This window comes from Rhododendron vialii, chromosome 8a, assembly GCF_030253575.1.
Source record: "Rhododendron vialii isolate Sample 1 chromosome 8a, ASM3025357v1".
Taxonomy (NCBI): Eukaryota; Viridiplantae; Streptophyta; class Magnoliopsida; order Ericales; family Ericaceae; genus Rhododendron; species Rhododendron vialii.
This window is the reverse complement of record NC_080564.1, coordinates 34207603-34277840: the sequence shown is the minus strand read 5'-3', so window position 1 is coordinate 34277840 and position 70238 is coordinate 34207603. Positions and strand designations below refer to the sequence as shown.

General features: G+C 37.8%; 8 protein-coding genes across 11 annotated transcripts; 3 read left to right on the top strand and 5 right to left on the bottom strand.

Annotated features, from left to right (window-relative positions):
• Positions 1 to 2232: 2232 nt before the first annotated feature.
• LOC131298057 (beta-fructofuranosidase, insoluble isoenzyme CWINV1-like) lies at positions 2233 to 6085 on the bottom strand. Its single transcript, XM_058323335.1, has 6 exons — positions 5854 to 6085; positions 4523 to 5388; positions 4234 to 4395; positions 3483 to 3724; positions 3053 to 3143; positions 2233 to 2482 (listed from the first exon to the last, which is right to left on the bottom strand). The coding sequence occupies exons 1-6, from the start codon at positions 5990 to 5992 to the stop codon at positions 2303 to 2305; spliced, it is 1680 nt and encodes a 559-aa protein (XP_058179318.1). The 5' UTR covers positions 5993 to 6085; the 3' UTR covers positions 2233 to 2302.
• A 4550-nt stretch (positions 6086 to 10635) lies between these two features.
• On the top strand, positions 10636 to 17637 carry LOC131298014 (putative hydrolase C777.06c). 2 transcript variants are annotated; one of them, XM_058323275.1, is made up of 12 exons: positions 10636 to 10870; positions 12320 to 12378; positions 12521 to 12633; positions 12913 to 12954; positions 13771 to 13826; positions 13935 to 14011; positions 14466 to 14585; positions 15273 to 15349; positions 15432 to 15495; positions 15586 to 15636; positions 15767 to 15815; positions 17319 to 17637. In XM_058323275.1, exons 1-12 carry the CDS (start codon positions 10708 to 10710, stop codon positions 17435 to 17437), a joined length of 990 nt encoding a protein of 329 aa, XP_058179258.1. In that variant the 5' UTR covers positions 10636 to 10707; the 3' UTR covers positions 17438 to 17637. The 2 variants fall into 2 exon arrangements, with proteins under 2 accessions (XP_058179258.1, XP_058179257.1); XM_058323274.1 differs by having other exon boundaries at positions 10639 to 10870; positions 12251 to 12378.
• Positions 17638 to 22853: 5216 nt separating this feature from the next.
• On the top strand, positions 22854 to 26692 carry LOC131336432 (protein indeterminate-domain 7-like). 3 transcript variants are annotated; one of them, XM_058372276.1, is made up of 4 exons: positions 22854 to 23205; positions 23310 to 23540; positions 24143 to 24539; positions 25519 to 26692. In XM_058372276.1, the coding sequence occupies exons 2-4, from the start codon at positions 23339 to 23341 to the stop codon at positions 26486 to 26488; spliced, it is 1569 nt and encodes a 522-aa protein (XP_058228259.1). In that variant the 5' UTR covers positions 22854 to 23205; positions 23310 to 23338; the 3' UTR covers positions 26489 to 26692. The 3 variants fall into 3 exon arrangements, with proteins under 3 accessions (XP_058228259.1, XP_058228258.1, XP_058228260.1); XM_058372275.1 differs by having other exon boundaries at positions 23289 to 23540; XM_058372277.1 differs by having other exon boundaries at positions 22890 to 23045; positions 23289 to 23540.
• An 8665-nt stretch (positions 26693 to 35357) lies between these two features.
• LOC131335685 (LOB domain-containing protein 22-like) lies at positions 35358 to 36955 on the top strand. The gene is made up of 2 exons (XM_058371156.1): positions 35358 to 36254; positions 36368 to 36955. The coding sequence occupies exons 1-2, from the start codon at positions 35530 to 35532 to the stop codon at positions 36450 to 36452; spliced, it is 810 nt and encodes a 269-aa protein (XP_058227139.1). The 5' UTR covers positions 35358 to 35529; the 3' UTR covers positions 36453 to 36955.
• A 148-nt stretch (positions 36956 to 37103) lies between these two features.
• Positions 37104 to 40341, bottom strand: LOC131335684 (alpha-amylase-like). The gene is made up of 4 exons (XM_058371155.1): positions 39078 to 40341; positions 38804 to 38942; positions 37813 to 38597; positions 37104 to 37509 (listed from the first exon to the last, which is right to left on the bottom strand). Exons 1-4 carry the CDS (start codon positions 39159 to 39161, stop codon positions 37255 to 37257), a joined length of 1263 nt encoding a protein of 420 aa, XP_058227138.1. The 5' UTR covers positions 39162 to 40341; the 3' UTR covers positions 37104 to 37254.
• Positions 40342 to 46185: 5844 nt separating this feature from the next.
• Positions 46186 to 48743, bottom strand: LOC131298799 (putative pentatricopeptide repeat-containing protein At1g17630; the record flags this gene model as incomplete). The annotated part of the gene is given in 3 exon segments (XM_058324267.1): positions 46186 to 47832; positions 47835 to 47985; positions 47988 to 48743. Coding segments are annotated over 3 exon segments (2247 nt in total), but the record flags the coding sequence as incomplete, so codon positions are not given.
• A 778-nt stretch (positions 48744 to 49521) lies between these two features.
• LOC131335682 (chaperonin CPN60-like 2, mitochondrial) lies at positions 49522 to 59440 on the bottom strand. The gene is made up of 18 exons (XM_058371154.1): positions 59213 to 59440; positions 59083 to 59104; positions 58792 to 58923; positions 57657 to 57816; positions 55453 to 55628; positions 53905 to 54000; positions 53717 to 53821; positions 52305 to 52391; positions 52115 to 52204; positions 51902 to 51982; positions 51758 to 51826; positions 51571 to 51648; positions 50866 to 50961; positions 50686 to 50785; positions 50501 to 50604; positions 50309 to 50414; positions 50036 to 50114; positions 49522 to 49953 (listed from the first exon to the last, which is right to left on the bottom strand). The coding sequence occupies exons 1-18, from the start codon at positions 59248 to 59250 to the stop codon at positions 49848 to 49850; spliced, it is 1725 nt and encodes a 574-aa protein (XP_058227137.1). The 5' UTR covers positions 59251 to 59440; the 3' UTR covers positions 49522 to 49847.
• A 4540-nt stretch (positions 59441 to 63980) lies between these two features.
• Positions 63981 to 64808, bottom strand: LOC131298798 (NDR1/HIN1-like protein 13). Its single transcript, XM_058324266.1, has one exon. It carries the CDS (start codon positions 64806 to 64808, stop codon positions 63981 to 63983), a length of 828 nt encoding a protein of 275 aa, XP_058180249.1.
• Positions 64809 to 70238: the final 5430 nt, after the last annotated feature.

Sequence of the window (70238 nt, the reverse complement as noted above, 5' to 3'; positions counted from 1 at the left end):
ATAGTTACGTATGAAAACTCGAGTATAAATACTATCAGACCTACCCATCCTAATTAATGTTAGGCTGCCCAATTAAATTCGGGGAATTAAACATTTGAAAACTGAGGTGTGGGGTGCTATCCTCGAGTGCGAATTTGTTCACTCTCAGTTTCTCCCTCCGAATCTCTGGCTTGAATATGGGTGAGGAGCTCCTTCTTTGCTTTAGATCTATATAGCCGGTCGTTGTTGATCGGTAGGCACTCGGACGGCTAAGTATGTCTCTCGGTTAAAGAAGAGACAAGTATAGAGATCGAGAGTGAATGAGAATGGCGTGCCTCAGGAGTTTGAAGATTTACGTACTATCTGTAGGAAGTGACTTGGCTTAGCCTCCAAATTAGCTTGTGTCTTCGATGCCGTTATGAATAACTGTTTTTTGGTGTAACGTCATGCATGAGAGAACTCTCCGAATGCCATACTGGCAAGCGGCATGTGGCAGGACCACTTGGTTGAACCATGACCGCTGCCACATGGTCGTATCGTGCCATTCGATAGTGGTGGCTCCACTTCTGGTACCTTGCCCTGCCCATGATATCATGGGCCGAAGATACACTTGATTATTTGGGGCCTTGGCTGTCGGACCTCTCAGGCTCCTCCAAGATTGGGCCTGCTCGGACGGACCAGGTGATAGGCCCGGCGCCATCCGGCCCACTACATGAGGTAATATTCTTGTCTTTGCTGTTTGGTCCTGGGATCGACGATGACTTTTCACTCAGAGGTATGGTTCCAGGAAAATCCTTTGAGTGGCTAATAATAATACTCAATAGTCAATAGGAGTACAATAACTTGTTGTCCAATAGCTCATATTTTCACCAGCCAAACAAAAGTGATAATACTCCTATATATATATGGACCACTTTTTCTTTGTGGAAGAATAATAGTGTACGACTTATGAGACTCTGGATGCACATTTTTTCTTTTTCAGTCCTAACATAGCAATTTGAACTTTGAAGATATATGTTTTCTCATATTCCTCTTATCTTTTTCATTAAGATTCTTTTTGTGTCTGAGAGATATTTGTGATCTCAAATGGTTTCGAAACTCCGGCTTCGAGAGATAAGTTTTTGAGTCTTACTAACTATGTAAGGGGATTATTTTTGATACTGTACAATTTGTTATGTGCTCGCACCAGCACTAGCTATGTGACAATCCATATTGTTTGTTAAAAGAATAATGTATCTTTTTTTTATGTAGTTTTTCAGGGGAGAAAAAAAGAAAAGTCAATAAAGTTTTTGGATATTTCAGAAAAGGAAAAAAAAAAAAAAAAAGAGGAGACAAAAAAAGAGTTAAAAAAGGAAGAAAGGAAAAAAAAAGGTGCAAATCTGTGGTTTTTGTTTTATAAGTGAAAGATGAATGAATATCTGGGCCCAAGCTGTGGAGTTCTCCATCTTACACGTTCCGAATCTTATCATTTTGTCCTCGGTTTTAATATATTATTGTTACGTCATTATCAAAGGAAAAACAAGTCAAGATGATGGGCAAATATTTATTAATTCGACCACTCTCATTGATCATGGTTTCCCCACGTGAGTGGGCATGGTTTTCTATGCTAATCAAGGTGCATCTGAGGACAATAGTTCTGCTATCATTGATGGAGTCTGGTTATAAACAAAAATGGAGTGCCAAAATCATTTACCTTTTGTAACGGACTGAAATTATGAGACGCTGAAATAAAGAAGCTTTATGAAACAGTCAGCTTTAGGTAAGGGCGCCCTTATTTTAATTATTTGCGGATGTTGATCTCAGCCGTTGGATTGTGTTTTGAATGGTCAGACTTCGCGGCGCGAATAGATTGTCCGCGAATCCGGACCATTCAAAACACAATCCAACAGCTAAGATCAAAAGTCTGCATTTTCCCACTGAAAGGGCGTCCTTAGGAGAAGGGCGGTGTGTATGTGTGTGTGTATATAACAGATTGAAATTACGAGACGGCGGGAGTAAAACAGCTGATATGCAGCTCAATGAATTGCACTCATGCTGGAAGATAGCAGCTTGTTTTTTAAAATCAATCAAGCAACAAATATAGTTTTCCAATACAAGTTTTTTTTTTTTTCAAAATGGTAGGAGATTTCATTGATACGAGATAAACATACAACCAAAGAGGATTAACATAGTTTTTTCCATATAAGTTACAACACTTCCTTTGGTAACAAAAATTGAATGCGCCATCAGGATTAAATTACTCTACATTAACAATGTTTTCTTGATTTATTGTTCTCCATGAATAACTTCAATTCCATGATCAGTAGGCATGCATTTGTTTGATCTAGTTGATATAAGCTTTCTTCATACTCCAAGCAGTCAATTTTGAAATCTTTACACTCTCTGTTCCATTATTGAACGCATATGTGTGAGCCCCTTCAGTGAGAGTCAATGTGGGATAAACCCTAGAAGTGATACAGGCCGTGCCTCCCCCACCAAAGCTCTCCACTATAGAGTGATCAATCTGCACATATATAGTAATTAATTGTGCTTTAGAGATGAATTAATTAAAGATATGCTAAAAATGATGGGAAAAAAATGTAATGGGGAGCCATGTAGATATGATTAGGAAATTCGTTAATTACATGCCAAAACTATGGTGATGGAGATCCTGATTCTGCAAGCTATACTGACACTGTTGGGAATAATTGAGTTGTTATGAACCTTGCACATTTATTCATGGTGGGACATCCTTGCCATTTCACGTTTAAGTAAGAGGTGGAGCCAAGACTTTCGCTCAGGAGAATGCAAAATTTTAGCATAAAAAGAAAATAATTGATACATATACTTTGTATCTGTCTTACAATGGCCGTGAATTCTTTCGCTCGGATTATCTAAGATCATCTACCTTTTTCAAAGTAAGATATGTTTGTCGGACTCTACATTGTCAAGTCTAGCCCTTAAAAAGTCCAGTTCTAGTAATTTTTTCTTTGTGTTGAATAAGAGTACGAAACATTTTTGTAGAAAAATTGTTGATAATTATTGAGGAATACATTATTTGATTATGCTTGTGATTGTTAAATAGTTGTCTTACCAAGGTCCTTAATGGGAGTTTGTCATGAATAGGGGCAATATCCACAAAAGCTCCGAAACTCGCCTTGTCATAATCTAGATGTAATGAAGATCTGTTTATTAAACAAAGAGATAAATATTGTTAGTATTCCACAGCTAGGCAAGACAAGAAATTATGTGAGAGAGAGAAAGAGGGAGACAGAGAAAAATTATATGAGAGGGAGAGGGAGAGGGAGAGGAAAATTACTACTCGCTCCTAAAACACCGTCACGTGGTGTTTTAGGGGCCTTTTTTACCACACATTTGTTTGGGCGCTCCATGCTCCACCACCGGAGATCAAGTGTGTGGCTTCCACAAGAATGCGTAATGAACAAGATCTTTGGAGCGCCTCGTGATGGTGCTCTAATGAGAGAGAGAGAGAGAGAGAGAGAGAGAGAGAGAGAGAGAGAGACCTGCTGAGGTCATTACACATGAGCACCACAATTTTCTTCTCATGTTTGAATATTCTGAAGTAGACTGCAGTGTACTCTTCCAAGCTCTTTGAAGCGAAAACCAGTAACCCAAACGGTCCAAACGCACCCCGGACTGATGCACCATTTTGGCTACAAAGCTCTTGTGGGTTAGTAATCAAGCTTGCATCCAACGTATCCACTTTGTCCAAGTTTGATATTTCAAATTCAATCTCAACATCCGCCTGTTAAGAATAAACCCACAAAATTCAAAATATACACCAAACACTAAATAATTTTAATTTCCTCCATATTTTATTTGTCAATTCTTGAAGACTTTGGAATTCTAAAATTGTTTATTCATTTTGAACTAGTCAACTTAAATAATCTTATCAAATTGTCACTCTACGTACCTATCTCCCTTGAATTGATGCGACAACTAATTTAATTAAATTGACAGTTCTTGAAAAGTTATTTAAAAAATTCATGTTTTCCTAAAAAAAAAATTTTGAATGGCGAATTTTTTTTATTAATCTTAAAAAGATTAACAGGAACAAAGAGAGAACAACAATAGCATTCAATCCAAAACCCAAACCATAGATAGGCAAGAATTTTTTTTGGTAAGGAAACAACTGGAGTAAATGTTTTCCTAAAAGATTGTGAAAAATTAATCTGATAAAAATTATAAAATGGAACGTACGGAGTATTATTTTTAAGAAAAATACAGCTATTCAGTGATAAGGAAATAATGGACCTGTATGGATGTGACACTAGGAATTTCCACGACTGAGCCTCCCTTTAGCACCGTGTTTGGCTGCACGTCAACTTTGTTCATCCGTAGCTTTTTTAACTCTGCAACCGGCCATTGCATCAATTGTTTTTTAAATGGACGGAGCCAAATTTGCCTCGGAATTGCCTACCAAACAAGTAAAAAATAACACAAAATTACCAGGAAAGAATCAGAAGCTGTTCAAGGAATCAACTGATTTAAACATAATTAACACAATTAGAAGCTATCCAAACAAAGGATAAATTAGTCATACCTGAACTCCAGACCATCCCTTCATTATATCAATGGTTGCATTTGTGGACTCATTGATCCAACCCCACAAGACCCTCCGGTTCTTCTCGCTATCGAAAAAAGTTTTCGAGGCATAAAACTTCCCGTAGTCGTATCTCAACCCCGAATCACCCTCCACGGATCCCTCATCCGGGATATAAATATCCTTGTCATGGTCATACATCCCGATGGTGTAGAACTCGTGCTTGGTGTCGTCCAAACTAGCCTTCAGCACATACTTTATCCCGTGCCCAATCTTCGAAGTCTCGACACCTTTTGTGGAATCGATAGCAACGGGATAAAAATCAGGACACTCCCACATTCCTGTGTCCGCGGCTGAATGCAAAGGCTGTTTGGCTTCGGTCCACGTAGTAAAATTCTTACTCCGGTATAGAATAGCCTTACCCTCGCGATTTAGTTTGCTTCCAACTATCACACTCCATTTCCCATTAAGGCCACGCCAAGCAGTGGTTGGGTCTCTGAATGAGCTTGAGTTGATCTCGTTTATGGAATTTGGTGCCATTACTGGATTATATTTGGGTGATTTGATCCATTCTCTGAGAAATGGGTCTGAAAGGTTTTTGGGCATGGCTAGATTCTGGACTTGTTGCCCCTGTTCGTTTATCCCCGTGTACAGAATGACCGGTTTGCCCCCGGGGAGGATTGTGGCCGACCCGGACCAGCATCCGTTGATATCAGACGGGATCGATGGATAGATGGCTGGATCATGGGGGATCCAATTGATGAGATCCGTCGATGTCGAATGGGCCCACACTATGTTACCCCAAACTGCACCTTTAGGGTTCCACTGGTAGAATAGGTGATAAATTCCCTTGTGAACCATAGGCCCTGCAACATAAAAATGTTCTTACATACTTTTATGGCCTCAGTACAAAAAAATTAAAAAATTAAAAAAATTGCCTGTAAAAACAAATACAAACTTGCCTTGTGTTTGGTGAAAAGTAGATTAATGAACTTACCATTAGGATCTGAGAATCAAAGCGTTTGTCCAATCCAATCCGCAGGTACGAACAATGCCAAGGAAAAAGTGCAAGAAGAGCCAAAAGTTAGAGACATGAAAGAAACAATTACATATGAACTTGCAAAAACAATAGAGTTCTGAATAAGCCATGGGGTTGCCTGGTGATCAAGCCTGACTCAGTGGTTCCTTCCTTTCTAGGTCTCATGCTTTAATTTTGGGGTCCTCGCTAGTGGCCAGCGAGATTGGGCCCAAAACTTAGCAGAGGCGCGTGTAGGCTGATTCGAACAACGCGAGTTATCAAAAAGAAAAATGATTTGTGAAGAAAAGAGTACCATTCATCCAGTTCTTGGGAGGTTGGAAATGGAAAGCGGTTCTGTAAGGCTGATTGGCTGGAGAAGCTTCAATTTCTACAAAGCCATGGCCAAAGAAGAGGGCAAGTAAGCAGAACAGCCAAACAGAAGAACTGGCCATTGCTTCTTTGTGGAAGGAAAAGATCGAGTTAGGATTTTGGCTTATTTCCGGAGGGTATTTATAAATTGTGGGATGTGGTGCAGCATCAGTACTGGGAGATGGGAGGAAGAGAAGAATTTCCAATGAATAGATGAAGTCAACAGTCAACTTGTCTGTTTAGTTGCTTGGTTGTATTATTATTATTATTATTATTAGTCATTTTCATGAAAAATACTCCAGGATTTTGTCTAGCTAGTTGCCTGAAATTTTGTGCCACAATCTTTCCCCATGTGAAACATAAATTTCCCTTTCAATGTCTATGGAAACACTTGCATCAAGTCATAAAGATTAGCTCTACTGGACACTTGTAATTATACATATCATTGTCTTAGTCGTTATATCTCTATCCCAGTTGTTATATTTTCGTCGTCATACATCTGGATGAATATATACTCTACGACAAAAGCGCATGTTTCGCCGACGGGAACAATCATGTAGCCAGAAGTACTCCCATTGTCACGGTGAAAGTTTTTGACGGCATACAGAAGGACGTACGTACAGGTGTGGTAGATGGAGATTTTGGGACAGGAGGACATAAAAATTTGTATTCGAGGATATCGAATCAGGTCTCGACCTTGCGTTGCGTAAGCATATATACTGATATGACACTAGCTTGATTTTAAATTGAGATGATTTATGTGGTGACTTATAATTGATACAACTGCTTGATTCAATCTTCTTGATTTATTTTAACTTGTCCAGCGCATGCACACGCACAGAGAGAGTTTTTTAGCTGTTAATTAGCACTTGTGATCAAGGGGAATGTCTTCTTTTTCTACCTTTTTTTTTTTATCACAAAGGGAAAAAAATTACTCCAGCAAAACGTAAGATTACAATGAGATTTAAGAGAGAGAGAGAGAGAGAGAGAGAGAGAGAGAGAGAGAGAGAGAGAGTGAGAGTCCGTTGGCAAGTTTCCAACAGAAAATCACAAGAAAGTTACATTTCCATTAATCAAATGGCCACCCTTTTTCCCCCGGCCGTGACACTTCCATATCCTTCAACCGCAAGAAATTAATTAAAGGGCCGGCCCTGGGAATTTTTATTTGATAAGTTGGCCCGCGATTACGTATAAGTTTAAAATTCACAAAAAATTTGCTTTCAAAATGTGCATTATGTTGATTAAAAAATGTGCATTTTGGTGCGTTACAGACACATCACGTCTTAAGTAAAAGTTATGATTGATGGTTGGAACCTCGTGGATTTCTTCCTTTTTTTTATTTTAAAATGAAGTAACTCACATAAGATACAAATTCGTTTGTGCATTCCCAATTTCTTTGCCTTTATCTTAATAGAATTATATTTACTTGTGGTGATCTTCCATTTTAAGTCATTTTCATTTTTCTAATTGTCTCGAATTTGAAAAGTACGTAAAAATAAGACACTAGTTATATTTGACGAAAAAACTCGATCCGCACCATAGGCATAAGCAAGGACAAAATTGCAAAGAGAAATTGGGCTTATTTTCCAAATATTCATTATGTAAAATGTTTTCCAACATATGAACACCTTATCAAGCCGTAAAATGTAAAGAAAAGTATGCAAAATCTCTTTTACTCCACAGAGTCAACAACTTGAACAGAAATGGTGGCACAAAAGTCCTCTTGCTTCTTGTGAGATCAAGTGGTGCAAATTAACTTATCTCCTCTACACAATTTTCCAATTAAACTTATCTAGCTATTTAGGTCTTGCCAGATCATGAGTCAACAATTGCATGTGCATCTACAAAATGAGAAGAAAGAAAGGGAAAAAAAAAAGAAAAGAATGCATGCCAATGTTCAACTTGTTGATAATAAGTTTGCAAATGTTTATAATGAGCTGGTGGTTTCTAACTCCACTAGCAAGCCTTTGTCCCCTTCCCCTTAGGTTAGAGCAGATTACGGATTTTTTTATCCAAAAAAATAAAGTCAATTTTTTTTTTTCTCGACAAACGAAACTTTTATAACAATTTCGAAGGGGTACATCGAGGGGGCTCAACCACAATAAGCACTAAACACTTACGTGATCAAGCAAAAGATTGAAAAAAATATAAAACACCTTACAACGCCCTTCAACAGAACATTGGAAGAAAACACACCTCACGTATAAAATAATAAGTCAATATTACCAACCTATCGTCTGCCAGATCTGAAATCTCCATGAGCTAGCCCTTCCCCCTCCCCTTAGGTTAGAGTAGGTTACTTATTTTCTAGTACCCAAAAATAATACTAATAATAACAATAACCAAAGTCAATGATCAAAGATCCAATGCCCATGCGGATAAAAAAAAAAAATGATCCAATGCCCATTGCTATGCATAAATCTAGGCCAAGTGGTGCATTTTTTTTAGATAAAACTAGCTGTGTTTTGCATTGTTATTCGAGTTGCCTATAGTACTTTTTTAGTTCATCTGAATTAATACATGTGAAAATGTTAGTCAATTTTGGAGGATGGCCTTGGATTCTCACCCCTTCCGTCCCGTAATGTTAGACTGAGCCTATTCCGCTAAAAAAATAAATACTTATTTGAATTAATTTTATCATCCCTCAAAGATCAACGTGTGAGAGGATCAAACATATCTAGATAGATTGGACCGTTGGGATTAAATTTATGGTGACCCACAGAACCTCAATTACTCCGTTCATAGTACTTTAGGTTTGAATCTCTGGGTTGCTATCAAGTATGGATTCTGTTCCGACTTTAAATGGACACATCGCACGATAAAATTAGTCTTTCAATGATTAATTGAGGTGTGCATGAATTCATGATCAGCACACCGTGAATTATAATTAAAAAAATGACTTCCGACCGTTAAAATGGCAGCTACTATTTTGAACCTTCAATTTCCTATGCCTATTCTTTTGCCACGCAGAAAGTCAACGGTTCATCGCAGAATGCTAACCTTTTCCAATTTGGTAGGCCAAACATCTATTCATCGCAGAAATCGTCGAAAGTTAGAAGCTTAGGTCATCCACAGTGGTATAATCAAAAGTCAATTGTTTTTAAAGTTAACAATGTTGGTGCAAAAGATGACTCATAATAGTATAATCAAACTTAGCAATATCCTTATAAATAATCAAATTTTGGGCTTTGGATAACCAAAACTAACAACTTTTTTCAATAATCAAAATTTGTGGACTCCACGCGTGTTTCAATTGGTATTTTTTTCTTCTCTTCTTCGCCTACTCTATATCTTCTTCACTCCACTCACAAATTATTTCTCTTTTTTGTCCTCAAAAATTAAAGCTCATATCTCTCGATCATCTACAATTCAACTCATCATCGTCGGATTAAGGTATTTCATTATTCTTTTCCGTTTCTATTTTTCCCCCCCCAAAAAAAAATTCATAATAGGAGGGAAAAAAGTTACCGATTTTTTTCCAAAATTAAGAGAGATCGAGAATCGATATATTTTTGTTAAAAAAAACATAAATGGAGGGAAGTGAATGACATGAAATAGAGGGGGAGAACGAGTAAAATTGTAGTGGACCATTATTTTGGATATGGATTATAAGTGACCATTGTAAAGCTCAACATTGTTAAGTTTAGCAACCTCTTAAGTGAATAATCAAAAGCTGATATGTCAACTTTTGGTTATCGTTTTTTGATTATACCACTGTGGATGGCCTTAAAGCATCCACATTGTAATAAGCAAATTGATATAGATAAGCAAATTTAACAGCAATGCTAAAAAAACACCTCACTTGTAATAAGCAAAGTTACAAGTTTTTTAGCAAATAATCAAATTCCATTCATTCCATAACCAAACTTAATAACTTTTACCAATAACCAAAACTCAATAATTAAACCCAATAACCAAACTCAAAACTAAAAAACTAAAAAACACCCCACATTAGAATCGTCTCATCGAGACGAATAATTAGTGTGGTTGGGTGCATGATTAAAATTCGTTTGCAATTGGACATAGGTGCATTGCGTATTGTGAGGGGTTTTTTTTATAGGGATGCAAAAATAACCAATGTGGAGGTAAAATTTGTTAAGCTTGATTATGAACTAAATGGATAATCAAATACTGACATGACACATTTTGGTTATTGAATTTGATTATTCCCTAAGAGCATCCGCAGTGGAATATGTAAAAGTGAATAATTAAAACATGTCACGTCAGATTTTGATTATTCTTTTAATAGAATTTTGGCGGTGCACAACACTTTGGAAATCATTCCACATGTATGTACATTCTTTTTTGTTTTGTTTGTTCCTTCTTCAAAAAGGACCCTAAGTCTGAATGGGAAAAAAAAAAATTCAACATTATATACTATCGTTGGAAAAATAATTTTCTTTTCATAAAATTTTGACAGTGCAGTTGCACAACACATTGGAAATCATTCCACATGTAATGGGTATTAATTATCAAAACACGTCATTAGCCGTTATTTTCCCATTTTGTTTTGTTTGTTCAAAATAGGCCGAAATAGAGGTAAAAAGCCCATATCATAAATGGGCTCGTGGTCTTGCTATTGGCCCAATAAAATTCCTCCTCTTAGTAGCCTAAGCCCGAGTCCAACTGTCCAACAAACTGAAAATCTAGACCCAAAAGAAAAGGGCCAAAATCTAGATCCAATTCCTAGCAGTAGTTCCTTCGTTGTATCGCTCACACTGGCAGCGGTGATTCGGTGAACTACTCTCTTCCCTCTCTCTCTCTCCAATCACATTGGGGGGAAGTTGGTTTTCTCCAAATGGTACTGTTCATGGGTGCAGTTCGTCTTGCTCCTTCACCGTCACCTCTGTTTAGTTTTGCACAGTCAAGGCTCCGGTTCTCACTCTCCAAATACTCTCTCTCAGTTTCAAGATATGGGTCTTCCAAATTGAGCCGAATTCTTCAGGCTCGTCTTCAATCACGTGAGCTCTCTCTCTTACTCTTGTTTTATCATCGCATTTCTCTTCATGCTAGACAGGTAACTTTGATTTGTTGAGTTGAATTGTTAACCATGCACGCACAAAATGGCAACGTTCGATGATTAACTTTAGAAGATTTCCTGTGTGGACTAGAAAGTTCTACATCAAGTGTTGATTGGTCGATTCATATTTATTAAGTATCAGAATTGGGTTTGTTTTCTTTCTTTATTTACGTGTTTGTTCCGCTGCGTTAGCTGGGGAGAGTGCATGATTTCAACCTAAGGAGGCCAAGAGCCGGCCAGTATAATAGTTTCGTTCACTCAATGATTAATGAATAAAAAATCACATTAGTATGCAATTATGCATCTTAGGTTACGGGTTTGAGGGGGCAAAAGTTGATTAATGGATTCATGTCAAGCGCACATTGGTAGTGGATTGTCTTATATAGGTACATAGTAATTTAAAGCAACAATAATACTTAATTTAGCATGACAATGAACAACCTTTTTTACCATAATAATTATTTAGGAAAACCAATCCAATTTCTCTTAGAAAAATTGGAGATCAGGAGGTGGTTATATAATATAGACAAGAACAGAACAGATACTGCACAAAAGGCTGCAAAAGGTATGGCAATGTCCTAAAAATCGCTAGGCCCTCGTTGGGCAGAAAAAGGGTGCCTAGGAGGCCGACAACACCTAGGCACTGACTACTCGGCTGCCTAATTTAGGCATTGGACCAACGCCTAGCGCCTAGGCGGGGACAGTCGGCCACCTAGGCTGACTTTTAGAACACTGAGGTATGGGAGTCAGAGAAATATAGAGGAATGATTACTAGGGTCTAAGAAATATAGGGAATTCATAACATGGGTGTAACCGTGAAAGGATTTTTCCAAGGTCGAGAGGGCCTTGGCAACCCTCTTCCTTTGTCCAATTGCATTGGTGATATGTCATGCAAGGTTTTATTTTGCCTATGATCAACTATCTAGGAACAATAACTTCTTCTGGTGCAGCAGAATCCTCCTATGCATTGCTTGTGTTCAAATTTCAAATTATGCTTTCCATCAAGTTAGATGGGCATTTTAATGAGCTTCAACCCCGAAATTGTTGCCATGCTTGCAAACAACCGGGTCAAAATGGCTTGACTCAAAGTTTTTTGGTGTTAAGATTATTGAAATATTTAGACATGCTATGTTTCATTCAGTTGGTTTATTGACCGGTTAGTTTCTGTTAGTATCTGATAATTTTGGACATTTGGTTTTTGAAGTGGTCAGAAATAGAAACACGACTTTCTTGGTGTTCTAACGAAATGCTGTTGGGTTTACCTGCAATTTAATTTCCCTTAAACTACATGAGTTACGTGGTGACCACTTGTGACCTGCAGAATCTGCAGATGCGATACCTGAGGTAAAAATACAGTCAGAACAACCTGAAATCATATTTTTGGGGACAGGAACTAGTGAAGGAATTCCACGTGTGAGTTGCCTTACCAATCTTGAAAAGACATGCCCGGTATGTTTGCAGAACCTCTATGCTTAAGAAATCTGCTTTCACTAGTGTGAAAGGTCAGACGATACTGCTTTCAATAGTTTGACGTTAGTTTTGAGGTGATGATGTTGCGTTGAAATGGATCTCTACATGGGTTGTATTGAAGGTATGTTCAAAAGCTGTAGAAGTGGGCGATAAGAATAGGAGACTCAACACAAGCATCCTTATTCGTCATCCTAGGACCTCTGGGAGTTGTAATATTCTTATAGACGCTGGCAAGTAAGTAAAAGATGTTCTCATAAATGACTTTGCTTATATTTTCAGCAGATGGGTATGAAATATTGAGCACTCATTTATTCATTCGAGATTATGGGACAGGGATTTGGAGTACTATGTTTGACGTTTTTTTTTGGCTTCTCTTTGCTTGGTATCCTCTCTAATCTTGTTTGCTTTCTCTATACTGGGTGTGTTTAGACAAGCAGTGGGCATTCATGTGCTGCTGCCGTGCTTAATACCAGCAATTTGCTGAAATTTTCTCTTTTGGTATCAACGGTGCAGGTTCTTCTACCATAGTGCACTGCGATGGTTCCCTACTTATGGGTAAGGCCCATTCGCTTATGTCCTAACGAAGTTTTATAGGTATATAACAATCTTCTTGTGTTGTGGCCAATATGCAATATTCTCTAGGGATTATAGATAGGTTATACGAATACCAATCTGATATTCCAGCATGTTCATTCACAGGCTGATCTTTTATGATATAGCTGGAATCTGAATATCTTGTTCACATGGATGCTTTATTTCCTTTTTTCAAAAATGAGAGATTTTTTTTTCCCACTTTGAGTGCCAAACATAGTGAATTTCATGATTGCCCTGACTATATCCTGCTCCTTGGCAGAATAAACCTAAATGCATGCATAACTCGCTTGTACCGTAGGTCCACAACTTATACTTGTAATTAGATAGGTTGTTGCAGTTTTGCTTGGTGACTTGATATATTTACTTGCCCATATATTTGTGAATCAATTGGTATCTAAAGACTTAAAAAAGAAAAGAAAAGAGAAAGGTATCTGAAGCCTGAACCTTGCTGATTTGCTTATATGTAAATTTCACTGTGGATAGTATATTTTAACATCTATTTTGCTCTTTCACTAGATACTGAAGAACATTCACCTTCTAGACACAGCTTTTAAATTAGGAATGCTCAGTTTCGTCACACCTGTGTAGAAAACTGGAAATATTTTCAATGAAGTGCAAGAAATTGTTGCAAATATTTAAAAACCCATTTGATCACAACTGTCTAGAGAAGTGAAAATATTTTCAACGAAGTGCTAGAAATTGATGCCAAATTCGTGCACAATTGACTTTTTCTCTGTCGTTTGTTGATATCCTTGTAACTAGTTGTATTTCTGTCAGGATAAGAACAATCGATGCGGTTATTATTACGCATTCTCATGCTGATGCAATTGGAGGTTCCTGATGTCAACCTTTTTGTTTTTCATTCTGTGTGTAAGAAATCACGAGATTGTAGTTCTTTCATAATTGAACATTTGTTATCTGTGATTTTGCTCTTTTTTCAGGTTTGGATGATCTTCGTGATTGGACGAACAATGTCCAGCCCCATATTCCAATTTATGTAGCACGTCGTGATTTTGAGGTCCACTTTATTATACTGCCTTTCTTTCATCATCTTTTTGCAAACATTCAGTAAAGAAAATTCTATGAGTATTACAGCATTATGACTTGGATTATTTTGAATGAATGCATGGAGAATTTGTAACTGATTCTCTGTAACTCAGCTTATTGAAATTCTACTTGCAAGTTTGCTTCCCGGTAACGGGATGCAATGCAGTTGACTCATTCATGTCCCAATGACTACATTGATCCAGAGCTAAATTCAGAAAAAGAACATGACTAGAATTATATGGCATAAATGGTTAACTCGTCGTGCAAAAAAATGAAAAAGGGAATCAGACCAGGCTATAGAATTTTTGTTTTTACTAAAGCCTGTAGTGAGTCTTGTCATTCTGCAACTAGTAACCATTGTTGATGTACTTTCCAAGCCAGGTTTTTTTTTCTTAGAAAACTGTATTTCCTCAAAATAAGTTCAGGTGATGAAGAAAACTCATTATTACTTAGTGGATACCAGCGTTGTAACACCTGGTGCTGCAGTCTCAGAGTTGGAATTTGACATCATACATGAAGAGCCTTTCCTTGTGCATGGTCTAAAGGTTAGATGTTCCTTATCTAATTCCTTAGGATCAGAGGGAGTTTGTGTTTTCTCAGTGCTTGAATGGCTTTTAAGTTGAGTTGCTTAAGTGAATTCAAAATTTTGCCTCCATGGGGCACAATATTTAGATTCTGTGTAACAGCTGAACTATAAGAACGCCCTTATTTGAATTCGTGTGTCAAAGACTCAAAGGTGACCTTTCTTTTTAAATAAGCAATAAAAAGATTCCTGCAGATCGGTGGTGTGGATAGCTTTTGAATTATTTATGCTGCACAATATGTCTGAGTTAGGAACAGTTCTGCTTGTATTAGGCTTTGCAGACTTGCTCTGTGTTCGCTTCCATATCTGTTGCTCCGCCCCTGATTTGTATCTCTGATAATGTTGGGTAGAACTACACAAATTTGACATTTAGTCCTGATCATTTGTCTTTCGCACATCTATGATGCTACAGAAAAAATTGTGATCTCGCTGTTCATGTTTTTGACTCAACAATATCTAGATAGGTTATACCCATATAGGTTTTAAATTATCCAAATCAGCATTTTTTGAACTGGCTCAAATTAATCCTATCTGAAGTTAAAAAAAACACTTGTAAGAATTGTAATTCCTTCCAGTTGGTTTGGATCAGTAGGATACTGGATACAACTCTGGTATGATGGATGTGTGTTTGCTTTTGTTCTGCTTTCAGTTTACTCCTTTACCAGTCTGGCATGGCCGTGATTATCGTTCCCTTGGTTTTCGCTTCGGTAATATCTGTTACATTAGGTAATGGTTTTGAATTATATGCTCGTATTCTGTTCAATCTTTACCAGGATGATGTAAGCTAATCGCGTTTCCTGTTTTGCAGTGATGTGAGCGACATACCTGAAGAAACTTATCCAATTCTGAGGAACTGTGATATTCTTATCATGGTTAGTCTCTCTTCCCTTGGTCTTTGCTACCTTCTTTGCACAATAATCAACTCCATCACTCTCTCCTTTTGGGTTACATGTTTTGATTAGGATGCCTTGAGGCCAGATCGATCTTCTTCAACACATTTTGGACTTCCTCGGGTATCAGCTCATTGGTCTTTTTTCTTTTTTATGAACATGCTCCTTTTTCTTTTCCTGATGTGATGCTGTCATTGATTTTTTATTTTTTATTTTTATATATTATTGATATCCTGTTTTATTTTCTCGCCAGGCTCTGCAGGAAGTCCGTAAAATCCAACCGAAAAGAACACTTTTCACTGGTATGTTACCGGTGTTGTTTTGTAGAGTTGGTTTATTTCTGCCAGGGGAACTAAGTCCCTGTTTGGTTGCCATCTAATGTATGGTTTGGCATGATACTATTCAAAAACTCCTTTTGGAAGGAAAACCCCCCATCGTTTCATGTCCTTTGAGCAGAAATAGTTTATGAGACTTCAAAAACATCTTTCTCGTTGGGTGGTTGTCGAAAAACTCTCCCAAAAACAGGTTTACTAACGGGTTTGCCAAACAATTTTGTGGAAAATGAAAACAGAAAAAAACAATTAGGATTAAGCTCTTGAAGAAAATCAAACTTGTTGCTATCACAGGAATTTGCTGAGATCAGTTATTTCAGTACAAGACTAAATAGAGATTTCAGTTTTTATAGGGAAATTTTTATAAATGGTCCCTCTAGTTTGCATGAATTTTCATTTTCGTCCCTCTAGTATCAATTGTGTTACTTTTAGTCCTATAATTTGCATTCTGTCTCAATTTCGTCCCTCTCGCTTACGGCGTTAGTGAAACAAACGGAATTGGAGGACAAAATTGTCATTTCTCCTCACAGAGGGACTAAATTGAGATTTCATGCAAACTAGAGGGACTATTTCTATAATTTTGTTTTTTACTTTTGTTTTTGTAAATAAATTTAAAATACATCATATATAATATATTTCTCATCTCACTTTATATTGAATAATAAAATATACGTTGAAATTTTGTAAAGTTTTTATTATATACATCACAAAAAATATGAGAAAATTCGAAAAACGACCCTTATGTTAATTGTCTTGGTCTTGTATTTTTTTTTTCAATTGAATTTTCACTATCGTTATTTTTTTTGTCACATGATTAAAAAGAAAAAGTTGTTCAATAGTATTTAGAAATCTTGTAATTGTGTTTAATTGAGCAATGAAACACTATTAAATATTAAGAGATCAAATACATTAAAATATGGGTATAAGTGTATTTATTTTGGGACTTACTCATAAGATCACTCATATAACAAATAAACACGGATTTTAAACATTTTTTTTATTGGGTGAAAAAATAAGAAGATTATAAGAACATGATACAAAGACATTAGCTAAGGGGTTGATTTGTACATTTTCTAATTTTTTTGTAATGTGTAATGAAATATAAATTTTCCAATATAGTTTGATTACCCAATAAAAAATAATTCAGTTGTCAAATACATTACTTGTGGTCTTTTTTATTTTATTTGCAAAAAACGAAAGTAAAATGTAAAATTTTAAAAATAATCCCTCTGGTTTGCATAAAATTTCAATTTGGTCCCTCTGTGAGAGAAAATGACAATTTTGCCCTTCAATTCCGTTTGTTTCATGGATGGCGTTAGGGAGAAGGACGAAATTGAGATGGAATGAAAACTATAGGGTTAAAATTGATACAATTAATAGTAGAGGGACGAAAATGAGAACTCGTGCAAACTAGAGGGACCATTTTTATAAATTTCCCGTTTTTATATAACTGGTTTTCCATTCTCGGTGAAGGTATGATGCATCTGATGGATCATGAGAAAGTAAATGGAGAACTCATAAAATTGATGGATACCGAGGGTCTTGATGTGCAACTGAGCTATGATGGACTCCGCGTGCCCATTACATTATAGCCGTCATTATATCTTTTGTTCAATTTGGTCATTCTTTCTCAATAGAAACATTTACTTGCAAACTTTTAGATTTCAGATTTGTACAATCTTGTTTAATGTGAGGTTTCTTCAAGACTGTATTACTGTTACCTATACTATTCTTTTGCCTTGTTTATTTACGAGGTAAAGGCGCTGATTAATTAAAATTTATTGTTCATGCATTTGATCTTTGTTGCAAACTAATATTGTTATTCCATGTTACTTCCTTTTCTTGTTTCATTTTTATCGTAAGAAAGTCCAACGATTCTTGGCACAAATAGGAATGACAACCGTCGGGGCTTAGGTCAACATTTAGGGGGAATTACCGCTGAACGTTTCAAGTGCAATTTCAAGGGACTCTTAACATTCATCTCATACCCACATCGACTAAGTATTTGGACTCTACGTTGTATTGTGAATCGAGAGTCTGAGGCTCCATCGAATATCTCCAGTTTAGCAACCTTTTATAATAATAGTCCCACCTTTGTTACTACTATATTTACTATAATCTTAACTAAATATAGTAGACTTGTTTGTTTTCATCTAGTTTTGGTGATTTTGTGGTCTTTCTCCTGCGTAATCTGAAAGCAATTTCAAGGGAATTGAATCGAAACATAAATGACGAACAATCATCTTAAAGCACATGTAAATATTTCTAATCTCTGTTTCATAGTTTTTACATCACATCATTTATATCAAAATCTTAAAGTTAACTCGCATATAATATCGTCTTTGGTGAAATTAGGTCTTTGTTATGATTAATGAGTTCCAGAGAATGGCTGGATATGAAATATCAATATTACTACGGTTCAATTGTTGAGACCTAAGGTCAAGAAACAAACACGAAAAAGAAGGTCACATACCAGATTCATAAGCATTGAACCAATGAAAATGTTGAAATCAAGATAGACCCAGAGAGAGAGAGAGAGAGAGAGATGATGATGATGATGATGATGATGATGAGACTTGGGTAGTGGTGGGAGTCAAAAGTTGGAACTGCCATGGCTGCTAAGTTGTTTCATGCCTCTTTGTTTGACTTATAAACATGTAGTATCCTATAGGGTATGGTCCTTGCGTGGGAGTCCTAGTCGAACAAAGGGTCCCACAAGGAGTGGGAGGGAGAAATAACAAGATGAGTTCCCCGTCATATTTGAGGCAATATATTCCATTGAGGCAAATTTACAAAAATACTCCAAAAAAACGTATTACTCCCTCTAAGAATTTGGGCTTGAGTGGGGTCAGTAGACCCCTCTTGCCTCCATTTGGGTCCGCGGCGTCCGCCCATGCATGAGAGTTGTATACCCGACAAAAATGCACAAATACAAACACATGGATCGATCTCAAACGAATGGATGATTGATGTGCGATCCATACACATTTGACTCTTCTATCTTGGAATTTGTATTTTTTTTTTCTTTATACTATATTTGTGAGAAATAGTTGCCATCCCAATATTTCCAAAACGAACTCATGTTCCATTGTCACTCTCATAAAACTCGTATAAAGTTGGAGACCGGAATACAGAACACCAATACATGGAGAGAGAGAGAGAGAGAGAGAGAGAGAGATAGATGAATGATCACGCAATTTGCAAGATTCTAGGGTGGGATATTCCAATAAGAAATGGGCACATGTGGATTGTCGGGTCCAGAACGATTCCAACTGTCGAGTCCCTCTGGACTCTCACTAGTCCTTCTCACGGGTGCCTGCTCTGCTCAAGGTCCTCTGTTCTGTGTCGGTCGAGTTATTATCCACTACTTCATTAACCACACATTCGTGTCAAGTGTGCCAATGTGGAACCAGGACTTGCTGAAACATTTTTGGGTACCGGTTGGATACCACGTGGCCGTGTCCGCGTGGTGTCCGAGCAGTCCATTCGAATAGTCCGAAAGTGTATTGAATGGCCAAGATTGAAGCTCTCTCTCTCTCCTCTCACCCCACTATTCTCTCTCCAAATTCAAGCCGTCCAAAACCGAAATGGACGGCTCGGATGCGCCGAGCGGATACCACGTGGTACCCACCCGGCACCCAAAAATTTCTCAGACTTGAGGGCTTGTTGTGCTCTACTGCTCTGTACCTAAGTCACGGCGGGTGCAGGTGCGGTAGCGGTAGGCTGGTAGCAGAAGTAAAATTTGTGAACGCGAGAATTGAGAGCAAAAGTAAAGACTATTTTGAATAATTTTATGTTACTAAGCTCTATGCTCCAAATATCGTTTATAATTGTTTTTCCATGTAGAATTTTATGAATTTAATGGTTCATGTCACCTTCTAAACGATATCGTTTATACTTTTTTTTTTCTCTTAAATGTCTAATCAATTTCTCCATATTTAAAAGAAACATAAAGCATGGAAAATATATCCTATAATATAGACAAGAAAACAATTAATGATTTCAATTAGCTTACAAAAATATCCCTTAGCCTTGAAAAAAAAAAAAATTAACCACTCTATTATTGACATCTCTCTCAAATCTTATTGTAAGTGTCTAAGCAAATATTATAAAATACCGACATTCTATATTCATATTGGTTTATTGTTTATTCATATCATTGGAGCCCTTTTCAGTGGATTCCATCAAGTTTTTTTTTTTTTGACTCGTTAGATTTGCACAACTCTTGATCTCTTTACTCCTAACACCTTAGCGCACTTCCTGTCATTGAGCCAAAGGCTTTTTGGCAAATCCCACTAAGTAATTTTTTTTTTTTGACCAACCAAAAATGTAAATAATATATATAAGAAAATAGTTCAATAAAAATGTACGCTACGAATCTAGAAATCCCATTAAGTATTGTATGTAAATTTCTTCATATTGTTAGGCTAATTCATGGGATTAAGAGAAAAAATGCAGAGTACACTGGACTGCATGAGCTTGGTTGTAGGAAAGGTTTGCTTGCTTATGTAAATAAACCCTCAGTCTCAAATATCTTGTCCATTTTCGCTATTCTGGACGTATCAGAAGATACTTTATGTACAAGAATGTGTAATAGTTGAGAATTTTCATATGTAATGGAGTATGTATTAGATCTTAAATACTTATAGTAAACAAAGATCTTAAAAATTGCAAAAAAAACATTATAGATTAAAAATAAAAATAATTTTAAAATGAACGTAAGTCAAAAAATGGACTAGAAATTTGGGATGTGGGGCCTAATGAATTCTCAATCATTTGTGGTGGGACCTGATGCTTTTACGTAGCCTCCCCGTGAACACACACTCATAGCACGAATCCCTCCGGCCTCTTAAAATCAAGGCATTATCATATTATTGCGAAAATGATTTTTGTGATTCGTTACGCGCTGTAAAATTTTTCTTATATTAGCTTTTAAAATTGCACGAAATATAATCTTCATAGCACACTAACAAATTTTGATCGTGATTCAACCGTGTCTTGAACAATGCGTTAACGATTATTTGTAATGCTCATGATCGACCCGTGAATTAGAAACAAACCCACCCACGTAGGGAATGATCAGGCAACACACCTGCGATTATCCACAAAATGCTCACTGCGCTAGCGCTCTCAATTTTTGCTAATCTCACGAATTTTAATAGCTTATAATGTGTTTCAAAAACGTTTTCACCCTCGCGCTCCCACTGGCGCACACGTACGTACACCCCAGCTCTACTGAAAACATCCTCAGTTTTTTTACGTTTTCAATTTTTAATTATTTCTCTGCAAATTTATAGGGCACATGGTGAGCTGGGGAGAGCATCTTTGGACTTGGGTTGAGCTAGATCCCATTCCAAAATCTCAAACATTGAGGAATAAATGAGAAAATGACAAAGGAAACAACGCTTGTTAATTTATTTCACATTTTTTTAGGTACCTTACCTCTAATCTGTTAAAGTGACACAAACTCATTGAATATTAGTGCATGAAGAAAGAGAATACAGAGTGTATCTCCATTAATTAGTACTACTCATCACATCCTTAAAATACATTTTAATCACATCGCCAAAGTGGGGATGTAGACTATTAAATTGACTCCTGTTTTATACCGCCTTCTGTTTTACAATTATTCTTTTTTGGGAAAGTTTTCAATACACACCCCTTTAAGGTGTGTACCATATGCACCTATTGTGTGGTTCATATTGTGCCACCTCATAAAAAATTACTTGTAGGACCGGTCATTCATAACATTTTATTTCGTATCGTAACTTTTATACTAAAAATTCGTAACTTTTCAACAATATGATTCGTAACTTTTTAGCAATAGATTCGTAACATTTTGGGATTCATAACATTTTGGTGTATTTTAATAAGGGTGCATATGATACACACCCAAATAAGGGATGTGTATTGTAGCACTTCCCTTCTTTTTTTCCTTTTTTGCATTTCTAAATCTTGAATAACACTCTAGAAATTGTTCTGGGGCATTAAAGTGCATGCAACAGTAATTGAATCAAGGGTACCCATAGTTCTTCAATTTTTTTCTTTTTTTTAGAGGAGAATCTATTATGGCCTTCAGGCAACTTTCTTGATGTTTTTTTTATCGGCAAAAGAAATAATTTTAGAATTAATCATTAAAAGAAGTTACAACGAGCAACTTTCTTGATGTGAAATGGAAGAAAACTGCTAAGAGAGTAACTGTAATGGCACAATACTTTGATTATGTGAGCTCGGCAAGACCTAAATCGTATGTATAAAAGTCTTATGTTGTTCGTTTGTTTCTTCCTCCTATGTGCTAGTTCTTGAGGTTTGATTCCTTAAAGAATGTACACGAGTATGAAAAAAATACGAATAACTAAGTTAGTCCTAGTCGGTTAATTGAGTGTTCGAGCAATTTTCGGAGGTAGGCAGCCTTGAAGTTACCTTTGCGCAACTTTTCTAATCTAATATGAAGGGACAAACAAAAATGTCAGAAATTTCAGCACTTTGTGTTGGTCATAATTAACCTTTTACTGTATTGAACTGCAAAATTAAGCAAAAAAAAAAGACATGAAAAGAGATTAATTATTAACTTTTTTGGCCATGATCATGTCTTTGGGATTCAATCAATGGATCAATCATTCTCACTGTAAAAATTTGGAAAGCTGGAAAAAGGTCAATATTACATATCGTGTAGAATATTACAAACGATTGACATCTCTCTTTCTTTCTCTATCATCTTTTCCATGATTCCATCCATATACAATTCAAATTCTCTTTTTACAGTGTTGCTTTTTCAACTTTATACTTTAGGGGAAGGGAAAGGTAGTGCAAAATTAAAGAGGATTTTTTTTAGCAGAAAATAGATTTTTTTTTGAAGTTAAAAATACAATAAAGAAAGCTGAGATTTTTCTTCGTGTAGGAAACAGAACAGAGGAAAAGACAGAAAAGTGCACGTCAGATTGAGCAGTAGGGTTGTGGGCTTTGGGTGTATTCTGAAGGTTTACAGAGGAATCCCTTTCTCATCCACATCAGAGGAATCCCTTTCTCATCCACATCCCCTCTCTCTCTCTCTCTCTCTCTCTCGTGTGTTTTAAGGGGTGGGTGGGTTTATTTTATTTGTTCATCTTTGTATTCTTGTTCTTGGATTTTCTTGGTTTTAGGCAAGCTAGGTCGTAGAAAACATGAAAGAGAAGAATAGTGGCAGTTTCACTTAGCTGAGTTAGCTCTCTCTCTTTGTTTCCTTTCGTGCTTTCGAAAAACAAAAAATTGTCTGTTGGGTTGATGCCAAAGATGGAAGAAACCATCAGCAGCTAGCAAGCCAACTGAGCTTTTCGATTCAAGGAAAAGAAGCTAGAATTGATCAGCAACTCTAACTTAAGTCTGTCTGTCATTCTTTCTCAACATTTTGTCCTATTTTACTTAGCTTTTATGGGTTTGAATTTGTCTTTAATTGGATCTCAGATATCCTTATCACGCAAAAAGGGCTAAAATCCATTGCTGTTGGTAAGAAGATGATGAAAAGTTTGTTAAGCCAACAACAAAACCCAGGTGTTGAAGAGAACATGTCAAATTTGACTTCTGCCTCTGGTGAAGCAAGTGTTTCTTCCGGCAATATTAGGGCCGAATCTGGCTCTATTTTTCCTCAGCAGTATTTTGCTCCTCATCAAACTCAACAAGCAGTGAAGAAGAAGAGAAACCTACCAGGCAACCCAGGTTTATCTCAACTTGTCCCTTAATTTTTGCTTACTTTTTTCCTTTGTATTTTTCTTTCCTTTAAATAGTTTTTGGTTTTTCTCATTTGGGTGTCAGAACTTTATTGGAGTTGAATCAGATTAATAAGATGCAGAAGCAATAGCTTTGTCACCTAAAATACTCTCTTGGCAACCAAATGGAGTTCTCAAGTCTAAACTGTCTGCTGATTTTTCTTTAACCTAATTTGGGTTTTGGAATTTCATTTGATTTGGATCAAGCCCAGATGCACAAGTGAGAAATCTAATTGTTTTGCTGTTTTTTTTTGCAATGTAAATTTTCATTTTCTTCATCTGGGTTTTTTTTTTTTATAACTTTATTGGAGTTGAATCAGACCCAGATGCAAAAGTATTATTTGTTTTGCTGAGAATCTATTTTTAACTTTCACTTCCTTGGACTTTGAATCATACCCAGATGCAAAAAGTGATAGCTTCATCAGCCAAGACTCTCTTGGCAACAAATACACCCCAAGTCTATTTGTGTTGTATAATTTCTTGAGAACTATCTTTAAATCAAATTTTCACTTTTCCTGATTTGGGGTTTTGAATTGTTGGATTTTGAATCAGACCCAGATGCAGAAGTCATATCTTTATCCCCCAAGAGTCTCATGGCAACAAACAGATTCATCTGCGAGATCTGTAGCAAGGGGTTTCAAAGAGACCAGAACCTCCAGCTGCACAGAAGAGGCCACAATCTGCCATGGAAGCTGAAGCAGAGAAGCAGCAAAGAGATCAAGAAAAAGGTGTATGTTTGCCCAGAACCCAGTTGTGTCCACCACCACCCGTCAAGAGCACTGGGGGATTTGACAGGGATCAAGAAGCACTTTTGCAGAAAACATGGCGAGAAGAAATGGAAATGTGAAAAGTGCTCAAAGCGGTATGCGGTTCAATCGGATTGGAAAGCTCATTCTAAGACCTGTGGCACAAGGGAGTACAGATGTGACTGTGGCACCCTTTTCTCTAGGTAAAATACCTGCTAACTTGAAAACCAAATTTAATTAGGGCAAACATATAGGTCAGTCTAAGTCCCATTATAGCTCTCAACAATCACAAATCTTCACAGAAAAAGAGACGAATATTAATGATGGAATTTGAAGAGAATTTTAGAGTGTGATGCATAATTCCTTTCAAAATTGCATCAACTTTTTTTTTTTTGGTTCCACGGTAAAATAGTGTCCCGGTCGACTTATGTATACCTTGACTAATTTCCTATTATTTCCAGTCAAAAGAAGACCATCCATGCCTAAACTAGGAGAGTCACAAAAAATTATTTTCTTGTCACCTAACTCTAAGAATCGAACTTTGATCAATTGTGTAAGTAATCAACCGGACTAACTCTTGGGAATCAACTTTGTTACGAGGAGGGGTTGATACTATTGTTGGCCCCTGCACAAGCCATGCAAGAATTCAATTGCATCCAACAATTAATGATTTGATAAGGGCGTGAAGAGGAATAGTGATATAGACAACGAATCCATAATAAGTCAATGACATTGGCTAGCAAATCTTCAAAGGCAATCATGTTGAAGAAATGTGCACTAAAATCTTGAGAACTTGTGACAAATTAATTGTACCATTTTTGGACATCGAAAGAAAAAGATACATAAAAGAACTAAAGAAGTCTTCAAATTGAAGAAGAAAATTAATTTTAGTTTAAGGATTTATGAAGTTTGAACTCAACTTGTGTGTGTGTGTGTGTGAGAGAGAGAGAGAGAGAGAGAGGGGATAAGTATACAAAATAGTGATGACAAAAAAAGCTGATATGGACCATATGGTCATGTCAAAGATATCATAGTGGGAGGCAGAAGGTTGGAAAGGGAATCCTTCTGATCCTAAGTCTTGCCACTTATTTATTTATTTATTTTTATTTTTTATGATGGTGTAACTTTGTCTCTCTTGTTATTTGATTTCGCTTCCACTTTCTATTTTTTGGCTAATTTCAGGAGGGATAGTTTCATCACTCACAGAGCATTCTGTGATGCACTAGCAGAAGAAAGTGCAAGAGCAACAATCACAGGAGTAAACCCACTACTCTCCAGTACCCAATCACCAATTTCCCACATAAACCCTCAAAACATCCAATTCCAACCCCAATTCCTTCAGTCATTCCAAATGAAACAAGAGCAACAAAGCTTCAACAGCATCCTCCCTAGACCAGATATCCCACCATGGCTATCTTGCCCGCCGCCGGCTGTAGGATCCGGCCCCGGCCCACCGCCCCCAACACTCTTCTCCGCCACAACACGGTTAGATCACCAAGACTTGATCACAAACCACCAAGATTTTGAAAACCCAATTAGCCCTAACTCAAGCACAACCCATCAAGTTCAACCCTACCAGCACCAACCAATGGCATCGCCACACATGTCAGCGACTGCATTGCTGCAGAAAGCAGCCCAAATGGGTGCAACAATGAGCACCGCGAACAAGAACTGCTCAGCGGGTCATGGGCCCCACCAGGGCCAAGATCATCACGTGTCTGCTGATTCCTCTGGTAATTACATGATAACAGCAGCAGCAGCAGCTGGTTTTGGGCAGAATTTGGCATCACGTGAAGGGATGGGAACTGGGTTTTTCTTTCCTTTTGGGGACAGCAACAAAGCCCAGCTGAATCTTTCTGGTACGGAGGCGGGTTCGGGTGCGGGTGCAGCTGCACCTTCTTCTTCTTCTTCTTTTTTTCAGGACATGATTTCAATCTCTTCTGCAAGTGGGTTTGCTGGGTCTTCTTTTGATGATACATTTGGTGGTATGTTGAGTTCTAAGAAAGATGGCGGCGGCGGCGGCAATGAAGGGATGACTAGGGATTTCTTGGGTCTGAGACCACTGTCTGAGAGTGATATTCTGAGTATAACTGGTCTTAGTAACCACGTCAGCAAACAAAACCAAACCCAAAAATCATGGCAAGGTAATTAATTGCATTTTTAAAGAACTTTTTTTTTGGGTTCTTTTACAAGCTTCAGTTTTGAGCTCTCTCTTCCTCTTAGTTATATTATGGTCTTAAAGCTTTCTTCCAAAAGGGAAGAGTCTTCGGAAAAACCCTAAGTATATGATGACTGCATATGTACGTAGTTGAATGTCTATCAATTGTGAACGTGATTTACGCCTTTTGTTTTTGAACCCAAGTGTGCTCGTCGGCCAATTTTGAATGCATTTGTGTCTGGATCTATGCACTTTCGTCTATGTCCGTAGCATTTTTGGTGTTGAATTTGTCATTAGTTGTGGTTTCCACATGTTGCCGCATGGGAATTAAGTGCTTCTTCAATCCTGAAGAACACTGATTTTTAGTGTTGATACGATTTTTTTGTGTCTCTAGTTTTATCCTCGTTTAGATATAAATTTGTGACTGGATTATAATTGAATTTTTAATCATGTAGCCAGACATATTATTGAACCCGGCCAAATCAAAGCATTTCTGATTATTCAATTCTTGAGTGGTGTTAAATTCCTAGAATGCGAGTTGAGAAACCTCTTCAACTTACTTTAATTAAGTGAGCTCTATTATTTGAAAAGATGTTCTTGAAAACGAACAAAATCGTATTAATTTCATGACAAGAGCTAAATGAGTAGTTGCGGCTTTGTGTAGTCAACAAATACTAGTACTAATTCATTAACACACATGATAATGTTAGGTTGGCGGGACACATTTTTTAATCACAAGTCCCAGTCATTCCGTTAGACGATATTTGACATAATTTATTTAGGAATGCTAAATACAAAGAAAATTTACCCCGAAAAAAGCAATCCATGGTTGAGAATCACTTTGATGATTGGGTCTTACACATTAAAGTGAATCTCAACTACTAGTTGCTCTTTTTGGGGTATTTTCAGGATAAATTTTTTCTGTCCCTAGTATTTTCCTAATTTATTTGGCCTAGGGCATGTAACTCTCTCTCTCTCTCTCTCTCTCTCTCTCTCTCTCTCTCTCTCTCTCTCTCTCATAATTTTGCTTATCAAGGGGGAAATATATGAGTATATGATTATGCATACATGAAGTGATTTTAGCAATCCTGTTTTTACAAACAAAACTTCTCTTTTTTGTTTTTAGTATGTGAAGTTATCAAAATAACCTTTCACTTTGTACAAAAATCATTACATTTGAATAAAAAGAAGAATAAAATATTGAAAAGTAGAAGGGTGTTTTGGTAACTCCACACACTAAAAACAAAAAGGAGAGTGTAGTTAGCAAAGAGGGTACACATACATGTCTTGAAGTGACCAGAATTAGGAAAATAGGGTTACCGACAAGTATTTATTCAGTAACAAAAAGCCACAAGTTATGTAGGAAATACCAAATAATAATGCCACATGATACTTCGAGAGTAACCATTAATGTGCCGTTACCGGGTAAGCATGAACTACGAAGCATTGGATTCTCATAGAAGTGTTATGCAAGTATATGTTGCTGGAGTGGAATGAAAAAAGAAGAGATATATGGTGTGGTTTGACTCTCTGGCCGGTGTGGGTGAAAGTGGGATTCATTAATCCCGAGGAAAAGGATACTACAAGTGTTGACGCCTCCCTCGTAACCCTAGCCATAGCCAACAAACAGTAACGCAAGTAAAAGCTGGATATTCGGCTTCCTTTTTCCTTGGATTTTGAGAATGGGAATACTCTTTTAACCAAAGCTGGATATTCGGCTCTCTATGTCAAGGCCATGTGACTTGTGCATGGCTTTTTTTTTTTTCCATCCAAAAATGTAACGGAGGTTTTTTTTTTTATCGGCAACAAAATTTTATTAACAACGTAACGGAAGTTGATAGGAGATCAAAATGAGTATTGTATTCCGAAACAAATTTTACTGGGTTGAGCTTCCGTGTAATTTCAGAAAGTGGTACCGAGATGCAATTTGGAGGGTCAAAGAGGCAGATTACACTATCCAAAGGAATTAATTGTTAATCTGCATGTCAAAAATGCAGATTACGTACATTGTCCACCAATTAGTGTTTACTTTAACGTCTCTAGGTTTTAACCACTAACTTAAAAAAGGGAACTAAGTAGAAAATCTTAACTTGTGTTGACAGGAGATTAACACCGTATTCCAAAACAAATTACAGGCTCTAATGCGTTGAAATTAAAAGGTGGGAGATCAAAGTGGTAGAGAGACAATATTTGGAGGGTCAAAATGCAGATTACCTTATCCAAAAAATACTCCCCCGTCTCATTTCTTTGGGAGTCCGTGCTACTTTTCAATTGATTATATCCTGCAATTTATTAAACAAGATCCATATTGCATATAAAAAATATTATCAATTAAAAGTTATAATTAATTTTTTATCTTGTTGGAATAAGATGAAAGACAAAAGAATGGGCACGGAGGGATAGTTCTGCTGCTTCTGCATGTGACTTCAGTTGTAGTTTTTAAAAAAAAAAAGAACTGAAAAATGGAAATAGGTAGAAAAACAGTGTTTTATGTTTATGCCTTCAAGACATTGGACTTCTCTCGAGGTGTTTCATAATCCAAATACTAGTGTATTTTTTTTCCCCCTTGAAAAGTGTAAAGGGCAAGAATTCTATTCCATAGTTTATACTAGTAACCATTTACAGGGATTAATTTTACTAACAGTGCAAACCCTCATTGTGTTGATTCAGCGCACGTAACTACTTGCAAGTTTTAAATAGTGGTAGCAGACGAGAGTATCAAATGATATGTAACGGAATTTTGGTATAGTGACCGTGAATTTTTTTAACTGTAGCAGACAAGAGTATCAAATGATATATGTAGCAGAAATTGGGTGCATGTAGCAACCGTGAATTTTTTTAAAAATTTACTTTTGGTGCAGGAGCACGTGAAGCAGCCGCAGTGGTAAGAAGTTGCTGATTATAAAATAAAATAAAATAAAATAAAAAGCAGCCGTGAAATTGACAAAAAATCGGATATAAAGTGTTACGTAGCGAAAATCGGCCAAGACAGGCCGGTGAGAATTTTGGGTAGCACCGTTAGAACAAAATATAGTGGTACTGAAAGACTAAAAAATTGCTACGTAGCGCCGACACACTAAGAGGGCCCATATTTAAATTCTTAATTACTTGTGTGGAGAGAGAGAGATTATGATCAAATTTAGGCATCATTAGCCTATGATCATATGAGGAGATAAAGTAGATGCTTTAAGTTGAAACTTTAAACAAAGAGTACGTGAGAGGTGAACACATACATACATACATATATATGTTTATATACTGTAGTACTGTATCTGCTGCTGTTGCTGTGTTCGGTCAATGTAGACATTGCATTGGCTTTTACATCAAAAGTGGTGTTTGGCACCTGTCCTCCTCTGAAAAAGATAAAAAAAAAAAAACAGGGCAAAATAGAATAAACCAGAGACAGAGAGAGATTCCTCTGAAATCCGGCCACACCCACCCCCACCCCAACTTGGTTTTTTAATATTCGTTTCTTCTTCAGAGAGAGAGAGAGAGAGAGAGAGAGAGAAATACTATTTGTATCAAATATGTCTATCATTTCACTATGCAATGGTACCGTAGCTAGCTTCTTTCCACACAGAAAATCTTAGCATGGAAATAGTAGCATACGTGAGAGGCATGGAGTATGAAATATAGTAAGAAAAAGAATGGGATGATGAATATCAGCAGAGAGTCACAGAGAAAGGTGTGGGCAGGAGCATGCTCCACAACAATCCCCATGTAGCTAAGATTTTTTAAATCACTCCCACTGTCTTACAGTTCTGTTTCACCGCTCGTTTAATTTCACCGTGCTTCTCGGCATTCAATGGTGAGATATGTTTTTTAAACTTTGACCGGTAATAGTTTGTTTTTAATCCGAACCGTCTAAAACACTTATGGACGATGAAATTAAGAGCCGTAAATGAGAGCGATAGGAATAGGGGTAGAGTACTTTTGGTTCTTAAAATCTTTGAAGTCATTTTATTTGGGTACACACACATACTCACATGAGTGTGTGTGCATGACTCACCACTCATGTAAGTGTGAATGTGTGTTTGGGTGTAGTGCTAGAATTACTCTTTGGATAGTTATTTTCGCACCCTTTTTTTTTATTAATAATAATTAACCACGTTCTTTCTTTTTCTTTTTTTTTTTATGTGAATTTATAATATTGTTATTCTTAGTGTGAAGGAGTATTTCAATGAAAGGTTGATTTTATAAATTCACATCATAAAAGGACATAAAAAATAGAGGTTTGATTATAAAAAAGGAATATGTGAAAATCAATTTTATTATCTTCTTTTTTTTTAACAAATCGTTGAATAAAAAGCTTAGGTATGCACGATATAACCGGTTACGCACGGAATCGGCCTATATGTAACGGTTCTGCACTTGCCGATGCCGTGACATCCCCACTCAATCGGTTAGATGGGAAAGAGCAGTTTCCTCTATAGGTATCTCAGTCTGTTTTCGATTCTTGGGCCAGTTCACAACCTCTACGGCCTACTTGACCATTTTCGGGTGATTAGGCACTTTAAATTAAATTTCTGGGTAAAACATGGTAGTAGAGGTGGCAAACGGACAGGGTTAGCAAACGGACGGGTTTGGGCGGATTAAAACGGATCGTGGGTCAAATATGAATGGGTCGAATATGAGTCAAAAAGTAAACGGGTTGAAACGGATCAATTCGAATATGGGTCAAACCCGCTGACCCGACCCGTTTTCTTTCTTTCTTTCTTTCTTTTTTTTTCCCTCTCTTCCCCCCTCTGATTTGTCTCAATAAGGAAATTCAGAAAAGTAAAATTTTATGATTAAAACTCAATTTTTTTATAATAAAAATGAAGCAATTAGAGCCTAAAAAAACTTTTAAAAAATCAGGTTTTTACTTCTTCTTTTTTTCCATTTCCAAACAGTAACGTAACTTCGACGAGGAGTCAGAAGCCGCATTAGAGAATTGTCTAGAAGGCGATGATTGCACCGAAAAATATGTTTTTATTCAAATATTTTTCACAATTTGTTAGTTTTGCGTTAAATTTTTTGTGACTTGTACCTTTTCGGTTCCTCTAATCGCAACAAATCAATAAGTTACAAAAATTTGACGTAAAACTAACAAATAAAAAAAATGGAGTAATAATAAATCACTCTCAATTTATCCGAAAAGCTAGCAGTAACTAATTAGTAAGTCTTGATCTAAACTTTCAGAGCTTCGGTTTTGCCTTGTCGGTCAGCTCCTTCGTTTCCTCGTCAATGGTTACTGTTTTTTTCTTTTTAAAAAGTTATGAGTTTCAATCAAAAATTTTTATTTTTTTTATTTTTCTTGACGAGACGAATTAATAAGTCACAAAAGTATGATACAAAATTATTAAGTATGAAAAAATCTTGATGAAAGACAACAAAAAAAAAAAAAAAGTCATTTTGACTTGCCAAATCAGGATTAATTTGTTTTAGTTAGGCTCCGTTCCAGAAACTTTCTTAAAAAATAAACAATTTATTTCACATTTTCAAATTCAAAAATAATGTACATGAAAAATAATTTTTAAATTTTTTTTGCATCGTATATAAGATCTCGATGAGATCTTTCAAACAAAATTCATATTACATATTTTTAGATTTCAATAAGCTTGTCATTTTTGAGCTTGAAATTGCTTTATTTAAAAATAATGGGCTTTTTGGAGTTCTGGAACCCACCCTTAGTTCTTTAAAAAAGTCTGTGAAATGGAGAGAGAGAGAGAGAGAGAATTTCTGAGGATCGATGAAGCTGATTGAAGTAGAGAGAGAGAGAGAGAGAGAGAGAGAGAGAATTTCTGATGATCGGGGATGAATCTGATTGAAGTAAATAATGAAGACCGAATTTGGTAGGCGAGGATTTTTAGCTTAAACAGTAATTAACTCTTGTGCATGGGTCTTTTAGTTCTAATTAATCCATATTTGATTCATTTTTAACCCATCTAAACCCTCAAAAATATGTGTTTATATAAATTCAACCCATTATACAATATGAACGGATTAAATTGAATTATAAATAAAAAAATTTAGACGGATTAAAAAATATGAATTAGAATTGCCACATCTACATAGTAGTATTTTTAAAATATACCATTGCTACACTGACTCGATTCCCGAGTTCAACTTCTGTCCTGGGAAAATTACATTAGCATAACATGGCCCTGGGAAACTTTTGAGAAAATACGCCTCAGGGCCCTCCTCACCATGAAATTTTTCAGTACCAAGTGGGTACCACGTCACTCTATTGACGTGGTGTCTGAGCAGACACATCCAAATCGTCCAAAAGTGTATTAGACGGCCCAGATTGAGATACTCTCTCTCCTCTCACCCCCACACTCTCTCTCTTTTTTCTCTCTTCTTTTTCTCTCTTTAAATCCGAGCCGTCCAAAACTGAAATGCACGGCCCAAATGCACCAAGCTGGCACCACGTGGTACCCGCTAGGCACTGAAAAATTTCTCCTCCTCACCACACATAATTCACATATGTGGGTTTAAGCCAACATAAAAAAGTGAACATGCATCAAAATAATAATCTATTTATGGTGCGTTTCACCAACTAAAAAAAGTATTTATTTTTTAAATTAAATGTAATATATTATTAAAAAAATGATCTATTTTGTATAATAAAAATAAATATTTAAAAAATACGTAAAAAAATAGAAACCTTGGCAAAACGTGGTGATCTCTAGTACTGTTGACCAGTGTGTCAGTTTTGGAAGGTCAATTTGGCTCAATAATGGCACCTTTTTCTTTGACACAACTCGATCTCTTTCTCGTGCCTCATCAAAAGTATATTGGCAGTGCATATCACCATTCATTGCTTTTCTTTTCGTCCCTTAAAATGGAGAAAAGGAATAAGATAAAGCACTCTTTTGACAACTGAAGATAATAATGCTCGAAAGCCCCAAACCAGGGCACGCTTTGGCAACTACAAAGAAAAATACCTTCAATTACTATCAATGATAAATCCCATTCATTCGTTCCGCTAGGATTCTTATTTTGTAAGTATTCCCTCCGTCCTATTTTGTTTGCTTTTTTTCATTGTTCGTGCCGTTTTTTAAAAGCTTATATGTCACAATATATAATATTTTTTTATAATTTTAAAAACTTTATATTATAGAACTAATCGAGAACTATCAAACAATATTCATATTGCATATTTTTGAAGATTCATATTTGAAGATATAAGTGATTGAAAACTGACACGAATACCAAAAAAAACAGAAAATAGGACGGACGAAGTACTTATTTTTTGTTTTACGAGACATGTCATTCTCTCACACTACATCATCTTTAATTCAAAAAATAAATACTTGGAGTATTTTATTTAGTGGAACACATAAGTACATTTTGCTTTGCTCTTTTCTCCTCGCAAAAATTTATAATTTTCAAATTTTTTGGCTACTCATGTTTTTGTGTCTTTATTGTTTTTTATCAAATAATTAACTTTTTGGATGCATATAACATATTTCTTTTCAAAAAGTTAAAAAGTTTTTTAAATGCCCACAAAATTGACTAAATACTATACAAAGGATTAAAAAAGTTCGTTAAAATGATATTAAAAAAAAAAAAAACGCTTGTGTTACACAACCTAATACTCGTCGATGCATGGTGTTTTTTGACTCATCCTCTACTACAGCAGTTGAAAATGGGGGACCTTGATAGACGTATTGGATGGGACCAAGCACCAGACCCAGGGTCCCGGGTTCAGTACTCGATTCGTTTGTGCTATTTGGCTAACCAGCATGGCCGAGAATGTCATGTTTGATCGTGATGGAGTAACTGAAAAGGAAAATCAATTAATGCTTTGATGTTATTTCTGTCTGTGAGCAGACACGAGAAAGAAGAGAAAAACGAGAGACAGATATCTCCAAGAGTTAGAATGAGTTGATCACTTAAAAATATTTGGAACCTCTTCACTCATTGCCAATTAATTTTGAGATGGATATAAAGTTTCTACAGATAGCAAAACAAAAACCAAACTACATTAACGAGTCACATAAAAGCAAAACACTAGCTCTAAGGAAGAAAGCAAACTTGGTACACTGGTTTGACGTAGCTGTCTCTCTCATCAAATTTGTCATCTCATCAAATCCAATGCTTATTATTGGTGAATTGCTGATTTCTGGGGCAAAGTGGATCCTTCAATGTTTAAAAAAGTGATAAAAATCAAAATTTGAACAATCTCTTGGATTGCATAACTCTCTAACATTCTACAAGAGTCACGAAAATACATATTTGAGGTAAAATTGTGTTTCTTCTCTTAGATTAGAAATGCTCTAAAAGCAAGGAGGAGGCACTCTCTGTGTTATGATGAAATGGCTAATCAACATGGCTGAGAATGTCATGGCTGGTTGTAATTGAAAAGGAAAATCATTTCGACGCTGTTCGGTTTGGATTTTGAGGAAATTAAAGGCTTTTAGAGTAATGAGTAGAAACTATGCCCAGAAATTTTGAGACCTCAAAACGAACAAAACCATGGCTTTGATGTTATTTCTATCGATAAGCAATTGTTGAATTCGCACCCTCTCCATGGATGGAATGGAAATCTCCATTCCATTGAATATGGCAGCGACATCTCGCCTATTTTAGAATGAACGTACGTATCCTGACTTCCTAAATTAAATAGAATTACCTCGTTTTGATAATTTAATTAATCATTTAATGTATAAAACTTAATTATTATTATTTTCCAAATTTACACTTAGCCAACAACGTCTACACGTGGATTTCTATCACAAGACAATGGAAAAAGTCTACACAGTTTAATTCAAATCAAATGCACACAACTAATCACCCAGCTGGCATCCCAATTACCAGACTCAGCTTTCATAGCCCCAAATATTGCAACTGAATTTACTCTCTCTCTCTCTCTCTCTCTCTCTCATGTCTCCACCCCCACCCATTTCTCTCCATCTCCCATTCCATTTCCGAACCTTTCAGTTTTCTCCGCATTGAGAAAACAAAGCTTCATCTCGAATCCCTCCGCCGGAAACTCAGCCGAGAAATCTCCCACACGCCCAAATTAACAAAATAAAATCCAACAAGCAATGAGCAACAATCCAAGGGCCAACAACACCACCACCACCCACGCTTGCGCTGCATGTAAATACCAACGCAGGAAGTGCGCGCCCGACTGCATCCTCGCCCCTTACTTCCCTCACCATCGCCAGCGCCAGTTCCTCAACGCACATAAATTGTTTGGCGTCAGCAACATCAGCAAGACCATCAAAAACATCGACGACCCTTGTAAGAAGGACCAGGCCATGCGCACCATCATCTTCCAGTCCGACACTCGGGCCAACGACCCTGTTGGCGGGTGTTATAGGATCATATGCGAGCTCAAGTGCCAGATCGAATACAACATGGTTGAGTTAGAACTCGTCCTTCAGCAACTAGCCTTGTGTCGTGCGCCACCGGTTCCTCGTCAACCTCGGATGCCATTACCGGATCATGCATACGAATCGTTGGCTCCAGCTGATTGTCGCGATGTTATCAAGCCTTGCCTTGATGTGGAAACGTGTGATCCGATGAGTTATGATCCTCGTCTTCAACAACGTAATGAAGAAGAAGAAGATTATTTTTTGAATCAGCCATCATTACAGCATGTTGAGTCGTGGGGCATGCAAGATACCGCGATATCTTCCTTGCATGACAGGCAAAGTTCTGGAAACGAATGCCATGATTTCAAGCCGACCAGTGTTGATGTTGGTGGCAAGAGATTCGAGCTCAAGTTCGATTATGAACATGAAGACGAAAGAATTGACATAGAGAGGTTTGTGCCATCACCCTACTCATAGGATCAAGAAAGGGTGCCGGATAGAAACGAACTGAAATCTCCAATCTCACCGCTAATCAAATAAACATTGTTTGGCTTGTAATGTGCAGTGACGAGGCCATTTCAAAGGACAAGAAGGTCATTGTAAAAGATGAGATTGCTGCCTTCATAGAGAATGCAGGCTTAGCAAATTAAGCTTGCACAACATATTTTGGCGAACCCGGCCCCATAGCATTGCTCTTGTGTCATTAGGTTTTAGCAAAGGAAATAGACAATAGAAGCAATACTAGATGATCTCTCTGTCTGTCTGTCTCTCTCTCTCTCCCTTTGTTGGGTGTGTGTACTGTATTGCATATATACTGTGCAGAGAATCATGTTTTTTAATGGACTGTGGAGTCCAAAATACACTCATCAGAGTTCAATACATGTCAATAGATGCTATGGAGAATTGACACTTCCTAGATTTTCCTAGTGGAAACATGGGGAATTTTAAGACGTGTAGATAATAAACCTCTGGGAAAGAGATGTAAAGCGGAGACACAAAAATGTCGAGGCCTATTACGTACCCAAGTCACCTTTGAGAGGGGAAAACAGGAATTGTATCAGGGCTCGGGTATTTGGTGTCGATGGGTGTGAATTATCTTCCGCGTGGTCAAGTTGGTGCAGAATCGCACAAATCTCTGTCGTCATTTTCCTCTCATAATTGTTAAGTACGCGGATGTGCTTCCGCCTCCAGCATAATGCAAAAAATAAAAATAAAATGCTGACATTTCTCTCCACAACCATTTCTGCAAGTCGTGTCCAAAGGCTTGACAAATAGTGCATGAAAACAGGAAAATTCCAGTATATATGAAACTCTTGTTCATATCTATAATCGTTGTTCATACATCTCGCAGCAGTTATTCTAAAGAAACATCCCCGGAGGTGTAAATGGGAGTACATAATAATGGGCATGTTAAATACTATACACTGACCTTATTAGCAATACCACATTTTTTTATGCATTTTTCTCCCAAACAGCATAGTCCAACCCTGAGTGAACCAGCTGATAATCTGGTGGAATTAGATTTCCTAGACCACCATTTGGCCCAATCTTGACAATGATTTTTTCATCAATCTTTGCTACATAGAGACCAGAATCAGCAGCCAGAATCTGCACTTTGCTAGTTTCAGATATCCCCTTGTTCCTCCTCAATGTTGAAAAATAAACAAGCTCGTCTTTTATGCCCCATTGGAAGAAGTGGTCGTAAAACTACAAAACAGGATAAGCAAATCTCATATTAACAAAATAGCACGGATACCAGATATTATGAATCAAAATTCTTTTTCTGAGCCCTCGGTATTTAATTTCTAGTTAACATGGGAAAACATACATCGATGTGTTTACATAGTGAAGATTTGCGTTACATGTGAAAAATCATGGACATAAATCAAAATGATGATCGCATGGTCTAATGGGTAATATGCTCTCTCTTTTTTAAGCAACGGATATGTAGGATGAAATCAGTAAATCACATGCTAACAAAGAGGAAATGCACAAGGACGCAGAAATTACTATGGATGGAATCCCCGGATGAGTGAGAATGTAAACATATCCTTGCAAGACTTTATCAGTTGGGAATGGCCAAATCTTCTGTGATTCCGAGTCATGATTATCGATAAATGTCACCGCATTCTGAGGCAAAACTCCTATCATTCCCGAAGGCTGTCCATTCGAGTCCTTCAATCTCGACCACTCTCCTTGAAAGGCAGCGTGGAGAACCCCTTTTGTTGTGAAATCAAATGCGGTGACGACCCCACCTGCATCTTGAACCCATTGAACCAACTGTTGACGGTGCTCGTCCGTGTTAGTAGTAGTCTTGTTATCTGGACCATACGTGAAGAACTTCCAGTACTCACCAACAGCAAAATTCGGTGACGTATTCGCCATGTAGATTTTGGTGAAACTTGGCGAGTATCCGGTGGCCATATCAAAACGCCATCCTTCGAACCCAATTTCAGTCTTGAGCCAGTTCATCCAATCTGATAAATCCTTTTGTACCATCGGATTGAGGTGGTCGACATCAGGAGCGAGTCGAAAGTCCTCTCCCGTGTCTGGATTCCCGGTGGCATTAGAACAATTGGCATCGCCTTTGCAAACGAAGGATGGCCCCCAATCTAGGCGGCCATCAGCAGTTCCTCCCTCAAAGTTGCACAAATTCTCAGGGCCTCTGTGGTTGATTACTATGTCAGCCACACATTTGATTCCCTTGTCTTTAAAAGCCTGAATCAATTTCTTTAATTGCTCCTCATTTCCGTATCTTGATGCATCGAGATCATACAACCTTCCCGGTATATACCCTGAAAGGAGAGAGGGGATAAATTAAACATGGGTCGTATTTATTGTATCTTTCGCCCTTTTTTATCATCATTTTCCATTCCAACCTACTTTGTTGATTCCTTCTTCCTCTTTTTCAACTTGGTTATCTGCCCAAGTGAGAGACACCATACATAAGGCAAACGAAGATGGTCAGTAATGAAGTATGATCAAACTCTAACAGTAGTACCTTGCGGATGGCCTGCAAGAGAATGTGAGGGTGAAGGTAGCCAGACATGGGTAACTCCAGCATTAGCCAAGTCTGGAACAGATTTGATGAGCCAGTTGTACCACCCTTCTTCCTTACTGCTTGATGCCCAGTTAAATCCCTAGTAATCATAAAGAGATGAGTTTAAAAACGCATATAGCCAATACATAAGTACTCCATATACATATTCAAAGAGAGAGAGAGAGAGAGAGAGAGAGAGAGAGAGAGATGAAGATTGTAATGGTGTTTGGGGCACCTGAAATAACAAAGTAGGAGTTGTGAGAGCGGGAAAGAAAGAGAGGGAGAGACAGAGAAAAGCAAGCGAAGTAACAGTGGCCATGATTCTCCTTTCGGTGCAATTTTCTGGGCAGATACAATTCTGTATGTATATATAGATACGTAGCTACAAAGGCTACCGGAGGCTTCAAGACAAGACAATTGACATGAACTGAAGTCAACAAAGGACAACGCCACTCCTTTACTTTTCTAAGAAGCAGATCACATAATTCAACATCCCAAGTGAAATTGGAATTTTCTTGTCAACATCCCATGATTTGGTGCGGGGGTAAAGCTGGGTTTTACCAACGCAGCTTTAAGAATCAAGTCTTGACTTGAATTACAGTCAACAAAGTGTTGTGCCCCAGGGATCACCACGCACACAACCCACTCACTGATTTCAGAGAAAAAACTCCATTTATATATATACTCAAACAATGTATAAAAATTTGAAAAAACCTCTTCGGGAGCCACATTCCGGCTCACTGCTAAGGAGCCACACCGGCCCCCCACGCTCAACCTCACCCTCTCCCTCACATCTGTGCTACCACACTATTTCAGCCTACACACTACACACGTATATATAGGCAAAAACCAGCGAGAAACTTCCAAAGAGCATTCAATGCTCTCCACGCGTGAGGGAGCTGAAGTATCCAATGGCTGCCAAAGCCAATCTTCTCCTCTGACTTTTTGGCCAGCCATCAACATCACCCACATGGGTGAATTTCCAACACAAAGGACAACGACACTGATCCACTTTTTTAATATAAAAATATATTTATATCCTCTCAAATGGAGGAAGAATTGGAGGATTGGATCGGAGACGCTCTAACAGAAAATTCTGCCTAAGTGCTTCACACTCACGAAATCTTCACTCATTTCATGGCAACATACCCCCTTGAAATTCACCGAAAGTAATTTGACACGGATCTCTGATTTTTCCCCCTAAATCAGTTGGATGATTAATAATATCATGTCAATTACATTAGCCTGAACAGTCAACTACACAAGAAAACCATAATATACAATTATACATGCATTATACATAATCGAGGCCAATACCACGACGTCAAGCACCCTGGTACAAGCACACTCAAAAAGGAAACCCCATGATGGAGAGAACCAACCAAACATTGTGCATAGGTGCAAGTGCAACTGAGTTAACTTATTGCCTCTTTTCTCTCCCTCTCATGTCCTCTATTGAGTTCAATAAAATCTTTCTTTTTTTCAATCAAAAAAAAAAAAAAAACTGAACTAACCCATTTGGTTGAAGCTCTCGGGATGATTGACCACTTGAATTGTGGTTGATTTTCCCCCACTGTTGTTCCAGGTGATGAAAGGGATTAAGCACTTGACTGATTTTCCAACAAACCGATATCAGTTTCCTAGGCATTCTTTGGGTAGCATGCAATTTCCTTGGCAGTATAACAAAAAGAGAGTCAATTAACTTGCTTACATAAGCGAGTTATACACAAACAAGTAATTCTCAAAACCACCTACTATCACATATCCGTGGATTACCTCACCCTTGTGAAGTGAACCTGAATCAGCAGTAGCACAAACAGATACAAACACAGCAAGTGCTTCAGCCGTAAAGCCAATTCCCATTTTTCTCATCTCACCATAAAAATGCGACGTTGCTTCATGACGCCCACACCTAGCATAGCTAGATAACAACGAAGTCCACATTATGAGGTTTGGCTCCAAACCATCGGTTTCCATCTTACGAAACATCTCAATAGCACCATCACAATCATAATTCGTTGCAAATCCTGAAACCATACAGTTCCAGGAAACATGGGTTCTTTCAGCCATTCTGTCAAACACTCGGCGAGCATCTCCAACTTCCCAACCTTGCCGTATATGACCAACAGCTCGTTCAGAACATGGAGATTATATTGAAAACCCACCTGGAAAACATGACTCCGAACATTCCTGCACAACCTAGAATCACCAATCAGCCCACAAGCCCTTATAACCAAAGGGAAACTAAACCCATCAGCCCCAACCCCTTATAACCAAAGGGAAACTAACCGTAAGGGCCTCCTCATGTTCCCCACATGTTACATTAGCTCTCAAGATTGAGTTCCACAAAAGCAAGCTTGAAAAGCAATCAACTTGGGCAGATTCAAATGCTTTTCGGCATCAAAAAGAAGCCCAAAACGGGTATAGGTAGCCACAAGTCTGGCCGCCAAGAATGAGGACGTGTGGGCCCCAGTGAGGATGATTTGGGTGTGGAGCTGTTGACATTTTTGAATGGTTGTGGATTTTCGGAGAAGGTGATCAAGAAAATCAAGAAGTTCATTGTGGCCTTGTGGGTCTGATGGTGGAGGGAATCAAAGATCTGACGGCTGAAAATTGGTGGGTAGAAGTGTTTGGATTGATGGAGATATGGTGGAAGTGAAATCAGGCGCCCTGAGGAAGCGCCATGAAGCATGGAGGTAGGGATGGCCATCTCGGGCGATCCGTCCATATCCGATCCGTTATCCGTTCCGAACGGATCGGATTTTTCGGATATCGAGGCGGATTCGGATTTATTTTTCAAAAAAAATTCGGAGATCGGATCGGATTCGGAGGTAAGTCTTCCTTCGATCCGATCCGCCCCGAATCCGATATCCGATCCGTCCCCGATCCAATCCGCCCCGAATCCGATATCTGATCCGCCCCGAATCCGATATCCGATCCACCTCCAAATATCCGACTATATAAATACCTCTTATTTTTTGGTTAGTCAATAGTCAGTCTCCTACCCAATTGACTTCACTTCACACAACCCTCCTCGCCCATGACTTCTCCCCCTTCTCTCTCTCCTCCCCAACCTGCCTCCCTCTCTCTAAAAAAAAAACCCTCCAGCAACGGAGAGATGCGGCAAACTCCCCTCAGGAACGCGGCAGCGAGACTCCCTCTCCATGTTACTTTTATTTTTTTTATTTTTTTTCAATTTGAGTTTTTTTTTTATCGAGTTTTAATCTGTTTTTTTTTTTTTTCCAAATTCGGATTCGGATATCCGATCCCCGTTCGGATCGGGGATGGAGGACAAAAATATAATCCGTTCGGATTTCGGGGCGGATTCGGAGGGGGGGTGGAGGGTTCGGATTCGGATTCGGATATTGCAATATCCGCCTCGTCCTCGTTGTCCAATCAACAAAGGACAACGTACGACCCTCCTCATTTTTTTAAAAGACGTTGTTATCCTTTGAATTATAGATTTGAGCAATGACTACCTAAGAGCATGTACACCAATGATAGCTTTATTACCTAGTTCAAAAATGCAAAATCTATTTTACCTATTCATTTTTTACTTGTCCATTATAAACAATCTTCTCTATTACTCTCTCCATCACTATTTAAGAATTATATAAAATTGGGTTTGGTTCTTGGAGGAGAGAGAAGAAGACTGGGTTTGGTTCTTGGAGGAGAGAAAAGAAAAGGCGTGCATCAGAGAAATAATATTTGTTTATTTTTTCCTTTGCTACAGTGCCTAGCTTTTTTTGGAGAGCTACAGTGCCCATTTGTAAAATACCTATGCTGATAGCTAGACTGGTGCAGCCTCCTTTTTGAGAAATTTCTCTCTATTTTACCTAAAAGTGTGATATAGAGAAGCTGGTGTACATGCTCTAAGAATAGAGCTTTGACTATAGCATTAATAGTTTATGTATTCAAGCATGCATTTAGTCCTTAGGGCATCTATAGCGGTATAATCAAAAATGGATAACCAAATGTTGACACATCAGTTTTTGATTATTCATTTAAGAGGTTACTAAGTTTATCAATATTGAGGTTCACAATGGTCGCTTCTAATTCATAACCAAAATAAGGGATTCACAACAATTCCAGTCTCTCTCTCTCACCCTCTGTTTCCCGCCATTCACTTCTCTTCATTTACGTTTTTTTTGGGCAAAAATATATCGATTCCCTCCCTTAATTTTGGAGAAAAATCGGTGACTTCCTTCCTTCCTATTATGTTTTTTTTTTTTTTTTTGGGGGGGGAATAGAAATGGGAAAGAATAGAGAAATATCTTAATCTGGCGACGATGGGTTGAATGGTAGATGATCGAGAGATATGACCTTCACTTTTGGAGGGAAAGAAAGAGAAATAATTTGTGGGTAAAGTGGAGAAGATATAGAGTTAGCGAAGAAGAGAAGAAGAAAATACCAATTGAAACATGCGTGTATACAAATTTTGAAGCTAGTTAACTTATGTGATGTGGGGTCGACAAATTTTGATTATGAAAAATGTTGCTAGTTTTGGTTATCCAAAGCCTAAAATTTGATTATTTCTAAGGATATTGTTAAGTTTGATTATACCATTATGAGCCATATTTTGCACAAATATTATTAACTTTAAAAACAATTGGCTTTTGATTATACCACTGTGAATGGCCTTAAGTAATTTAGTTGAATAGTATAATTACATACACTTTTTTTGATACTATTGATTAAATTAGTTCATTGGCTTTTGTCTACATGCATTTGTTGCAAAGTAATCAATTTTGTCCTTCCATATCTTTGCAATATAAATACAGTCACCAAGATTTCTCTCACTGAAAAACATTAAATTGCAATTTTTTTGGTAAGTAACATTAAATTGCTATAACCACAAAGTCAAGAATTATGGCCGATAAAAATCGCAAAGTCAAGAATTACAGAAATCCTATTTGTACCGACCGGATCCATAGGGAAAATGCACCGACGGCCACCGGACGGCCGTCTCCGGCCACCGGACGACCGATCCGAGCCGTCCAAAAATTTTAAAAAATAAAACCGAGTGGGCTCACGCGAGAATCAATGGCATCCGAGGTGTGTAGGGTACTTGATCCGAGCACCCCTTTTTCGGATCAAGTACCCTACACACCTCGGATGCCATTGATTCTCGCGTGAGCCCACTCGGTTTTATTTTTTAAAATTTTTGGACGGCTCGGATCGGCCGTCCGGTGGCCGGAGACGGCCGTCCGGTGGCCGTCGGTGCATTTTCCCTATGGATCCGGTCGGTACCAATAGCAGCTCTCCAAGAATTAAGGCTGAAAATTTGGGAAGACAGAAATACCCCTACAGAAAATGAGAAATTCCTCGCACAAAAAGACAAAATGAAGCATATTTGCAAGGACACGGATGAAATTCCTCAAAAGTCCGGAAACCCATTAAAGTAAATTTCAATTCGCGTGAATAGTGCATTTTGGTAAGTAATATTAAATTGCTATTATTAGGCTATAACCACAAAGTCAAGAATTAAGACCGGTAAAAATTGCAAAATCAAGAATTATGGTCGAAATTTTGGGAAGACAGAAAACCCCCCGCGAAAAATGGGAAATTCCTCGCACAAAAAGACAAAATAGAAGCATATTTGCAAGGACACGGACAGAATTCCTCAAAAGTCCGAAAATCCGTTAAAGTAAATCTTAATTCGCGTGAATAGTGCATTTTGGTAAGTAACATTAAATTGCTATTATTAGGCTATAACCGCAAAGTCAAGAATTACGGCAGGTAAAAATCGCAAAGTCAAGAATTACGGCCGGAAATTTGGGAAGACATAAATACCCCCGCAAAAAATGGGAAATTTCTAGCACAAAAAGACAAAATAGAAGCATATTTGCAAGGACATTGATGGAATTCCTCAAAAGCCTGAAAACCTGTTAAAGTAAATTTTAATTCGCGTGAATAGTGCAAAGTAAATTTTAATTCGCGTGAATAGTGCATAAAAAAGCGCGAAATGACACAAACAACCTAGCATTGACACAACATATTCCACAAATATGCCGAATTGAAGGACCCGATCGGAAAAATCAACCAAAATTGGCCAATTTGGTTTTTAAGACTCAACATCCTCCATTTAGATTCAGGGGCCTGGATTCATTTGACAACAGTACATAAGGCACAAATTGATTAGAGTATTAGCCAATATTTCCACTCTCAAGGGTAACTTGGACGCTACGACAACACATATGTGATATGTGATTAAGATCAGACCTTTCAGTTGCGCGAGGAGTCAGCTTCTCACTCCAGTGCTGCAGCTCTAGCTAGCTCATGCCACTGGAATTCAAGCACCTGATTTTCCTTTCTGGAGATATCCCTCTGTCAAAGGTAACAGCCCGTAGACACCTTCAAAACTTCTTTTTTTTTTTTTGGTTAAACGGAATTTCAGACACCTTCAAGACTTGTCATGAACTCAATTCAACAAAGGACAACGACACTCATCCACTTTTCTAAGAAGCAGATCACATGATTCAATAGCCGCCACTTAATTACATGTTTGGCTGTCCGCAAAAGCACTCATCACTCATCTAATAAGGGCATCTCCAATGCATGCTCCGTTTCTCCAAAATTCAGAGGAAAATGTAAAACCAATCCTCCATTTTCTCCACCATTTGCGGAGGATGAGTTTCCATACTCCCAAAATATGGAGTATCAAAAATTATTCGCTGTGTTTGGATGAGTTTTTGAAAAAAAATTAAGAAATTTTGTGTGAGAATAATGATTGCAAGTAGAGGTAATGAGTGGAAAGAGATAAAGAGATAAATGAGAACAATGATTAGAGATAGGAGTAATGAATATTTTTTGAGTTGGATTTTTTTTTCAAAAAGAAAAACGAACAAGGCATCAACTTTTCAAATTTCATTTTTGTCACCATGAGCATTTGACTCTAAATTTAAATACCAAGCATATCCTTTATACATTTTGGTTGTATTTTGATAAATTGTCTATATAACTTTTAATATATACATTCACTATTTACAAACTTGGTGCCGTGGGAAAGATAATGACGAATCTTTAAAATAAGACTAAAATCAAATGTATTTATTTCAATTTCAAAAGTGAAAATTAATCAATTAATATTGGAGGGAAACATTTAGAGATGAAAATAGAGATGTGTGGGTTGGAGTTGATGTGAATAATGAATTCCTCCTAATCTGTTTTTTTAATATACAAAAATATATTTAAATCCTCTCAAATGTAGAAATGGAGGAAGAATCGGAGGATTGGACCGGAGAAGTTCTAATAAAAAATTCAACCCAAGTGTTTCATTCTCCAATCATTCCATGGCACCATACCCTCTTGAAATTCACCGAAAGTAGTTTGACACGGATCTCTATGAACGATTTTTTTTCCCTATAAATCGGTTGGATGATTAAGAATATCATGTGAATTACATTAGACTGAACAGTCAACTAGGCAAGAAAGCCGTAACATACATGCACTATACATAAAATCGAGCCCAAAACCATGACGTCAAGCACCCTGGTACAAGCACAGTACTCAAAAAGGAAACCCCATGATAGGGAGAACCAACCAAACATTGTGCATAGGTGCAAGTGCAACTAGGCTAACTTATTGCCTCTTTTCTCTCCCTCTCATGTCTTTTATTGAGTTTGTCGGACCGCTTTTCTACCATCTTTCCTAAAACCAATTGGTGGTAGAAAGAGTTTCAATTAAGTCTTTTACAACATTCGATATCGCACACCGCAACTCTGTTTTTAGAGCGATCATAGAGAGTGGCACAAAGCTCTTGTCAGGTAAAGAGCCTTCAATCTCCGTCTGCAGCCCCAAATCCTTGAGTATATTGTAAACTTCGTCCATCCCTCTTTCCAGTGTATTATTATTCCCTGCTGAGAACATATGTACCTTCTTCCGCACCTCAATCCAACTCTGGCCAGGTATTTTCTTTAAACCCTTGGCCTTTGCTGAAATTCTCACCCTAGCAGAATCATCCCATCTTCCAGTAGAAGCATAAATATTAGACAGCAGCGTGTAACTTCCAGTGGTCTCTGAGTCGATACTAAAAATCTGTGAAGCTGTTTCTTGTGCAATGTCTGTGTTTTTATTCATCCTACATGAGTTCATTAGAGCTCCCCAGACATAAGAAGTGGGCTCAATCGGCATGCTTCTGACCATTTCGCTAGCTTCTTGTAAAAACCCCGCACGCCCAAGGAGGTCAACAATACAGGAACAGTGCTCCACCTGGGGTTCAATCCTAAACTTTGATTCCATTTGATCGAAAATCTTGCGACCCTCAGAAACAACCCCGGCATGGCTACATGCAGAAAGAACAGCAACAAAAGTGATCCCATCCGGGTTATATCCAGCTTTCATCATCTGTTCAAAAGTTTCTAGAGCATAGTTCCCAAGTCCATGCATTCCATACCCTGCAAACATTAAGTTTCATGAAACCAAATCTCTGCCATCTATTTCTTCAAACACCAAAAGTGCTTTATCGAGACTACCGCATTTAGTGTACATATTAATCAAGCCGTTTCCCACCAAAATATTCCCATCCATGATTGCTTTAATTCTATGGCCATGGATTTCCCTGCCAAGACGAAGTGCAGAGTATTTTGCACAAATGGATAAAATGCTGGAAATTGTAATGGAATTGGCAAATGCTTTAGCTGTTTGCATCCGACGAAAGATTTCTAAAGACTCCTTCCCGCATCCCTTAGAAGCGAACCCACCAATAACAGCACTCCAGCTTATAACATTAGGTCTCACCATTGGATACACGTCTGAATTTTACATCTGTGAAAATATAGCATTAGCCTCGTCACACAATCCAGATTCTGAATAGGAGGTTATCAAAGCATTCCAACTCACTATATTCTTTATGTCCATTACTGAAAACAAATTTTTTGCATCTTTAACAGCACCATTTCTCCCGTACATGCATATAAGTGAGTTATACACAAACAAGTAATTCTCAAAACCACCTTTTATCACATATCCGTGGATTACCTCACCCTGTGAAGTAAACCTGAATCAGCACAAACAGATACGACCACAGCAAGTGCTTCAGCCGTATAGCCAATTCCCATTTTTCTCATCTCACCATAAAAATGCAACGTTGTTTCATGACGCCCACACCTAGCATAGCTAGATAACAACGAAGTCCACGACTCCACGTTACAAGGTTTGGCTCCAAACCTTCGGTTTCCATCTTTCGAAACATCTAAATAGCACCATCACAATCATAATTCGTTGCGAATCCTGAAACCATACAGTTCCAGGAAAAATGGGTTCTTTCAGCCATTCTATCAAACAATTGGCAAGCATCTCCCATCTTCCCAACCTTGCCATACATGACCAACAACTCGTTCACAACATGGAGATTATATTGAAAACCCATCTGCAAAACATGACTATGAACATTCCTGCACAACCTAGAATCACCAATCAGCCCACAAGCCCTTATAACCAAAGGGAAACTAAACCCATCAGCCCCAACCCCAAGTTTTCGCAGCCGAAGATAAACCCTAAGGGCCTCCTCATGTTCCCCACATGTTACATTAGCTCTCAAGATTGAGTTCCACAAAAGCAAGCTTGAAAAGCAATCAACTTGAGCAGATTCAAATGCTTTTCGGGCATCGAAAAGCAGCCCAAAACGGGTATAGGTAGCCCCAAGTCTGGCCGCCAAGAATGAGGACGTGTGGGCCCCAGTGAGGATGATTTGGGTGTGGAGCTGTTGACATTGTTGAATGGTTGTGGATTTTCGGAGAAGGTGATCAAGAAAATCAAGAAGTTCATTGTGGGTCTGATGGTGGAGGGAATCAGAGATCCGACGGCTGAAAATTGGTGGGTAGGAGAGTTTGGATAGATGGAGATATGGTGGAAGTGAAATCAAGGGCCTTGAGGAAGCGCCATGAAACGTGATGAAGATTTTTCAAATACGGTTGGGTATTTTCTTCAAGCAGTTGGTGGGTGTTACTGTGTTAGTATAAAACTTGCATCTGAGACTCGGCGGGAAAAAACTTTTGGGGATTCTGTTGCTTTCCTTCTTTTCTAATCCATAGATGGCAAGACTTTATTTAAAAGGGAATGCTAGGTACAAAGAAAACTTATCCCAAAAGTACCCCGAAAACAGTAATCAATGGTTGAGAATCACTTTGATGATTATGTCACATACATCAAAGTGAATCTCAACCACTAGTTGATCTTTTTGGGGTACTGTCGGGTAAATTTTCTTTGTCCCTAACATTTCTGTTATTTAAATAGGAGTTTAATTCGACCCATTCTACCTTGAAATTGGGAGCTACCATCTTTAGCATTCAGCAACCCTCAATTTCATCGTTCTAAAATTGTTTTGGACGATCCAAATTTTTAAAATATTTTTAAAAATTCAGACCGTTGATTATCGAGACGGACAGTGAGATTAAGCGTTGCTGAAAACTGTTGCACCTCCATTCTACATTTCTACTGCTAATCCTAGATTTCAGGTTCAGTTAATCGGAAATTGTAAGTGTTTAATAAACATCTTCAACAAATAATTCTTGTACAAGATTTCTACTCTATCCGAAACATGAACAAGATGACCTCAGACATTAGATTATTTAATTCCTCATACTTAAGATTCTATTTCCCATCGCAAAATTTAAACCAAACATAGCCTCATTTTATTTCCTCTGCATAGCATCACAAAATTTGAAAACCTCACAAACTGAAGAAGTAAATAACAAGTCTTTATTAATGTCAACCACTTCCAATCTGCAGCACATAAACCTCCATTAGACTAGATCTCGTGCATCTTCTCAGCTGTCTAAATGAATAACTAGAACTAAGAGTCAGAATTCAGAAGCCTTGCAACTTGGAATACCATAACTGTACTTCACATAATAGCTATTTCTACTAATGGCCGCAGTCCTCTTCGTATGCCGAATGAAAATTTTGGCAACTGTCGGAACAATCCGACAGGCCTCAAATTGATACAAAACCATGATATAGCTTCTCAACCATTTTCAAAACTTCAAGTTGTTTGTCAACTTAATCAGTAACCCATGTCGTCCATATTTGGCATGCGATTTGCAAGTGGGTTTTTCTCTCCTTGAAGGTCAACAACAGTAGTTTCCGTGGTTGTCAGTAACAATGAGACACTGCAAACCAACCCCAGTTTTGGTTTATTGAAGGATCAAAGAAACGTACAATAATGCCATGTTAGAATATTATGATCTTCACCTGGCAGCATCTACTAAGGCTGTTCTGATTACTTTGAGAGGATCGACAATTCCAGCCTTCACCATGTTAACGTACTGGCCTGGTTCAATGTAACAAACAACAAACATACATAAACTAGGTCAAACTTGGACCAAAAAGATTCCATCTCTAGTTTAGGAAGTAAATGTATTAAGATACGGCTGCTTCAGAAGATTCCAGTCGGTCAAAAGTCAGTCAAAGCTCAGTTCAACATAACAGAACGATGATTAGTAAGGGGTATCTAGAGGAACAAACCTTTGGCAGCATCGTAACCCAAACTCGGATCATCTTGTTCCAAAAGCTTTCCAACAACCAGAGAACCCTCACCACCAGCATTTGATACGATAGTAAAAGTAGGTGCCTACAAAGCAATATCCAATGTTAAGGCAAAGTGAAACTGCAAATAATCGATCAGAGAATTTCCGCTGGAGGTTTCAAAGCTAAGACCTTTAAAGCATTCTCGATTATTTGGATCCCTCTCTTCTGGTCTTCATTTGCCGTTTGAAGGTTCTTCAGGACTTTGGTAGCGTGCAAGAGAGCAACCCCACCACCTATAAAAACAGCCGTGTTGTGATTCAAGTAATGGAGAATGAAATATGATTTTTGACTTCTGAAACTGCATCCAAACTTGCCTGGAACAATTCCCTCTTCCACAGCTGCTCTTGTGGCATTTAAAGCATCTGTAACTCTATCTTTCCTTTCTCCAACTTCCGCCTCGCTGGATCCCCCAACCTGAAAGATGAGGAAGACTCGCAATGTAGGGAGTAAAACAGACACGGTAACAGGGTATAAACAAGGTAAAGAATACTTACCTTGAAAACAGCAACACCGCCAGATAGTTTCGACAACCGCTCCTGTGCTTTCTCCTTGTCAAACATAGCAGTGCTCTTCTCAACGCTGGCCCTTAGCTGTTGAAACATTAAAGTTTTGTCTCATTCACATTTTTCCGTGTACTACAATTGGAAATCTACAACATGTAATGACATCTCACATCTCAATCTTATTCAGAACAAGGAAGCTCACAAATTGATGACAAACACTTAGAAGTGCAAATACTTGACTGAGATTTTAGATCATAACATGCAAACTCTAGAAATCTCACGAAGCAATCCAGAGACTCTGGCATAAGGCCCAAAATGAAATAACTCTCACTATTCAGTGCTCAAATTAAATGTCAAAAAAAGACTCCTCCCAAATTATTGGAAGTTTTAATACCACACAATCCGATAATACCCTATATATGTAATAGTCTCCAGGTACCACATAGAGAGTTTCATATCATAATTTATAAAGGGTGATTGCTTCTCCTATTATTACTGACAGTCACTTCACTTCTTTTAGGCACCTCCAATGTAGGAGTTAATTTGTTTTCCACCTTAATCCCCAATGACCACAAATAACACATGCAGTTCTGCAATTATATGCTGAAAACACTCCCAGAGTGAAAACAAAAAATGTGGAACTATCAAAAACTGAAGTCCTCTATAAATCAGCATATCTTCTCGCGACTCAAATACCTGCTCACATCTTTCTTCAATCATCTTCTTATCCCCGTGCCCATGTAGAATTATGGTGTCATCAAGAGAAATAGTGACCTGCTCCAAAAGTATCAATTGTTTCAGCACTTCAAAAACAATCCATATAACAACAACAGAACCCATGTAGTCCCCAAGTGCATACAAATCCTGGCAAAATCACACTAACCTTTTTAGCATTACCAAGCATATCCACTTGAACTTTGTCAAGATTTAAGCCCCGCTCTTCAGTGATAACCTGAAAAGAAGCTAATGAATCCATACACTAAGCATGTAAATCATTAAAACTCAATCTTTTAGATACTTGTGTTACCTCTCCCCCAGTAAGAACAGCAAGATCATCTAAATTAGCTCTTCTGTTTTCTCCAAAACCAGGAGCTTTAATGGCACAAACCTAAGGAAAGTGGTGGCAGGTAAAAGCGCATGAATAACAAGGATGGCTGTTGACAACAACTAGTTATCATGCGTAAACTTTTCGTATAATATGCCAAGAATGCTGGGCTTCAAATCACAACCAATCCATTACCTTAAGCCCAGCACGATGCTTGTTTATAATCAGCATAGCCAGTGCATCACTTTCCACATCCTCAGCAACGATAAGCAGCGGTCGGTTATTCTGTTGATCAAGGAAAGAAAGACATGTAATAAGTTCCTCCGTAATCTCAAGACTTGGCCACTGCTCCACGTGGAGGACCCTTCCGGTAAAGATTGAATACCTTTACAGCCAGCTCCAATATTCTCACAAGGGAGTTCATGTCTGAAATTTTCTTGTCATGGATAAGGATGAGGGGATTTTCCAGTTCCTGTATACATGCAAATTGCAATTGATATAGTGAAAACATAACTGCTAGGGCCACATAAAACAAGATTCCGATGAAATGCAAACAGATTGTGCATGAAATGACTGTGACCAATATGTGTTGGTCCCATAGTTGTTAAAAACCTACGATACACGATATGTATCTTACGATTTGTATAATCTCTTTCGGCGAACGATACGTATCCCATCATGTATCCTTTTTGTATAAAAATCCTACGATATGACCGCGTATCCTACGATTACTTATTCGAAAAAAGTCGGACATTATTTCAAGAAGTTGAACCCCAAATGCATTAATCTAAGCCGTTTAATCTAATTATAGCATCTTTCAAACCCTTTGATAGAAATTCAACCTCAATGTAGGTCTTGTATAAAAGAAAGAACAGTACTTCGATTGTATTTTGTCTTACTTTTCTTTTCCTAACAAAGGGATCATAAAGCCATAATGTAATAGGTCCCAATTGAGAGACTTGAAATTTTGCATCTTAATTTTTTTTTTAAATGTAAGTATTGTTTGTTGGTGTTATTAGGTATATCTACTTCTTAATTATATTTTAATTATGATTAACGATGTTGAAACATAAACTAAATTTAGTATTTTGACAAAGTTCCAATTGACAAAACCCAAATATGATAGATATTATCGAAAAGATATAAATATCTAGTTTTTAGAAACTCTAAATATCTAGCCCTAGAAGCTCTAAAATATCCTTGTGAAATATCTAGAGTTTTTTTGTGAGAATTAGTCTCGTGTGTAATTCTAGAATTACCTCAAAGTTTATTTTGTATGTGTAATTCTAGAATTACCTCAAAGTTTATTTTGTATGTGTAATTCTAGAATTACCTCAAAGTTTATCTTGTATGAAAATATCTGTACTAGAGTCTTCCATGAAGTAGTACAAATAGGGATGGGTTCTAACCATTTTGCACCAAGCCAAAAAAAAGTTTGAGTTCAAGAACACAAATACTCTCCTTCCCCACTCATGTCTTTAGAGTTCTCTCTCTCCCAAAAATATTGTCCAACTACACAACAGAAACTCCAAATCTTCCGGCAAACGTATCTCAAGATACACGATACGTATCTTGATACGAACTATACAAGTGAAAAAACGATACACGATACGTATCCCGATTTGAAAACATTGATTGGTCCACAAAAACTGGTAGAGCATCTGCAATTCTACGAGGATTGATTAGCAAATGCTTCAAATCGGTACGATTTTGTTTTAGTAGAGAATGGTGTATTTAGTACCGGTGAAATAGTAATCTAAAACATCAATAAGTAGGTCATTGAAGAGCTGCACATACACATTTCTGGGTCTTCTGATCAGTAACAAAATAAGGAGATATATAACCCCTGCCTAGCTTCATCCCCTCCACAACATCCAATTCATCTTCTAAAGTAACTCCATCCTGCATAATTTTGCTAGTCAAGATGAACAAAAAATAACATTGGTTGACGATAATATACTCGACGATATGATTTTATGGCTCACAGCAATAGTGATGACTCCGTCCTTCCCTACTTTCTCCATTGCTCGTGCTATCAGTTCCCCAATTTCACGCTCACCATTGGCAGAAATAGTGGCGACCTAACTCGGATGACGAATCATAGTAAAACAAGAAAATGAATACACAAGGGCAACAGAATACTTGTTATAATCCACAGAGCATAAGCTCTGATGAGCAAAAAAACTAAATAAACACAAGCAGCATTTACTTAATTGACCTATGAAATGTTCAGTAATCTCCAAAATGTTTTCATCTGGAATTGGAAGAGTTAGCAAAAACAGAAAGGGTAGAAAAGAGCGTCAAGCCAACCTAAACTCCAAGAAGTGATTGCTAGCATGAAGCAAAACACTCTTCACAGCTAGGCCTGTGCAAAATACCCGTGAACCCGCGGGTCCGACCCGACCCGAAGGGTCTCAGTCGGTTTCGAACAGGTATATCGGACGATTACGGGTTGGGTTTTGGTAAAAAATGGGGTCTCAGTTCGGGGTTTGGGTTCTTATCAAACGGACCCGTCGGGTCCGACCCGCCCGACCATATTACGTATATTATATATGTATATACATATATATGATGTCCTGACTTCTGCTAGTGCAAGTTTAAAAAAGGACGCCTGCTGTGCCTAAAAAGAAGTTCTGAACTTCTGTCTTCTGTACACATCAATACCTTTAATACCCACCCACTCTCTTTTTGTCTTTGAATCTTTCTCTGAGACTCTTCTCTCTCTTCTCTTTTCTTATTACGATTATCCCATACAAAAAAGACAGATCCATCAAAGGGAAAATATTCTCTCTCTCTCTCTCTCTCTCTCTCTCTCTCTCTCTCTCTCTCTCTCTCTCTCTCTCTCTCTCTCCTGCAAACAATTCATTTTCTCTCATCACTCTTTCTTCTCCTCTGCAACTTTTATCCAGGGCCATGGCCATGACCATACCCTTCCACTTCCAGATCTCCGCCTCCGCGAGCCTCCGTCCCATTCAGACGAAAGGCACACCATCACGGGGTCGCCTCCGCCTCTGCCTCCACCGACTCTCTCTCTCACGTCCCTTGCGTCCGGCGTCCACCGTTCGACCTCGGAACGACGGAATCAGTGAAGCTCTGAAGTTTGACCCAACATCCCACAAACTGCTTGCTCTCTCTCTCTCAATTTTTTTCTGAGTTTTTTCATTTTTGTAGTTGTGTTTGGCTGAGATTTGATTTGTTCGAACTTTTGAGATTCGTTTAGCCCAACCCGACAAAAACGTTCGGTTTTACGGACGGTTTTGGTTGTTCTGCGGATCGGTTACGGGTTAAAAAATAGACTACCCGACATGATCGGGTCGGGGTCGGGTTTCGGGTCAAAACCGACCCGCCCGACCCGTGCACACCCCTATTCACAGCACCTTGGATCACCAACAAATTTTGTTACTATTAAAAAATATCAACCTTGTTCTGCTCCAAGGAATGTGTAATACAAATTTATATGTATTCCCTTAGTTGACTTATACTTATCAAATGCAAGTACAACTATCCAGTTTCTCCATTCGTAAATTTCTTACTTGTGTTATCTCTTCTGGTGTGCTTATCATCAGGGCTTTGTTCTTCAAGTCAGCTATAATAGCATCAACTGCCATATTAATACCTGTACGTAAATCCATCACATTTACACCAGCCGCTACTAACTTGCAACCTTCCATGAATATTGCCTGTGTGAGGACAGTGGCACAAGTGGTACCTGCAGCCATAAAAATACATTGCCTAGCATGAGGACATCTCATCAGAGATACTAGAGCTAAGATAATGGTTAATATATAACGGGAGAGCACAACTTGGTGTCTCCTATTTTTGAATCCTTGTCACAATTGTGAATTCCAATATTACCCCTATTTTAATCATTTTTTTTTATCATTTTAAAGACTTCAACCTTTCTTTAATTGGAAGGCTGTGCTCAGTGCCCCCTATTTTTGAAGCCCTATCACAACTGTGATTTCCAATATTTCCCCTGTTAATTATTTTTTTTATCATTTAAAAAACTTCAACCTTTCTTTAATTGGAAGGCCAAACATGGAAATTCCACCCAATAGTAGTTAAGTAACTACCCAAATCAGGGGGTTACCAAATGGGCGGAACACTTTCTCTATTACTTGCTCTTAGGTTCTCTTCAAACCTTTTCAATCAAATTTAATAGCTCTGTAAGCATGTATAGCTTGGAATTGATGGATGGATCATCTGGCCTTGAAAATGTCAACGTCAATAGCGATTAACCGCTCTTTTTTTCTTACATGTATTGGTTATTAATTTCTCCCTTCACACTCAAACCATCTCAGTCTCTATCTTCATACATGTGTGTGTATTGACTTCCCTTCCTAAGTTATCGAAAAAAATATTGCTTTCCATTGTTACACCATACATCTAAACAAATAGAATAGATTATTGCAGTGATGTTTATTTGTCCTAAAAATATCTAGTTCCTTATTTGATTGATAAAGAATAATTGAAAGCATATTACAATTTAAAATAAGACATGTGGTATGATATCTCTCAGTAATTGAAAGCATATTACAATCAATGCCCAATTACATGGCAATGATGAAGAGAACACCAGACAATATCCTCCAGCCAAGTATTAAAGATACTGCAAAATAAAGTAGCATCCCCTTGATGCCTTCAGCGTATAAATATACATACAACGTATCAAAAATAGATGAATATATCAGAAGTAATGGGTAAATGTGCTGACTTTCTTAATCTAGTTAAAACAACTTCAATGCCACTCCGACATGTATATCATTGGTATCCGGAAAACAAGGAAACTTAATTAGGACAGTCTCACCAGGCAATCAACAGACACTCCATCTTACTAAATAGGCGTGATCAAACTTGACACATGCAATGCGTACCTAGGTAAGCAGCAGCTATTAAGGAACTCTTTCAGGCCACCGGACACCAACAAGGTACCTAGGGTCATATGGCTCAATAAATAGAGAGACCCTGAGGATAAATTACGGGCCAGTCCAGGTAACTGGGCCATATTCCCAAGAATTCCAATCCAATCTAAAAATGCACCATCAAAGAGAGGCCCACACTTTCCTACGTAAACTTGCAAGTAAATAAAAATGGGTCATACTGCTTAATGGGAATTAAGGGGCTGTTTTTGGACTGGCCTGTTATTTATCCTTTTCCTGAAGGAAGCATCATGCTCCATAAGTATCCATACACAAGGAACATGTGTCAGCGTCTCACAATCTACAACTTGTCTCCGCTAACTTGACATTTCCAAATTAATGAAGTTTTAATCCTGACACAAGTTGCCATGTATTCCTCATACAAACCTAGCCAACTAGGTCACCAAATAAAATGGCAAACGGGGGGAGGAATAAGTGAGGCGACGAAGAAGAAGATGAGCAAATAAATATGATGCATTTCCGCAAATGCAAGCCAAAACACTAATTTGCCTCAAGAGATATGGATCAGAGAACATTTACGGCAAGTACTTTGGAAATATTAATAATGTTGACAACGACAGTGAAAGCTGACTGGCTGACTGCTTTTTTGTATGACTATGAACGATTTCTCGTTCCTGATTTAGCATTTCCAAAAAATCAGTTCTAATGGTAAATAACCCTATTTTTATGACTTATTTTTTATTTCTAGAATCAATAAATGATATCTAATAAGGTACCCTTGTGGTGCTTGTATTAGTGCACACAAATTAAAACTCTCATGACAGGAAAAAAGTATGACAAGAAAATGAAGAAATTACCATCTCCCGCTGCAGAATTAGTCGCACTAGCGACCTGCTTTACAAGGTGGGCGCCAATATTTTTAGCCTTTTCCCCAAATTCTATGCTTTTGGCCACAGTGACACCATCCTTTGTGACCTTAGGAGCTCCATGTTTTTTCTCGATAATTACATTACGACCCTGATTGGATAGCAACAAGAAAGTGTTTCAGTTAGTTTTAAGGCTTTCTCATTATGTTTTTATGGGATAACTTTACACAGTGTAAATATTTTCAAACCTCCAATAAGTGGTCACTTTCAAACTTATGTTTACTGTTCAAAACCAAATTACAGAAACAGCCAGAAGCATACAGCAAGCACAGGACATATCAGAAAAAATCGCATTACATCATAGCAACAAAACAATGCACCTGTGCTAGTGCGATCAATCAAAACCACATTTCAAGCTAGATGATTGCTTGATTGAAACATTCCTCTGTCGCAAAATATGGCCTTGGCTTACAAAGAGATAAATATGCGTACGATATAACCTGTTTTGGCGGGAAAAAGCTTCCTAGACATTTCGGCATGTGACAAATACCATCCGCTTACATTTCCCATACACAGAAAACGTTAAAACACAAAAATAAGAAAAGTCTACACAAAGTGTAAGTTGGCTGAGTGGTTAAGGCGTGTGCCATGATAGGTGTTTGACGCTTGCACCAAGGTTCAAACTCCCTGGCAATGTTATATGCTCTCTCTCTCTCTCTCTCTCTCTCTCTCTCTCTCTCTCTCTCTCTCTCTCTCTCTCTCACATTATAAATTTTCGAATAAATTCCCTTGTAATTTTTTCCACTAACGGAGAGGAATGTGACCCAATTCGACATTAAATTTTTTTTCCCACAAGTTTAATATTTTTATTGCATGTTTCTTTACAGATTATGGTGGGTGTGACTTGGTGCGTTCCACTTACTAAAATAAGTACTTATTTTATGAATGAAATGTGATGTAGTATGAGAGAATGACCAATCTCCTAAAGCAGGAAATAAGTACTTAAAAGAATAAGAACCTTAGCGGAACTGGAACAGGGCGGTGCCTCCACCCCTGCTTATGTGTTCGGTTGAAAACCAAAGGGATATTGCAACTACCTAAAGAAAAAAGACGTGAGTCTAATTACCTTTGGACCCATGGTGACTTTAACAGCCTCTGCAAGCTCATTAACACCCTGTAGCATAGCCGCTCGAGCACCGGTACCAAAATTGATATCTTTAGCCACATAATTTCTGTCGTGTAAAACTCTACTTTGTACCTTCCAAATCAATCAAAAATCAACATACCGAATCGTCAGCCTCAGGCACCATCAAAAATCCAATCTTGAAGTAGAAAATCCGAATAAATTCAATCAACTCATATCTAATCTAGTCCGATACAAAAGAGCAAATACTCGAGTTTTGGGAGGAAGTCTAACCAGTTTCCTGGAAGCAGAGGACCTGAGGAATTGTGGCAGGGGATATCAGTCATTATTCGATGCGAGCACGTGCATACACGCATACAAATAGATAGAGGATGTGTAATGTTTGTGTGTGTTGAGAAGATACCTGATAGATGAAGCTAGGGCTGCACCAACTCGATGCATGGCGGAAATATACAGAAGTTGGGAGAGAGCGATAGCAGAATGGGGATTCAATTGGCTGGATCGAAGAGAGAGAGAGAGAGATAGAGAGAGAGAGAGAGAGAGAGAGACTGTGCTGAAGGGAGTGGGGTTTAGGGTTTAAGGCTAGAACCGTCGGATCTGCGGGTTCAAGGAGCAGTACTCCAAACGTAACTAAACACTCGTTAAAAAGTTGTACTACTAGTAGTCTAGTACTAAACTAACCGTGAGCAACTTGTCCTGAAGTAGTTCGAGACTCGGCTCATTAAAGTACGTTCAGTTGGTGGGAGTCACCATCTCTCTTTAATATCTGTGTCGGTTTGAACCTCGGGAGGCACATTTGCGCTGGTACTCGATGGTGCCATTAATAGGTTTTATTTCGAACCAGTATGTGGACCGAAGAGGGGGATTTCTCGCCACTGTACACCAGATGGTGCCGTGGTGACGGTCTGGTCTCACGGACGGTGACTATGGCTCGAACCGGACATTACATTGGCGGGTAGGGAGCCCATATGGTCACGCCTAAGAATGAGTTACTACGCTGGTCGCCCCTTCCCACCCTTTTTGATTATCACAAAAAAAAGTACGATTAGGTTGGATTCGCTTAGTAAACAAATTAAGCGTAAACATAATCCTTTAATAAGCCAGTCAAATTCAAGTAAGCCGTAGCTCGACTCGTGTAGATAACCTCGGCTAATATATATGAGTTCGGCTCTTTTAGTGCTCAAACCGAACTCGAATCTTGAATACCAATCAAGCTTGACTATTTGTACTCAATCGAGGCCACCGAACTCAAGCTCACTAAATTTTAAATAAGTTGAGCATTTTTTTTTTTAAAGGCAAATAAGTTGAGCTTAAACGCCTTAAAACTGGGCTGGTTTGCCCTTCTACAATGGACTACTGTAATCAATTAGTAGTCAGGTCAATGTGGGCTGGACTCAGTTCTAATTTGGTTTGAGAAGTTCACCGTTCGGAATGGTCCATTCCCCATGATTTCCATGATGCAATTTCGACAACTTATTTGGTTATCAGTTTTGAGATATATTTTTAAGATACAAATATTTTATAAGTTCGCATAGTTTTTCGCTTTTAGTTAAATTTTTTAACATTTTAACACATTATTTGATTTTTTGAATAAAAGTATGCTATATACATCTAAAAAACACAAAAAATAAGTAGAAATTTTGACTAAAAAATCACTAAAAACGGAAAAAAAAAAAAAAAAAAAACACACACTCACACACACGGACGATAAAGACATTCAAAAAATTTGGAGAGAATACTCCGGAGGAACCGAAAGAAGTTGGCTTATTACATTTCCCTGTGGAATTCTATTGGCCTCTTGATAATGACAAATTGCCAGATTGGCTTTGTTGACAAAAAAAAAATTATTAGTTATTATTTGTCTTTATTAAGAGCAATATAGCTCACCTTGCCAGGTGGGACGTGTTGTTTTCTAGTACCAAGAAAATGCTCGAGAGATAGTTTGCTTCTTTTTTGAAAAGCATTTTTCAAAAAATTCTTCCTACTTTTAATCACTTCTCTCTCTATTTCTCTCCATTTATTACCCCTACTACTTTTCAATAAAAATTTCAAAAAGTGTTCCAAACACAGCAATTTTTTTTCTCTCCTGTATTAATGATTGACCAATTATTGATCCAATCAGCCAATTTATGATTAGCTGGATTGAAATTCTTATGGAGTTTCACTCCCATAGCTTTTGAATTTAACACAAATTAATTGTTAGAAGGAATTAAATATTCTGAGCGGGTTTCTGTAGTGTGGTATTTCAGTATGCGAGTGTAGTGCGTCTCAGTAGGTTTCATCGCACGAGATCTCGTCATCATAATGTAAATCATGAAAGTTTGTATAGTTTGTTGGGTTGATCATCCAGAAAAAAGAAACTAACTTGATCGCATATCGTTAGCCCTTTGGCCTGACAAAATTTATCGTGCAACAATAGATAATCAGTATAGTTTTAAAAAATGAACTGTACGTAAAACAAATCCATTCTGATCATGTGGTTATCAATCTATAATTAATTTAATTACTAATTTGTATTGAAAATGTGGTTTTAAAGAATTCTGCTACTGAACAGTTCATATGATCAATGTGATAAAATCTTTGATGGAACTTACAAAGACGAACTACACTCCCGTAATGATTAGTTCACTGCAGAGACCCATGAAAGTTAGACATTCCTCGTAATTTAGTCCGTCCAAACAAAATAATTGGTAGCTTAAATGTAAATTATGAATGTTCCTTTCTTGTTTTTTCTATGACTATTTATCGAGTGTTCAGAGAAGTTTATGTGGTTCAACAAATTTGAACTCTGAAATTAAAGATCGATCAGATAAATTTCTAGTGCTTTCAAGATGAAATTGAACCGGCCGGAGAGATCAAGAGTGTGATCCCTTAGTATCAATGATCACGCTCGACTAATTCCTCTGATGAGTGGCTTAGTGCTCCTTTCTCAAAAAAATAGATTAAGTAATTTTTTCATGAAATTGTAATTATTTTACCCTCACTCAAATTGGAAAAGTACAGGTCATGTAGATGCCATATGATTTTTACAAGTGAAGTTTCTTCTTCGACAAAAAAAAAAAGTAAAGGAAAATAACTACAAATGGTGGTGGTTATTACAATTTTCCATTGAGATTGCCAATCATTATCGAATGTCATCCCAACCACTCTCTCTCCTCTTTCTCTCTCTAAACGAGAAGCCATTACTACTAGGGGGCATATTTGGTTGGATGGAATCAATGTTGGATACATTTTATTTTTTGTGCATCCTAGCTTCTTGAGCTAAGATGCTTTCTCCTCGATGTACCCTTTTCGAGTTTTATAAAATGTTTTGTTTGCCGAGCAAAAAAAATAAAAAATGTTTGGTTCACTATTCACCCTAGTAAATGAATTGACATTCCATCCAAAAAACTAAAAAATTATTATTTCATTTTTTTGTCACAAAAATTACTAGTGTCACTCCAACATTCACTATTGCCATACCAAAAATTACTATTGCAACTCCAAAAAATGCTATTGCCACTCCAAAAATTATTATTGTCACTCTAAAAATTGCTATTGCCACACTATTCCATTGGAGATAACAATGACTATTCTTAAACACAACCAAACATGAGAATGATAATGATTATTCAATTCTTAATTCCTTCAATTCCATTTCATTCTTAATTTCATTCGTATTCACATTTCATTCTATCCAACCAAATGCACCCTACGAGTATTTATTTTCCAGCGTTTCCCCAAACACACGGGGAATAATCTGGAAAAAATCCCCACCGACGAAAACTGGCACCCGCACACATGAATGATTTTTGTTTCAATCGCACGTCACCATATTCGGAGTTGGCAAACAACTACTCATACGGTTGGTGTGGGCCACGCCATACAAAAGTTTCCGAACATTTCTGTCGAGCAAAATCTTTGGACCATCGAGGTTTGTTCCACCGTTAATCAAGGCGTGCACAATTGGTCAGAACATTTGGTTATTAAAATGAATCTCAATCAAAGTAATTGGAAGGTTTACGATGTTGTTGAAGTCCTACTTCTAGTTCTGAGCAATGTTAGGATGGATACAAGAAACGGTTTTTTTTTGTTGAAGTTGTCCGAAAAAGAGAAATGAATTATTCAGATTCGCTTTATTATTTGAGTCTTACATAACAAAGTGAATGTCAATCATTAATTTTACTTTAATTTTTCCTAAATCGTAACATTTTTGTTTAGCTTTTAAAAGAAAATAATCACAAAATCTCGACGTATTCCATTTGTAAAGGAAGATGCTTATGGATTGCATTCTGTCATATTCTTCGAAGTGGGACAAAATAATCGCATGGTACAGTCTACAGTGTTTCGAATGTCAAAATTTGAAGACTATTTACGACAATACCTCTATTTTATTTTGTTCACAAATATGTATAGCGTTGACTATTGTTTGGTTTTGACAGTTTTTGTATGGTATTCTGTAAGTTCGAATCAGCTTCAGCACATCTTAGTTAATTTTTGAAGACTCAATTTCAATATTCACTAACGGAGAATTTGATTGAGCACAAAATCGATTAATCTCGGAGCAATTAAGAGCACCTAACATATTTTGAACCGATGTAAACCGAGATAGGAGGAAGGTTTAGAGGTGCTTTAGAGAACCCAGGTTAACCTTTCATTATATTTACTTGTTTCTTCTTGCAAACCAATCAAATCAAATTATCAGAACTTCAATTGGGAGTTGACTCTTCTCCAATTCTTTATACTAAGTTCTTATAAGAATCTGACCCTTAAACTGTGGATCTCAAACTTTATATATCAAGTATCTGAGCGATTCAGAGATTCTCCACACACACACACACACACACACAAAATTGTACAGAAAATACAGAAACCCATCCATTTACAAACATATCTAAAACTTAAATCACAAAAAAAGAAAAAAAAACCGTATCAATTACAACAACACAATTGGAAAGGAAAAAAAAAATCAACGTATCAATCACAACAATATGGGGATAAAAAAAGAAAAACAAATTCAAAGTATCAATCCCCCCCTCTTATGGAAACAGGGTTTTAAATCTCGAGGACACGGCTCTATTTCGGCCGATATCAGACAGAATCAGCCAGCCGATACATGAATAAATAATGGCATGATTCAAAATCGGCCTTTATTTTAAAATCCTGATCCACATCTCTTCCAAAAACACCCTTCACCAGGTCCACTTCCAGATCTTCACTCTCATATCAACCTTGCACTTGCCACCCGACACGGTCGCTGGAGAGGCCACCGTCACCGTCCTCGTAATTGTTGCCACCGGAGACGGCGCTGGAGCCGGCGAAGCCACAACCTCCACGGTGGGCAAACCAGCCTTGATCCCTTCACACGTAACCCTCACTTTGACCTTCTTAGTCTTCACCCCACCAATCTTCACACTGATCTTAGAATCAAACTCAACCGTCAAACCCAACCCGCTCTTACTCTTCGCGTCCGCCTGCAGCTTCCCGCCCGACGTCGTGTCCAGGCTCTCACCCACCGCGGCCACCGTCGACGTCAGAACCGTCGTGTTCTTCGTGCCCAGCTGGAAAGCCGGCAACGCCCCATCCCCTATCGAAACGCCGTCGTTTGTGGATAGGGAGACTGTGATGGGGTCGTAGAAGAAGATGAGTTTCTTGTTGGGGTTCTTGGCGGTGAGGTTGAAGTTGACGTTGGAGGTGAGGGTGGTGGAGGTGAGGTTGAACTGGGAGATTTGGAGGGAGGAAATGGAGAAGGAGGGGCGCTGAGGGCGGTACACGACGTAGATGGCGGCACCGGAGATGGCCGCGAGTAGGATGATGATGAAGATGACGAGGGTGATCCAGAGGCAGCAGGCGCAGCAGAGGCTGCGGTGGCTGCGGCGGCGGTGGGGTGCGGGGCGGTAGCCAGGTGGGCGGTAGAGCTTTGATTTGGCGGTGGGGAAGGGGCGGTTGGCGGTGGCGGTCGGGTTGATGTTGGCGGCGGCGGCGGGGGGCTTGGCGCTGGGGTAGACTTTGTCCGCCATGGTTTAGCAAGGATATTAGAGCTCTTTAAGCTCAAGCCTAATAAATAGGTGGGAAAACTTTTTGTGGGATTAATTGGGTGGGGATATTTTTATATATGGGAGTGGGGTTGGGGGGAGGGGGGTGGTGGTTTGAGTGAAGAGAGAGAGAGAGTGGAAGGTGGGAATGGAGAGAGAGAGAGAGAGAGAGAGAGAGAGACAGCTACGGTGTAACTAATGCTGAATATATAAGAAGTTTACAGCTTGGTGTTAATTTTATTTTAGTGTGAGAAACACGTTCTCTGTGGGGAGGGTAGAGACATTGCAACTTCTTTCTCAGCTTACACAGATGTTTCCACCTTACCTACTCTCTCTCTCTCTCTCTCTCTCTCTCTCTCTCTCTCTCTCTCTCTCATGTGCTCCTGTAAAACCGACATTTTTTAAACCATACATATTGCACTCACTCTCAAGCAGATGTGATTGCGTGACTGCCTTTCTCTGGGCTCCAGTTGAGACTTGAATTGGATCGTGACCTGAATCACATACAGCGACCAACTCAAATGGAAATTCGAGGTGGTCACAATTAGCGGTTACTTGTAAAACAAGATTTAAAAAAACAAAAAGAGTAACGGCTCGATCGTTTGGAACTGGAGAAAAAAGAAATGAATGGAAGGGATCAAAAATAAAACTTTGAGAAAAGTGTTCATTGTGCTTAATCATTCGTTTTGTTAATCATTCGTTTTGTTATTTTTTTATTCCGTTTCCTCCCAAACCAAGCAAGATAAAACAATTTACTATGTTTCCTTTCTTAGTTTTCTTTTCAATTGGTTCCGAGCAAACCCTTAGTTTCTACACAGTACTATTTCTTGCATAATATTATAGGAAAATAATTTTGACACTCTATTTTTTTATGATGACACTCTAAAATTTATCTTTTAATGTAAAAATTATGCATAGCAAGGCACACTAAAAGACAAACTTTGAAAAATGTGTAGTGCCAAAATTATTTTTCATATCATAAGATAGTTCATGAAATAAATAGATGCAGTGAGAAGAATTTTCACATGTAATATAAGATAGATCGAGAAATTAGGAGGTCATTTTACATGTAGTTTCACAATTTAGATCTGTTATATATAGTAATTACTCAAAAGTTGGGGTACAGCTAGCACCGGACACCCTCGACACCATTAATGTACTATTTGGGTGCACTTTGCTATTTTGGTGTATTTATGTGATAAAGCTACTAAGGATCCGTTACAGAAACCTTCTTAAAAAATAAGCAGCTTATTTCATATTTTCAAACTCAAAAATAATATAAATGAAAGATAATTTTTCAATTTTTTTTTGCATCGTATAAAAGATCTCGATCAAAAAAGATCCATATTGCATATTGCATATTTCAATAAGTCCATAATTTTTGAGCTTGAAATTACCTTCTTAAAAAATAAGGACTTTTTTTTGTTTTCGGAATAGAGCCTAACTATTATTTCTTTGAAAATAATACGCATAGTAGGGTAGAAAATAATACGCATAGTAGGGTAGAAGCCTAGAAGGTGGGCGAAAAGGAATAACTAAAATTCGCATAAGTTACATTAATTAGTATTCAACTCTACAAACTACTAATAAAAGTAGACTTTACGGTTGATATAAATTCAATGATTTAAGGAGACTTAAGTTATCGCAATTAATATTGTCTATTTTAGTACGCATATATTCCTTTATTTTTCTGTTGCTTAGTTCGTGTAGGCTACCACTATTTATTTTTTTAATTGAATTTCTTGCTCTTCCAAAAGAATTTAAGTTAGACTCTCTTTGTCTTCTCTTTTTTACTATTCTATTGCAACTAGGGAAATTATTAAGTGGGAGAGAGCAGCTCAACACCTCTCTCTCTCTCTCTCTCTCTCTCTCTCTCTCTCTCTCTCTCTCTCTCTCTCTCTCTCTCTCTCTCTGTGTTTGGATTTCCTCAACCAGCAATCATTGACCAGGGATGAAAGTCAGAGAACCAGCAAAGTTAATTCTCTCTTACCGTTTAGATTCAGCTGTTTTAAGTTTATTAAACCATTATCAATCTGGCAACAGCGTGATTACTAATTTTTTAAACCCCTAACTAAAACCTCGTTATTAATTGGATTCCGTTCCCTGCATGTTAATTGTTTTCTTCCTTTTATTATATTTTTAGATAAAAAAATTACACTTGCAAGTTTTTTTTACTATTTTTTGGTAAGTCACTTACAAGTTACCTTCCCCCAATAATGATTTTTACTGTATTAATAATCTCTTTTTGAAACTTTCACTTCTCTTCTAATTAGTTTTTAATTGTTTTCCTATCGAAAGAGGGGTGACCAGTTTAATAGATTAATGCTTCTTAAAACCAATTTTTTACCTTCAAAAGTCAAGGAAAATACCAAAATATATATTTAAAGGGGCTTGAAGGAAATAAAATAAAATTACTCTGTGGTTACAGCTCGTTGATATGTTATTATCGTACCGATCGAGCATCGGTTCGAAAGTCATTAACCTTTTGGAATTAAGAATAAAACTAATCAAACTTATGGTATATTGGAAGATCTTTATCATTTGTATATACGTACGAATGGATGACTTTGGACTTAACCCACTTGCGTAAAGTTCGTTTTGATATCTCTCTATTTATTTTAAAGTTTCTTTCACAGTTTATTAATTAGGACTTTCTTTATAGTAAGAGAGAATTTGTGTTGCTTGATCTTCTCAGTTATCAGGCTTCGGTGTTATATGAGAGAGTTATATTTGAGGCTATTTCTAAGGGTGAGCAGTGGTGGCTCTAAAAAAAAAAAAAAAAGAAAGAGAGTTTTTGAGAGGATAGTTACGTAAAAGAGGAGTAGTACAATACATGACACTCGGAACATGAAAATGTCCATGAAAAGAAACGAACTGTCCAAGACAGTTCGTTTCTTTTCATGGACATTTTCATGGTCCCAGTCTCATGTATCCTAACATTTTTGTACGTAAAAAACTCCTACGTTTGCATGTAAATACCCTTACTATAGAGCGGTGCCGCCACGATCGAGGAGTGAGGTGCATTGTTAATTGCTGCTTGGTTCAGAACATTGTTCAAAAAGAAGTCACAATTTGTTAATTTTTCCAGTAATATCAGATGTCGTAGTAGCATCAATAAAAGTATCTTTGATCATGCGTTTGGATCATTGATTTCGATTACATGAATATATTTAATTCTCTGCTCCATATTTTCTTTTAATTATTTTCCCCCCCTACAAATTACGCTTGCATGATCTAAACAAAAGCACACATTAATTTCAACTTTGGAAAAGCTCTAATTCATTCTGGTTTGGGCCGGTTGGGTCAGCTGATTGCTAATGAACCCAACCCATTAAGTAAGTGAAAAGCCCACTAATTTATTGAGCAGGAAAGATCATCAATGTTTTTCCAACTGAGCTACCAAATTACCAACCCAAGTACAATTGTACTGCCATTTAATTTATGAGGGGCTGGGATGCTAGGTGAGTTTGATCAAACTTTTCAGCGGCTTTTTTGGTACGGCTCTTTTTAGCTCTTTTCTCAAGTCTTTATAAGATTCGGGTCAAATTTTTACATTTTATTTTCTGTCTTGACAAGTGAAATCGAATAAGTATAAATACATAGGCTAAATTTGAAAAAAAAAAATCATATAAGACAATGAAAAAGACCTAAAAAGTCCCTTTTTTTTTTTGGGTTTATTTGTCGTCTTTTATAATCGGAATATGTCATCAAAGTTTTTTCACTTAGCTCCTATGTCTCTCCATTATTCCATATGACTTCGTGGGTTCCACTACATGCGCGATATTCTAAATATTCTTGTACATAAACAGTGCGTTTGTTGTGTCAATATACACAGAAACTGTAAAACTACTTGACTGCACAGTGCACACACTCGAGCTAGTGACATACGGAGTATATGGTTTCCTTACTACTAATTGGCAAATCATTTTAGAAGAAATAACAATAAATCACAAAAGTGCATATTTCAGACATTTTTTGTGCTCTTAATAAGTAAGAGACTGGTGATCAAGCGAAATTCATGCAACCAATTTGATGTAGCTATGTTTCGATCTCAGTTTTTGGACCCTACTCCAGAACGAGAAATAAGTCCTTATTTTTTTAGAAGACAATTTCAAGCTCAAAAGTAATAGGCATATTAAAATCTAAAAATTTGCAATATAGATATTGTTCGAAAGATCTCAATGAAATCTTTTATACGGTATAAAAAAAAATCAAAAAATTGTTTTTTATTTATATATTATTTTTAAATTTAAAAATATGAAATAAATATTTATTTTTTAAAAAAGTGTTCTGAAACTAGCCCCGAGTTGAATTGAACCTCAATGAAACACTAGCTTGTCATTTCTTGTGATTTTGACCAAATGCTGCCTGATTTTTCTTGGGGGTGGTTAATGAATGCAGGGAGGGGGTCACTCTCGAGATTAGAAAAGGGGAAGTACTTATGACCAAGTTGCTGGGTTTATTCCAAAACCCTTTTATCCTTGTAATCTTGTATAAAATCTTTTCCTTTCTTCACTTACCATTAGCGGAGCACTCACTTTTGAGTTGTTCAAATGACGGGGACACCTCCAAACACACTAACAAGTGTGGATAAAAGGTTGCCCCGAGGGGTTATATTTTTGGTCTTAGAGCTTGTTTGATAACCTAAATTCAGCACTTAATACTGAATCAATTAAGTAATAAGTGATTCAGTAGGTTTGATAATCACGTTTCATATTACTTAACAAATTAAGTACCATTTAAAATTTAGACTAAAAAGTTGAAAAAAATTAAGTAGCTTTGAGCTACTTAATTTTGGCTGAATTTTTGTGTACTTACATTCAACCGTCATACCACCACCACAACCACTTCCACCAACACCTCCACCACTCCACCACCACCACCACTACCACCACCTCCACCACTCCACCACCACCACCACCACCTCCACTATCACCACTCTTCCTCCACCACATCACCACCACCACCACTCCCTCCACTACCACCGCCACCACCAACTCCACCACCACCACTACCACCACCACCACCACCGCCGCAGCACCACCACCAGCTCCACCACTCCACCACCACCACAACTCCACCACAACCACCACCACTACCATCACTACACCACCACCACCACCACCGCTCCACCACTCCACCACCATCACCACCACCGCCACTCCCCCACCACTACCATCACTACACCACCACCACCACTCCACCACCACCACTACCACCACCGCCAACTCCACCACTCCACCACCACCACATCACCACCACCAGCTCCACCACTACCATCATTACACCACCACACACCGCCGCTCCTACCACCACCTCCACCACTCCACCACCATCACCACCACCGCCACTCCACCACCACTACCATCACTACACCACCACCACCACTACCAGCACTCCTACTACCTCCACCAC

Bases quoted from the DNA above. Each gene is read 5' to 3' on its own strand.
- LOC131335685 (XM_058371156.1), top strand. From the start codon at position 35,530: ATGAGCAACAATCCAAGGGCCAACAACACCACCACCACCCACGCTTGC. The intron at 36,255-36,367 runs GTTTGTGCCATC...TGTAATGTGCAG, and splicing joins GAAAGAATTGACATAGAGAG to TGACGAGGCCATTTCAAAGG.
- LOC131336432 (XM_058372276.1), top strand. From the start codon at position 23,339: ATGATGAAAAGTTTGTTAAGCCAACAACAAAACCCAGGTGTTGAAGAG. The intron at 23,541-24,142 runs GTTTATCTCAAC...ATTTTGAATCAG, and splicing joins AAACCTACCAGGCAACCCAG to ACCCAGATGCAGAAGTCATA. The intron at 24,540-25,518 runs GTAAAATACCTG...GGCTAATTTCAG, and splicing joins TGTGGCACCCTTTTCTCTAG to GAGGGATAGTTTCATCACTC.
- LOC131298014 (XM_058323274.1), top strand. From the start codon at position 10,708: ATGGTACTGTTCATGGGTGCAGTTCGTCTTGCTCCTTCACCGTCACCT. The intron at 14,586-15,272 runs GTTAGATGTTCC...TTCTGCTTTCAG, and splicing joins TCCTTGTGCATGGTCTAAAG to TTTACTCCTTTACCAGTCTG. The intron at 15,816-17,318 runs GTATGTTACCGG...TTCTCGGTGAAG, and splicing joins GAAAAGAACACTTTTCACTG to GTATGATGCATCTGATGGAT.
- LOC131335682 (XM_058371154.1), bottom strand. From the start codon at position 59,250: ATGCATCGAGTTGGTGCAGCCCTAGCTTCATCTATCAG. The intron at 51,827-51,901 runs GTAACACAAGTA...GCTTCTTTTCAG, and splicing joins CTGTTCTTACTGGGGGAGAG to GTTATCACTGAAGAGCGGGG. The intron at 51,649-51,757 runs GTTAGTGTGATT...CTTTTGGAGCAG, and splicing joins TGCTTGGTAATGCTAAAAAG to GTCACTATTTCTCTTGATGA.
- LOC131298798 (XM_058324266.1), bottom strand. From the start codon at position 64,808: ATGGCGGACAAAGTCTACCCCAGCGCCAAGCCCCCCGCCGCCGCCGCC.
- LOC131298057 (XM_058323335.1), bottom strand. From the start codon at position 5,992: ATGGCCAGTTCTTCTGTTTGGCTGTTCTGCTTACTTGCCCTCTTCTTT. The intron at 5,389-5,853 runs GTACTCTTTTCT...TTTATGTTGCAG, and splicing joins TCCCAAGAACTGGATGAATG to GGCCTATGGTTCACAAGGGA. The intron at 4,396-4,522 runs GTATGACTAATT...CTTGTTTGGTAG, and splicing joins AGGGATGGTCTGGAGTTCAG to GCAATTCCGAGGCAAATTTG.
- LOC131335684 (XM_058371155.1), bottom strand. From the start codon at position 39,161: ATGGCCACTGTTACTTCGCTTGCTTTTCTCTGTCTCTCCCTCTCTTTC. The intron at 38,943-39,077 runs GTGCCCCAAACA...TATGATTACTAG, and splicing joins CTCCTACTTTGTTATTTCAG to GGATTTAACTGGGCATCAAG. The intron at 38,598-38,803 runs GTACTACTGTTA...CTCTCCTTTCAG, and splicing joins TCTTGCAGGCCATCCGCAAG to GGTATATACCGGGAAGGTTG.